At 43.8% G+C, this 55310-nt stretch overlaps 1 protein-coding gene across 1 annotated transcript; it reads left to right on the top strand.

Moving 5' to 3' along the window:
* The first annotated feature begins 16811 nt into the window (after positions 1-16811).
* On the top strand, positions 16812-53188 carry TTL (tubulin tyrosine ligase). Its single transcript, XM_044428871.1, has 7 exons — positions 16812-17585; positions 33469-33547; positions 36880-37112; positions 40623-40758; positions 40907-41176; positions 42973-43116; positions 45139-53188. The coding sequence occupies exons 1-7, from the start codon at positions 17429-17431 to the stop codon at positions 45251-45253; spliced, it is 1134 nt and encodes a 377-aa protein (XP_044284806.1). The 5' UTR covers positions 16812-17428; the 3' UTR covers positions 45254-53188.
* The last annotated feature ends 2122 nt before the right edge of the window (positions 53189-55310 follow it).

The following is a 55310-nucleotide window of genomic DNA, read 5'->3' as shown; positions in this document are numbered from 1 at the left end:
ATTAGAGGTACCCAATGCAAAGCAGGACGAGTAACAAAGACAATCATCATTTGGCTCTGCATTTTTGTTAGAGGGCTTATGTTGGCTTCTTTCTAGCCTGCCGTTTTTGCTTTCAAGGAACTTGAAGGACCCTACATAATTCTCCTTCCTGTTCTCAGTCTTATCCCCACAACAACAACCCTGAGAGGCTGAGACTGGCCCAGAGTTATCCAGATGGCTCCATGGCTGAGCAGGGACTAGAACCCAGGCTGCCTGAGTCCCAGTCCTGTGCTCTTAATCACTGGATCTCTAGGTGTTCAGCTGGGGTGAGGAAGGGAAGGAGGGTGCAGAAGCATCAGGACAGCTTGCACTCAGCCTCTGCAGTCTCTTCTCCTCTCAGCAGAACACCCCTTTTTTCCCTTTCTCCAAGGTCAAGTTTGTGAATTTGGAAAGGCAGCCGTACAGTTCTTCCCATGCCTGTGGCAAGCAGCTGTGTGCACGCAAGTTTGTGTGAGTGTCAGAGCATGAATTTCCAGCTCCAAGGCTGGAGCTCTAATTCTGATCTCAGGTCTGGGAATTTGAGGAATCTTACTCACCACCGCCACCATCCCACAGCCCAATCACAATCTCATGGGGCCAGAGGACTGACCTCTTAGTTGATTCCCAGGCCAGTGAAAAGTTTGGATTTAGCAAGCCAATGACATTTGAAAAAAGACACATGTACTTAGTATGCATCATTTGTTCAAGGTTATTTTTCTCATTCGTGGCTTGGTTTCCTTTATTGATCCTGCAACTCAACAGAGGAAATTCCTCCCTAGTATGGGACAGATTTTTTTTCTAGTTAGGCATGTACCATTTAACTTGAGACCTGGGTGCTGGGAGGTGGCAGGGTGAGATATTATGTGAAAAGGAGAATCCAAAGAAAAGGAGGCTGAGAGGGGAGGGTCCAGCAAGGACAGCTGGCTGGCAGGGAGGAATTTGGGGTTGGACAGATGGGGCTGCCTCTCCCATGCCTGCAACATGCCCCGCATGCACCAGCTCCAGCAGCCTGGCCGGAGAGCAGCCAGAGACAGACAAATCTGTCAGTTTCCACTTTTTTCTCTTTATCATTTTCCCAGTCACGAATTCTGTTCATATTGTACTGTGAGGATTTATCCAGTCTTAAATTTAGCTCTTAACTTTCAAAATTTTGAAAGTTACATTTCAAAAAACTTAAAACTTAAAACTTACATTTTTAAGTTCATGTGAAAAATCATATTTAGGTGCACATTTCTCCTAGTACATGCATTTTTGTATGCATTTTGGCTAATTTTTTATTTATTTATTTATTTATAGCTTTTCTATCCCACCCTTCGCAATGACTCAGGGTAGTAATACAATCAAATAAATAAAACACAGTTTTCAGATAATAGTAGTTAAAATTCAATCTTAAAATGCTACTAACATTTAAAATAATGTGAAAATTAAAAGGTTTTGGCTTGGTGCTGAAATGAAAAAAGTGCCAGTGCCAGGCACACCTAATATACACATTTGTACAAAACAGTCCTACTATATTGTGTTTTGTTCAATATATACATTTGGTATGGATTTTTTAAAAAATTCCACTACTAAATTCAGAGGAGGGTGGATTTTGAAGGATAACTGACTTTTGGTGTGCATAATCATTTCAAATTAATTAATTTGAATTAAAAGTTATTAAAGATGCATCTGTGAACAATAAGTTCTCAAAATAATGGAGAACTTTCATTTGAGATTGGAGGGAAAGAGCAAATGGCATCTGCTGGGGACAGCGCACTAGCATGCACGATCCTATTTCCTTGCTACCTATGGAAGGCTAACACGGAAGTGCTTTTCCAACTCCGCATTACACAAGCAAAACATTTGGAACAGTGACCTGGTTAGCCCACATCTCATGTCCTTCCCCAGTTGGATACCATCTAGATGGTTTGGACTTCTGCTTCCCTCAACCCCAGCCAGCATGGCCGACAGTTAGGAATGCTGGGAGCTGTAGTCTAAACCATCTTGAATATAGCAGGTTTGGGAAGGCTGCATTCATGGAATGGCAATATCCTGGCACCAGAAAAAAAGGATGCTAAGTATACAATGCAAGGTATTTCACTACATAGTGCATAGACCATCCTTTTAAAGAGCCAGTCACCTGGAAAGGATGCTTAGTTGGCAGCTAATTGTCTTTGTTTGCTCCATGGTGTACAGCAGCTCAGATGCACATCTTCCATCCAGACAGTTCTTTGCAATGATGCCAGCAAACTTTATCAGCGCATGTCCTCCAGAAATTATCTCCATGGCGCAGGCAATCAGTTGCTCTTTGGTCTAAAGCAAAAACAAGTCCCCCAAAAACAAACAGTAAATCCTACACTGGAATCAATTCTATTGCCCACAGATACTTTTCTACTTATTGTTTGTCCAAAGAACTTGGTGCAGTGTTTCAGAGCCAATTTCTATAATCCGGGCTCTCGAGAGGCCTTGTGTGTGCTGCACCACTTTGTGCTGCAGAGGTACCAGAATGTCACCTGCCTCTAGAAGAGCAGTGCAAGAGAGCAGGCCTGAAGACTGAATCCAACCCTCCAGCATTTCCCAGAGAAGCACCTGCCCTTCCCCTAGACACCCCCCCCCACCCAAACTTGCCTGGCTTTTCTGGGAAGTTAGGAAAGTTCCAAATGAACACTAGGAAGTGGGCACAGCCCTCCGGGAACTCGGAGAGCAGGATGCAGCCCATGAACTTGAGGTTTAGAAGAGCATAAGCACCACCATATTGGATCAGAGCAATGGTCCACCTAGCCCAGCCAGCAATCCACAGCAAACCTGCACGCAAGACATGAGTGCAACAGCACCCTCCTACCCATGTTCCCCGGCAACATGGCATACTGCCTCTGATACTAGAGGCAGCATAAAGCCATCAGAACTAGCATCCTTTGGTAGCTTTATTGCCATACTTCTGTCTAGTTCTCTTTTAAAGTCATCCAATTTGGTGGCCATTGCATCTCATGGAAGCAAATACCACAGTCCAGGTATGGCTGTGTGAAGGCTCAGCACCTCTGCTCTGAATGACCAAATAATGCACACATTGTGTGTGCCCTTCCGAGCCTTTGCCCTGAAACAGAAATCGTTTCCCCCTCCCTTCCTTCCTCTCCCTGTTTCCAGAGAAAACATTGCACAGAAAATACCGTGACCGGCCCCTTCCTTTTGAGAAACTGAGCCATGTGTGACATCTGAGTTGTCATGTGTTGGGTGACTTGCACCACGGGGCAGCCCTCGTGCCACCACTTCTCGGAGCCTCCTGGTGCGGAAGTTGCACTGGCCCTCAAGCTGCAAGCAGAGTGACTGGGCTGCAGTCCACCTTGGCGATCTCCCCAGTGCTGCAGAGACAACGACAGACATCACCCTCTTCTTGGCGCCCATGACATGCTTGTGCTTCTGGACGAGCATCCCGGGGGGGGGGGGAGCATTCCAGGTGGGCAGAGCCAAGGCAACAGGGCCCAGGCCTAAAACGCTGGCATTTTAGAACCAAAAGCTCCTTCTGTCAGGAGCTGAGCCTTACCAGAAGCTCCTCAGCCCTCCAGAATGGAGAAAACCACATGAAATCCAGGACAGATGGAGGAGAAAAGATGGGGTTTGGGGAAAGGGCACGGCTGGTGACTCCCGCAGAGGGGAAGTCAGGTGGCTTGGATCACTTGGTCCCTCATCATGAGGTTCCACACCCCTGTGCTATAAGCAGCAGCACTCAAACCCTTCTTAACTTACTTTATGTTATACCAACCAAGCTGTCAGCCTGTCTTGTCCACTATTCTCAGGAATGCTTGGCTTACCACATCATGCAAACTGAAAGCATCACCTCTGGCATCAGCTCGCACCTACCCTGCATGATCCTGTGTGGAATGCATCTTACTCTTTTCAACAGGTGCCCTTGCCAGAGAATCACAATGACGATACTGGTTGTATTTTGAGAGCGGGAGGGTCAAGAGCATCAAGCCGAGAACGGGCATGGAACAGGGGCCAGGAAAGGGAGATTCTGCTTCAAAGGTAGACTGGACTGGCCAGGTCTTCAAGGCAGCATGTGGGAATGGTATTGCCTTTAAACAGAAGCACCCAAGTGCTGCAGAAGGCACCATCCCGGTACAGACATAAAAAGCCCCAGTGAACGTGAGGCTTGCTCTCAGGAAACTGCGCACACAAGCATAGCCTCAAAGTGGAATCTGCTACCAGCAGTTTTTATCAGTACTTCCACTAGACACAATTAACAGTTTGAGATGCCTTGCCTGACTAATGGGAGAGGAAGGGTTTGTTTAGTTCACTAATCAACCACATGATTGATTTAAAGGGTGTAGCTCCAATGTTTACCTTAGCTCAACAGTCATGACATTCACTGGGTGAATGGGCCAGTCACTGGCTCTCAGCCTAATCTACCTCACAGGGCTGCTGTGAAGATAAAATGGAAAAGAGGAGGACCCCGCAAGCTGCCTTGGATTCCTTTCAAAAGGAAAAAAGGTGGGCTATAAATGTAGTAGCAGCAGTAGTAATCGCTCATTTAAAGAATTAAAGTCACCTGCTTCAACTGATATACGGAGTAGAGCAAGATACAGGAAGCCCCCTTTCCCTTGAAAAACACTGCTCTTGGAACATGACAAGCAATTTACACATAACCATCAGTTCCTTTGCGTCAGCACCAGTCTGAGGCTTTGCCTCTCTCCTTTCCTGACTCATCTTCAGTGATTAAGCCTTTGGTAAACTGCCCACTGTTTAATCATCACTTCAAATAACATTAACATTCATTCTTTATCCCTAGATGAGGTTGCACAGTTAGTCTACATCCAAAGGCAACTTCTTTTAATAAGGAAATACGCATCACGGACTTATGGCTATCTGTTCTTTACACCCAGAAGGATGTAAACTCCCTTTTCTCCATAGAAGAACCATGCAACCTGGTGCCTTCCAGACATGTTGGACCACAACCTTCCCCAGACCCAGCCAGAATGGCCACTGGAGATGCTGGGAATTGAAGGGGGTTGGGAGTAACTGGAGGATGTAGGAGATTGTGAGAGGGGTCGACCAATATATTTAGAAGGCACCAAATTCAGGAAGGCTGCATTAAGCATTGCATCAGAGTGCAACATCCCAAACGGATGTTGCGGGAAAGTATCTCATATTGGGCAGGCTTCCTCCTCAGGGCACATCCCAGTATCACCCCTAAAAAGCTGTGAAATGCAACTGGGAATTGTTGCCCATTGTTGGCAAACTTAATCAACACCCCTGCTAAATAACTAGAAGAGACCAGTTTTACCACTTTATTTATGTCCCTGGCCAACAAAGCGGCTTGTTCAGTTTCGGTGGCCCTGTGCTTTGGAGTCACAATACTCTGGAGAGTTTTGCTCTCCCTTTCAATCTGCGGGGAAGGCTGTGTTTTACGGAGATGCTGACTGGAGCAATCGTGTCCTTCGTTGTTCTGCAGGCACCTCCTAATGCACTCCAGGGTGGTTTTGCTGACGCCTTCGGTGGCCTGGAGCTGCCTCACCAGGTAACCGGCCTTAGCAGACCACTCATACAGAATACTGTCTCCCAAGAGCTGCTCTTTGGCTAGTTCGCTTTGGAGCCTCCCACTCCTTCCCACCACTTCATCAGTGAGAAGCAGAAGGTGGTCTGCAGTGGAGAGCAGCCTCTCCCTCAGCTCCAAGAAAGAAGGGCTCTCCAGAGTATCCCTGATGGTCTCCTTGACTATTTGGATATTAGCCACGAGCTGCCTTGCATTTTTTTCAAAGGCACCCTTGGTCCCTGTGTCACCATCACATGGCATCAGCTGGGCAGCTCCAACAACACTTTGGATGCTGCTCAAGTATTCCCCATTCACTGCATTCAGTTGGAGCAGGATGACTTTGACTGTCATGGCAAGTTCCCTTTGGAGAAGCTCAAAATGAATGGACAAATTTGGGGCAGGCCGGGTAGGGGCAGAGAGAACTTCTGCAACCCGCAGCAAAGATTCTGTCAGGATTTTCATCTTTTCCTGTAGAGCTACAATCTCCTCCATCCCACCATGTCCAGTGCATGACAGAAATGACAACCGTGTGGCTTCCTGTATTCTCAGAGAACTTTCTGATACTGCTGCCAGGGTGCTCTGCAAGCAAAGCTGGCATTTCATCTCAGCTTGTAGCACTCTTAAGAACGATACATCTCTTCCTGTAAATTGATCCACGGAGTTTAGGAATGTTTGGATAGTGACAGACCACAGAATGCAGTTTGCATCAAAGCTCTCCAGCTTAGCTCTGTTGGAGTGGGACCTACTAACAGCCAATGCTTTTTCAAGTAAGTGTGTTGTCCTGGCTTGCACACGAGCAAATTTAACTTTCATTTGCAGAAAGGCTTCATGATGAATGGGAAACCCAAGGAATTCCTTATTGCAAACAGTTTGGACAGCTTTGCTGGCCAGCTGAGTAACAGTCCTTAAAACCTCCATAATCTCATCTAACATATGAGCATTGTCCACAAAATCAGATGGAGATGCAATGCAAAATAACTGCTTAATCAGGCTGTACCAAGAACTTGCAGCCACAAGCAGACATTGCTTAGCTTCATCAATCCTTTCTGAGAGCAAAATTGCTGTTTGTAGAAGTCTTGCTTCACTGGGAACAGAGTTTAGGCCTACCTCCCTGGCTAAGCTTATAAGACAAGGGGTTAATGCCACTATTTCTCTGTAGCATAACAGTTTTTCTGACACTGGTGACTCGGCAACTCCTAGTGCCTCCTTAGCTGCATCAACACAACAGTTGGAAAGCGCCAATAAATCCGAACAAGCATAATTTAGCTGCCTGGTGTTGTGTGTCTTTGTTGCTGTTATCAGCTCTCTGATCACAGGGTGCAAATCAGCTTTTCCAGGTGCACCTTCAGGTACCAAAGCTCTGCTTCGAGAATTTTTTTGGGAAGAATGGTAGACTGGAAGAGATGTGCCTGAGAACTCGTCTGATAATTCTGAATGGTTGGAACTGCTGTGCTTTATGGTGCCTTGTGCATCCATTTCTATTGGAACCTGGGGAGTGAAGTAACTTGAAAAGTCTTTGGAAAGGTGGTTATTCCGAACTCCCTCCCGAAGAGGGCTAAGAATATCTGGCTGATTACATGCATCTAGCCCCATTCGAACACTGCGAGTGGACTCAATCAATCCTTTTGCCCTCTTTGAATACTCCTCTTTGGCTTGCGGACTAGCAGTGTTTCCCATATATGCATTCATGGCAGCATTTGCCTGCACTATGGCATTTTCCAATTGATTTGTTAAAACCAGCAGTCCATTCCGGAAAATGGGATCTATGGCTCTACCCACGTGTCTACTAATAAAATCAACCACTTGTGCAGCTTGCTTGAAAAGACTGGACGCATGCCAAGAAAATTGTTTCAAATCACAATTATCTAATGCTTTTTCACTTCCCTCGCTGTGCCCTGTCATCTCCTGAATAGCTAAATCAAGGAATTTGGGTAGGTCAATTACTTTGTCCAAACATATCAGCAAGCTTTCCGTTGTGCTCGACCATATTTGACACAAAAAGCACAATTTTTCGGATATGTCATTATCACCAGGATAGAGGCTCATTTTGCTAAGGAGTGCAGGCACTGCGGCAAGCAGCCGACTCAAATGGTCTATGCACTCTTCAATGCCTTGGATGGTTTCCCTTTCGGTGCACATGACAAGAACAAAATGGGCTGCTTTGAGCATCTGACTGGAATGGCTGAAGAACACAGTGATAAGAGGCCTTAGTTTCCTTAGAAACTCTCCCTTCTCAGCAGGAGAACATGGTTCCATGGCAGCGTCTACCAGCCTCTTTAGAGGCCCTTTAATTTCAGCAAAACTGTCTAGAATCTGATAGAGAATAGCCATATGAATGGCTTCATTAAGGTTTTCCAGTTCAGCTCTCATGGCAAAATATTTATCTTCCATCTTTTCCTTCAACCCATTTTCCATCACTGTGTTTACATCCCTGGCAATCACCTTTCTGAACTTCAGGAGATGATGACAGAGTTTGACCAGCTTCAGCTTTGGAGCTGTTCTGGATGAATCTGCTAACAGCAAGCCGTAGAACACTAAAGCTTCTATCAGAGGAGTTAATTTGTCCTTCTGTAGATCAATAGTCTGTGGACTGGTAAGGAGGCCCAAAAGTTTATGCAGATGTTGGGGAACAAGGCCAATTCGTTCATGTAGCTTTTTAGTTCCCACATTCTTCCTCAGCAGGGAGATCAATTCCTTTACGGTGCTTCTTGCTAAATCAAAAATATAGCTTTTTGAACATTTTATCGGTTGATCGTGAGGGTACTTTAGGTTATTGAGTTTTGCAGTGTGTAGCATAGGAATACAGTTTTTAAGAACCTGCAGGCTTTGAGCCAGGTGCTTCTGATGAGAAGATTCTTTGAGATCCCAAAGGAATCTTTCTGTCTGATTGGTCAGCAACAACAAAGCCTCTGAAAAACTGCGGAAAGCAATCAGCATTGCTGAGATGCCTTCCGCAGAGTCCAGCATGAGCACGCAGTCCAGGACCCGATGGGCAGCTTCAGTGATCCTCCTGACCACTGCGTCATCTTCCGTTTGAAGGACCTAGTCAATCAATTTAAACAAACAAGCAAAAACATGCAACAATATTAGCATTTCTCTAAGACCTCACGTCTCATTTTACAGAGGTCAATATAACTGCAATAAGCTACTTGGAAACTTTCAAAATGCTTTTATCCTAATACAGCAATAGTGTGGTTTAGTTCTAATGTAGAACATCTATCGGAGTGGAACATTCTGTGTCCTGCTTTTCAATTGGGCAACAAGGTTTCTCCTGACCATACTATGAGTGATGGCCTCACACAGCTGCCAGGTGCCAATTCGGTTTGGATACCTGGAAGTATTAGTCTTGTTGGACAGGAAGGCCTGCCCCCGACTCCCCACCAAGCAGAAGAAAGGCCTAGGGTGGGATATGAAATCACACAGAAGAAAAATCTTGGCTTGGAGTTGCATGAATTCTGAATGTCTGGATGCCAGTAAAGCTGTCCAGCTGTAAGGACACTGAGTGGGGTTGACAACTCTGTGGGGAAAGCCATATATGGCCACTTGGAAGATGACTGCCATAATACACTGGCCATTTTGTTGGTAATAGTTAATTGGGTTCTAGAAATGAGAATAGGTGCAAAGGTTTATTATTCATGGAATGGCATTTATTCATCAATGACTTGAAAATAAGTTTCTACAGAATGCACTAAAGAATGCAGGACAATATAATTCAATACTATATATGAATAATACATACAGAAGACAAGATTATCTTCCTGGAAATGCTGCTAGGAAAAGTATATTTTCAGGACGTGTCCAAAAAGCAGAAGGGTAGGTAGCTATTTTTTGTATAATGTAGTTGGGTTTGTCAGTTAATGGGAGGGCACTTGACAGGCAAAAAGACCCCTTCTGAATTGCCACTAGGAAATAATAATAATAATAATAATAATAATAATAATAATAATAGGAGGAGGAGGAGGAAGAGGAGGAGGAGGAGGAGGAGGAGTTATTATTAATCATTTAAATTTCTATACCACCAATAGCTGAAGCTCAGGAATTGTTCTGAGAATGTCCTGCCTGCCCACCCAATTGATTTCTTGTTCTGAGGACTCTTCCATAGTGAGAGGTTGTGGGGCTGTCTCTCAGGAGAGCTGTGCCAGCCAGGCAAAGTGGCCGAGTCAGTCCTCAAGACCACCCAGTCACCCACCCAGTCTCTCACGCTAGGAGAGTCCTCAGAAGAAGAGATTAGGCAGTAGAAAGCTGCCTAGGCCCAAATGCCACACTTTGAAGGGTCCTTCCTCAAAGAGAGATTTTGTGAGGCGGGCCCAGAAGAAACCCCAAGGGGTGGCATTTGGGCCCAGGAAGCTCCATGGGAAAGCCTCCCACCTGATCTCTTGTTCTGAGGAGCTCTGGGCCTGGGTGATGATAGTAATGGGAGAATTCCCCAGTGGGCCCAGCTGCCCGATCTCTTGCCCTGAGGATGCTCCCAGAGTGAGAGCTCAGCTGGTCAGCAATTCCCCCCTCCATCTCCCCATTAGGCAGAGTATTTGGGGTGAGAGATGCAGGGGAGCTCAGCCCTATCCCTGTTGGTCGCTCTCCCAGTATGACACAGTGGGCAAGCAGGATTTGCACTGCCGATGAGGCCCACTGCTGCCCTTCCAAGGCCCAGCCCTGATGGGATTATTATGCTTATAAAGCAGCCATTCCCAACCAGGTTCCTTCCAGATGTTTTAGGTCACAGCTCCCATCATCTATGGCCCCTGGACATGCAAATAGGGCTAGAAGTTCCTAACAGCTGGAGAGCACCAGGTTAGGGGAGGCTGCTTGAAAAGGCTAGATCACATACTGAAGCTAGACTAGATGAGCTGTTTGAGCAATGGAAAGGTACAGAACCCCCTTTCCATTTCTCAATGGTTCCACCACATGTGAAAGCTCTCCATCATGGACAAATGTGCACAGCAGTTCCAGGGACCTTACAGTATGACACACTGAACAATCACTTGGCATTGCTTCACATTCATACTGAATGCAAACATAAAACCATCTGTGCAAAAGTTTGCACCATCTCACCCCACCCTCTAGAAGAATGTGATGGGGTCTTCTAATACTAATGTGCAGGACCTCTTTCAGCTGGGGGGGGGGGGTGCATTCTGGGGTGGGTGGGGCCAGACACAGAACAGACAGAACAAAAACACCAGTACATTTTAGCTGAAAGCACTTGCTGCCCAATTCTAATTGATTAAACCTTTAAGTAAGGCTCTTTGCCATATTTATTTTCATTAGCAGCATGTATTGATGCATTACTGTTTTGTCTGTTTGAAAGCCAACTGCTAGTTTTCTTTGCATTCCTGCTTCTGTAAAGCTCGATACAAATATAGTTAAAAATACTTGACTGGCATTTGCCAATGGAGAGCTAGATATTTTTCTCATATACCCGTCCAAGGGAATAAGAAAGCCTCCAATTCCTGCTGCTACTTCCCAATTGCCAGCACAACTGACATCTCTTCAGCAAGGAACACCAATTCTACAGTACGGAATGCACATGATAAAAACATCATAACATTTCAGTACAAAAATTAAAGCACCAAATTTAATAAAACATCAATATGAGAGTTCAATACATCTAGGCCTCTTGAAAACAGTTGGCATAAACTGCCCACCCCTCAACATGCTATTTAGAGGTGGTTAAATGCTGCGGCAAAAAGGCCAGTCTAAAATTAGTGCAAAAGGGTTAGTAGAGTTACTGCCAGGCAGACCTCAATGGGGAACCTGTTCCATAATTGGGAGCCACTACTAAGAAATCTCCCTTCCCTGTTGCCACCAACCATGCCTCCACTGGGGAGATGGACACTGAGCCCTTTCTCCAGATGCTGTGCCCTTACGGACACTTTGCATCCATATCCGCCATTCCAAATTAACAGATCTGCACGGATGTGGCATGTCACATACCCAAACAGTTGCCATCTTCTCAGTGGGGCTCTGCAGTCCTGCATTTCTAACAGCAGACTTGATGTCCAACAATTAGTGGGTGAAGTTTTTCATTACATGGAGACATTTGCCATTTGCTGCTTACCTAGCATGGCTACAAGGGTTGGCTGAAGATTTACCCAATCCTACCCATATCTGAGTTTCTGCTGCAGGGCAGGAGATGGGTAGGATAGCTGGCCCTCAAGGCGCATCAAGTGAAAAGCAGAGCAGAAATCAATACTGTTTGGGCCCTTTTATCTTTCAAGAGTTGCACAAGGTACCAGATGGAAGACAAGGTCTGATTTTATCAAGAGGCTTTCTTAAATATCCATCTTCTCTTTGCCAGTGCCTAATTACACTACATGAACACTGGTAAAACATGGTTCAATTCTTTGGAAATGGAAAATGGAAAATATGTTTAGCATACCTTTAGGGTTTCCACAAGAATCCTTTTTGCGGAGTCAGAGAGTTCCTCCAGGCAGTTATCAGCATCAGGTTCAATAAGAAGTTTCTGAGCTACTAGAATGATGTGCTTTCCAGAGATCAAGAGAGATTCAGCTGCTGGTACCATTTCCCGCTTAAATTCTTGATCGTCAGATTCTGCAGCTAGCCTAGAATTAGACTAAAGCTGTTGTACTCAGCTCAGTGATGGATGCTGTTCAGTCAATAGAATGAATGAAACTTATCTTCGTGATCATGTGTGTCACATCGCATTGTTGCCCTGCTCGTTGATTCATGAGACACAATGCAAGATCCACCACTTACAGCCTCTACTGCAGGGGTGGCCAATTTCAGGGGGATTCAAGGGCTACTTTCTACCTGCCCACACAACTGGGTGACCTGCCGTCCTGCTGCAGCTCCACCTCTAAAATGTGGCAGTGGTGAAGAAACTGACCGTTGCCACTTAAGTTTTGCAGCACCAAATTTGGGAGAAATGACAGGGGCCATGTCAGAGGAAAGGGGCTGTTTTTTGTCCCCACTCCACCCCGCTCTATTGTTTGAAAGTTAATCCTTGACAGAGATCTGGGATATGTGGAACTCCTTTTTAAGCTGGAATCCAAGACGTACTGCAGCATAATCTGTAACATGGCCTCAAAAGTACAGGAATTCACTCACTCAAGAAGTGGACTTGGCAATCCCAGATTTTGCTTCAATGTATGGGAATCAGTCTGTTGGTTGACTGGTTGGTCTGAGCCCAAGTTTTAGAGGGAATTATTTTACATTTAAAATAAATGTTACCTCCTTGCAATGCAGGCGAGCTCATAAGTAGCTGTGGCTAATTCTTCTGCCGTCTTCTCTAAGCCAGTCAAAGCTTCATGGTTCACTTCTCCCCATTCTGCTGTTATAATTAAATGGTAAAGGTCGGCAACCATGGGCAAAATAATTCTCTCAGTTGATTTCATGTAAATGGTAGCACTGATGTCATACAGAGAGAAGGATTCCATTGCGCCTCCTGTGGGAACAGAAAAAACACAATTGCTGGAATAATTTCTACATGCAGCATTCCAGATATGGGTATTTGCAAAATTATTTCCTTTAAGTGAAAGAGCACTGGAGACTTATGGCATATTTGTAATAACAGTTTGTTTACAAATGTCATACCAACAGATCATAAAGGAAGCAAGCAGGCCACAGAACTCCTAAACTTGCAAGAGATCTGAAAGAACAACTGCACTCCAAGGATATCAGTTTTAGTCAGCCCCAGCTAAAAAATCCCTCCCAGCTTTCTGTATCTGATGCTAACTGCACTTCTGCCAAACACTGACAGGTGTGGCATTCCAAAGGCCAGAGAGAGATTTTCAAAAGGACCATTAAGCTCCTTGTGCCAGTTTATCCAAAATCACAATGAGCAACCTGTTCACAATATGTTGAGAACAACTGAGGTTGCACTCACACCACCACAGAAGACAGGATTTCAAGGTTGGTATCCAGCATAGGCATGGCTGGGCACGTGCCAAAGACCCACAGCCCAGCAGGGGATCATCGATCGTTTTGGACTTGCTCTTCTTCTCCACTGCAGCCTGCTTGTCCACCTGCCTCTCAGTCTATTGCAGACACTGTGATGCTAAGAAGAAAGAGCAGTAGGTGCCACTGCCTACATACCCACTGGCTCCTTCCTTTCCCCTGCCTGTCAAGCAAGCAAGAGCCAGTATAGCATAATGGTTAGAGTGCTGGGCTGGTACACAGACAATCGGGGTTCTAGTCCCCACTCAGCCATGAAGCTCACTAGGGCACTTGGGGCCAGTCATGGACTCTCAGCCTAACCTATTTCACAGGGTTCTTGTGAGGATAAAATGAAGAGGAGGAACAGCACACAAGCTACTTGTGTCGGTCATAAATATAATAATAATATGGGGGTGATGATGAGAATGAGGAGCCATAGTGCAAAGCAGAGTCGCCAGGGAAAGGAGCCCATGGGCCCACTGAGAGCATCTTGCTCAAGTGCCCCCTGAAACCCAGAGCCAGCTTGGCTCTATTTCACCCGCTGAGCTGATGTGGCCCTCATTGCGCTCTTTGGCTTTTCCCCTTGAAGGAGTCTGTGAGCTTCTGCAAGCCTCGAGGTACACCAAGACTGCTGATCAAGGTGCGTGCTGGTGTTTTGGCCATGGAAGCAACAGCACTGATGCCCAAACATCAGAAATAGAGGAAGCATGGCTATGCTATGCCTTAGTTCATCAAAGCTGTAGCAAAGACAGGAATGGCTTTGGGCAGTGACCTATCTGAAAAGGGGACCTCTTTGAGAGAGCATTCCCTGATGTGTGGGATGAAAAGAGTTATGATGCTTAAAATGTGGTGCACAATATCACTGATGTTTATCTCACTAACCCCCTGCCTCTAAAACATCAAAATATAAATACTGGAAAGTTCCCACAGCCTCATGAAAACAGGGCCTCATGGACACTACCAACATGAAGTTCCTTTTCAGACTGAACAGCAAAAACAGGAGGAGAGAATCTCTTGATTCTTGGAATCTCTTGTTTCCAAGAATCATACACACATCACCTCATGGGATATGCAAATCAGAGAAGAAATAAGAAGGGTCACTTACTTTGCTGCTGAGAGGGCTTTGGTGGGTTTCTGAACAGGCAGCTTTCATTCATGAGACAGAGATGGCATCGTCTATAAATCATTTATACCGGCTTGTTTACAAGTAACAGGAGCCCTCAGCTGATGTGATGTCTCTCATGGCAACAGGCCGGCAGCTGATCCAACTGGACATCAGCGGAAGCTGGCTAGCTAGGGCTGGTTCCAGGTGTTGAAGGCCCATCGGCAAGCAGTTCTTAGAAGGCCCTTTCCCTTGACCAGCCCACTTTCCCACCACCGTTGTCAGCTGCTCTTCCTTCCCCTCCCCTTTCTCCTCAATGCTAACACTTGTTCGAGAGGCAGAGAGCCAGTGAGGAAGAAGACCGTGAAAGGCAGTCCTTCTCACCACCCTGGCAAGTGGCAGCTGAGCAAGCAGGTTTCACTGGGGAAGGGGAGGCCCAGCTCCCATAGACCAGCCATGCCTGCTCTTAAAGTCAGCCCTGGTGCGAGCTGGCAAATGGTATCCGTACCATTAAAAACCCAAAGGGTGCAAACATCCCCTTGCTTCCAGAACTAAAGCTGAGCAAACCAGGAGTGCAGCAGGAATCTCGGTTTAGCTAGTGGTTCAGCTGGGCAGTTTTATTTAAGTCGCAAACATACACATGTTTAGACCAAAACAGCCCCAGCCTCACCGTTCCCTACTTTATAACTGTTTGTGCATTCCTGAGATGCTGGAACACAAAACTGCCAGATTATTATTATAATAATCTGTGCATGTGTGGCTTTGCATTTTAAACTCACATAATGCATGGCAGCATCACAACCATAGGAATGAAATGGCCTTTGTTTCTTCTGGCTTCACCTGTTGCTCTCTGAGTGGCCGGTTGGAACTGCCATGGGAAACCCGCAAAAAGAACAAAAGTGCAAGAGCACCTTTCTGCACATGGTCCCAGCAACTCATGTGCATAAGCATTGCCTCTGGTGCTGGAGGCAACATACAGCCTAGGACTAGTAGCCACAGAGAGCCTTTTCCTCCATGCATGTGTACAATCCCTATTTAAAGCTGTCCAAATTGGAGGCTCTCACTGCGTATTTCAGAAGTGAATTCCATAGTTCAGTTTTGCTCTGTGTGAAGAAGGGCTGCCTTTTGCATGGCTGGGAGTTCCCTCCAGCGAGAGCTGGTGTGGTGTGGTGTGGTGGCCAGGGTGCTGGGCTAGGGAGATCACGGCTCTACTCCCCACTTGGCCAAGAGACTCACAGGTCTCAGCCCAACCTACCTCACAGGGCTGGTGTTGTGAGGACAACATAGGGCTGGTAACCTGCCTTGGATTCCTTATATGAAGTTTTAATGATGTTTTGTGATGTTTTATGATGCATATTGTTTTATTATACTATTGTATTTGTAACCCACCCAGAGAGCCATTTTGGCCATGGAGCAAATAAAAATCTAATAAATAAGCAAAGGGGAAATGGTGGCATATAAATGCAATGTAATAATAATGCAGTTCCACATGATCTTGGCCTCTGGTATCATGAAAGAAATGTATGTGGACGAAAGAGGAGGGAGACTTCCACAACAGGTATAATTTTATATACCGCTGTCACGTGTCCACCCACCCACTCGACGTATTCCCTCCCCCAGCGCGCGCGCACATTAAACAAACCATGACAATCTTTAGCCAGCCATTGTTGGTATAAGGTGGCCCGCCGCTCTTTTCCACCTGGGTGTTCCACTGCAACGAAGCCAGGAGGAGCCCGTCTCCTTTTGTCTGACAATTTTGGATTGCTGATGTTCCTTCCTACTTATGCTTCTGCTCTCTGTTGAAATGTGGTTGGGCGCGGGGAGGACAAACAGCCCACCAAAGTTGCTGATCCTTGTTTTTCAATGCAAATAAGCTTGGTGTGGCTGTTTTGCTTTTTAAAGGTGTGATCCTATGCATTTAGAGGCAGGAAAAAGAGCCCTACATCCCCCAGCGTCTCCCAGCCTTGGGGAATGCTGGGAGTTGTAGGACTTTTTTCCTCCTTGTCTAAATATGCACAGGACTGCGCCCCGTGGGGCTTTGCAAAGCTTCTGGATGTCTTCGAAATAATGCAATCCAGACAGCTCCGTTTCGAGAGCACGCCAGACTTCGGATAAAGGGACTGTATTTGGCAGAATGCATCGCGTCACGGCGCTGCTGCCTACGCGGCGAAGCAAGTCGCCGGGGCCCGCCCCCGTCTTTGATCCGCCCCCTGACCCATGCGCTCAGCAACACCGGATCATGGTGGGGAAAGGAGGAGTCAGCCGGGAAGAAGCGACGCCTCTCCGTCTCCAGAAGGCTAGCGGGTGCCCTTCTCCCCCGGTGCTGCTGCGCGCAGGGCGCCTGCGGGGAGAGGCGGCGAAAGTTTGGGCTTGCGAGTACCACCCGCAGGTGCGGTGATGGCCGCGCTACGGGAGCAGCCGGAGAGATTCGGGAGCTGCTCCGCCGCCTGATCCACCGTGCCGCTCGCTGCCTTGCGTCTGCCGCCGCCTCCACCATCATCATGTAGGAAGCGTTGCAGCCTCCAGGAAGTGCTTCGGAGCCAGGAATGGATGGATGGTGACCAGGCTGGCTTCTAAGGACACGCACACGCCTCCCTAAATCGCCCTCCCTGCTCCGCGCGGCGGGGGCGCTCGGGGATCGGGCCGAGCGAGCACTGCATGTTTCCATGGAGGGAGGACGCCGGTTCTTCGCTTCCCCCCAAGCGGATTACAAGTGCTCTTGAGCCCGGAGGGGAAGGAGGTGTCTTGTTACACCGGCTCTGAAAAAAAAAAAAATCTTTGCAGCTTGCTCAGAGAAACCGGTGCACATTTTTCTGTAGCGGTTTCAAGCTCGATTTTTGATCCGGCTGGTGGTTTCCCCGCCCTGTCTCCTCCTCCTTTTAAAAATATTTCTTATACTTTTTAAAATGTACACGTTTGTCGTCCGAGATGAAAACAGCAGCGTCTATGCTGAAGTCTCCAAACTCCTCCTTTCCACTGGACAATGGAAGAGGCTGAAAAGAGACAACCCCAGATTTAACCTCATGTTGGGGGAGCGAAACAGACTGCCTTTTGGGAGGCTGGGTAAGCGAGCTGCGCCTCGCACACACGCGTGGCTGGCGGCGGCGGAACAGGCGGCGCGTGTTCGTGTGAATGGTGCGCGCGGCCTGAGTGGGTCTGTACGAATAAGCGCGACCGTGGAGTTTCTACTCCCTAAGAGCTGCTGGATGAACGCAGCTGCTTAAGTTTGGGTGCTGGGCGTGGACCGGGAGGGAGGGAGCGGGGAAGGACGTCAAAGTGAGGTCCGCCTGCCTCGTGCTGCGGATAACTAGATTTGGGTGTTGTCTGCTGCAACAAGGGAGTGACTTGGCTATTCCTAAATCAGCTGGAGGGTTTGTTGGTAGAGTACATATGGACGATAGAAAGGTAATAAATATTCTTGCAGGCGTGATCCGTTCAAACCGGCATCCCTATATTCTTAATGTTTCGGTTGTTTTCTTTTTATAACATTTTAAATCAGGAAAAGTGGATTTCTGCACTGCTGAAACTAACTCATTTTGAAAAGAAACATTTTCTTTTCATGTCTTCAGTGCTGCATTTTGAGCTTTTTTATTACAATTCCAAGGTAGTGCTGGTCCTTTAAAGCAGCCTTGCCCAACCTAGTGCCCTCCGGATATGTTGGATTACAGCATCCATCATCCCCAGCAGTGTCATTGACATGCTGGTTGGAGAGGATGGGAGACGTACTGCAACACGTCTGGAGGATTCCAGCTTGGAGAATCCTACCTTAGATGAATTCTCAGACATTTTTGGAAGGGATTGAAAGGAGAGTGGGAGGAAACACTGAAGAACAAAGAACTGAGCAAACTTATACGGAGGCTGGCCACTTACTTTCCATTTGCTCATTCCTTTGGGCTCTTCGTTTTGTTTTTGTTTGTTGGCTTCCTCAAATTAGAAGGTGATAAAAAGCAACCACATTATTTCCAGCAAGGTTCCCTATTGAAGATGGAAAATTCATTTTACTGAAACTCAGCCCCAAGGCACTCCAGTGTGGCTAAGCATTTGGCATTGATGATATCCAGTCTGTAGTCTCCAAATTAACTCCTCCTCTTGCTTTGCTTTGGGTGCAGATGCGCACTTAACGGTATATGGATTGAAGGCTTCCTATTCCTGAATGCTGATTGGATATACTTGCTCATATAATTTACTCTTAGTTAATATCTCACGTGGGCTCAAAAGTTTTACATTTCCACAATTTTTGCTAAGAAATAGAAAGATGCACCTAGTTGCAGTGGGTGCACATAAACACATAGGCTGCAAGGGGCTTAAGCATGCTTCATGATTCAAAGGTAAGCCCCACTGACCTAGGCTGGGCTTACATCCAGGTGGGCATAGGATTACAGCCTGCAGCCCTGTACTCATTTATCTGAGAGGAAATAAGGCCTTCATTGAATGGACATGCATAAGGATTGTGCTTTAAACCTCTGTTGGTAGCTGTGAATGTGTTAGATAGTTTTACAAAGCAGTGAAGTACTCTCTTATTAATATTAATTATATTTCTCTGATGCCCAATAGCTGAAGCTCTCTGGGCTGTTCACAACAACACTGTTGAAATGATGTGGGGAAAGCCTCTGAGACGGATAAGTGAATTGGAAAGTTTATCCAAAAATAGGAGGAATTCAAACAATTGTTTTATCTGTAATATTTAGTCATGGAGCATTATGTGAACCAACCTTCCCCATCCCAGTGTCAGCTTGCTGTGTTTAACCACAACCCCATTATCCCCAGCCAGATGACTGGGAATGATGGAAGCTTTGGTCACAGATATCTGGAAGGTGCTGGGTTGGGAAATGCTGGTGTCAATCTTTTCAGTAGAGTGATCTATACTTGACTTTTCACAGTTCACTTACTTTGCATTTCAATGAATAAAAAGGGGAAGACTCACACTGCAGAGAGAGGGTGTGTGTGTGTGTGTGTGTGTGGGCAATTCTTACTTTCTTCAAGAAGGCTATTTAACATGCTGTTCCTCAACATTTGAGTCAGCCTGCCAAAAGGAATGAAAGGGAATAGCTTTCTTCCAGAACAGGTGGTCTTGCATAGGGCTCGATTACCATGACTGTAGACAACACCAAGAGAATGTTGCAAAAATGGAAAACAATCCAGCCACAGAGAAGCACAGCAAACCTTATTGGCACTGGTGTGGGTGCTGTAGGCTGGAATGCTGTCACAGTGCCTTGGGAGTATGCCCTGTTGAACTAAGTGGTGCTTTCTTCTGGCTAGACGTAGAGAGGACATTATCTACCTGGCTGGATTGCAACTCCAGAATGTAGCCCAGTTAAAAGCTGAGTCATTTTACTGGGGGATTGTGGGAATTGACCCACAGAGATCTCATCTAGAATAGGAGATCAAACCCCATGAAGAAAAATGGAAGGAACTGGATTTGTCTACGTTGGAGAATAGACAATTAGGAAGTGATAGCATAACCATTTTATTTTTTCCTTTCAGAAGAAATCTTATTTTTAACACAACGATGACAATAAACAAGCAAAAAGCTAAAAAGGGGGAGGGAAAATATGCAAATCATGAAACGTATCAGTACATTTAAACATAACTTTTAATGCAAAAGAAAAAGCAAACAGAAGAGGGGAAGAAAAAGGATGAACTTTTCCATATCAAATGTGTATTTTAATGCAAACAGGCTATAAATCTAAATAGGCATCTGTGCAATTTTGACAGTTGTAGGAGGGTTGCTCAAATGTAGCAAGAGCAGCAAGATCTTCTGTCCATTGAATGAGAAACAGTGAGTGTTTTTTCTTCCAAGCTTGTAGTATAAGTTGCTTTGCAACTTTAAAGCCTGCCAAATAGACCCACTTTAAAATATTTGAACATGTGTCACATAGATGATGAAGCAAATTTATCTCCAGTTGCTGTAGTGGGGAGGACCAAAAGCAGGAGGTTCAAATTACAAGAAAAGAGATTTTGACTAAACATTTGGAAGAACTTATTATTTCACCAACAAACAACACAACATGAAAACGTAACTGACACCAAGCGTGAACCTTTCGACAAAGACCTGTGTATTGCAATACAGGTACATAAAACTGTATAAAGCTTGCAATACAGATAAAACTTCCCTTTGAGGATCTATTCTCTAGATTTTCTTAGGGAATATTAAGTCTTTGTAGATAGTTAGGGGTAATCATGGAGGTTTCAGATCTCCATCGTTCTGGTTGTATAAAAAAATTCAGGACTGCCAGCATTTTTTAAAGCCAGTTGCGTTATCACACAAGGCTATTAGCACTTTGGCCAATTTTTCTGGAAAGGCAATATCCCAAAGTTTCCTTTCCCAGCCTCTAGGTGATAGGACACCTCCTTGTATATTTCCAGACTGACACTTATTTCCATTTGGGCTAAAGTCCAGAGGAATGTGTGGTAGATGTGTGTTGACAGATGTGTGGTAGATGTGTGTTGACTCTCACAAAGAGGGGTGGTGGTCCTACATCTGCCACATCTGTTCTGATCTTTATCTTTTCTTGCCAAACAGAATACATTTATTTTTTTAATTGGGGTATTTTGAGGCCATCCAATCACACTGAGTCTCTGGATGGTTCATAGCAAAATTTTTATCCAGAATCTTTCTATGACTCTAAGCACAGCCTCTCAGCATTGGGGGACTGCTTCTCTTGAAAACGTAGCTGATTTTTACCGACATGAAATGTGCATACGCGCGCGCGCTCTTGCACGCGCTCACTCGCGCGCGCGCGCGCTCTCTCTCTCTCTCTCTCTCTCTCTCTCTATATATATATATATATATAAAGTTGAACTTTCCCTCAGCTGAGATTAAGCCAGTCCATATGGAGGTGGAGCCCACAGTTAATTCCACTGACAATCTCCAATGGTGATACTGTACTTCGATCTTTTCCCCATACTCATTTTACCCGTCAATATCTCCCACTGACATTTCTTTGAGTATTTTGCATATTTGTGAGATCAGACCTTTTGAGCTGGGATTTGTTTTTTTCTGTTTGGAGGTCATACCATCTGTGCCTTCACTGGAATCGAGGTCAAATAAGAGATTAGGAGGAACTTCTGATGGTGCTGTTTAACAGTAAAACAGTCTGCCGCAGAAAGGGATGGATTCTCTGTTGGATGTTTTAAGCAGAGGCCAAGACTTGCCTATTAGGGATGCTATAGCAGACCATTTTCTGCACTGACAGGGGTCTTTGAGGTGCTTTCCAGCTCTGTGGCTCTGAGATAAGCTTAGGAGGATGGAACAATGCTGAGATAAGAATCTGTCAAGTACTTTGTGCACTGCAAGTTTTGTGCAGATGTTGACTACAAGGAAAGCTAATTTTTCCAACTTCAGGGAGGAAAAGTAGGAATGAAGACCCTAAACCAGAGGTGAGGAACCTGTCTTTCTCCAGAGATGGACTCTAACATCAGCCCAAGCTGGCGTGATGGGGATTGTAGCCCAGAAAAGTCAGGAATAGAGATTCACCACACCTATCTTAGATACTTCCATCCTACCACCTAAAAATGAAAGTATGAAAATAGCCAGTTTGGGAGAAATTTATCACATACCAAGGCTTGTGTATTGTGGAAAATTGTAATAGTATACAAAATAATTAGTTTGACATCACTTTTCATATTCTAGTAACCAGAAAAGTGGCTCATAGTACAACCTTTTTCATGTCTCCTCAGAAATAAGTTCCACTTCGTTCAGTAGAGCTTATTTCCAGGCAAGTGAGTTAACGATTGTAGCATTAATTGTATAAGACAATTGGATTGTGATTAGGCTAACCAAACATATTTGCTTGTTCTGTCTGTTAACAGAACTAGCAGTGTCATGGAAACTGGCCTTAGGGAATTGTGACTCTGTCACCAGCTTCTGTGCCACTTGCCTCCCAGCTAGCAGAAGTCCTTTTCCCACAAGGTTATGAGTTTTGTGCTTTGCCGGGTCACCTCCTGTACTAACTCAGCCATCGTTTTAAATGAGGTAAGCAGTACATTAGCTCTCGTTTTGGGGGACTAGTCTGCAGTAGTCCTATATCTGTTGACTGTTGCTAGATGCCTTAATTTGGAGGACAGTGCCACATTGTACTGCAGGGCCGGGCCACTTGTGATCCTCCAGTTGTTTGGCCTACAGTTCCTAGCATCCCTCACCCTTGGCTATGCTCATTAGGGCTCATGGGAGTTGTAGGCTGAAACAGCTGGAGGATCACAAGTTGTCCAAGGTACATTAAAGATACGTGCCTTGTTTGACCCCGTGACATTCTTCCTTTCCTTGGACATCTCTCACTTGGACCTGCAGGCCCAGAATTATGAGGGATGCCAGCTAGACTGGGGTAAGCAGTCTTCTAAGATCTGCTTTGGGGATCCACCTTGAAATCCACCAATTGATGCCAAATCCAACATAGTGACTCAAGAAGGCAGATGCAGAACTCTGGGACAAAGTGCCTGTAAGCACTGGAATTTCTTTTTAGTAGCCTGGGAATTCATTTTTAGTGGCAGAACCAGAGCTTGTGAATTGATTCTCTGGCAAATGAACTTCCTGTTTTCACCCAAGCTTTTCTTGATCACAACAGCAAGGCTTGTAAGACAGTTGGGGCAGGATAACCAAAACACAAGTCATGCTTTCAAATGTGTGGTATTTGTAACTTCAAGGATAAGAATTGGTCTCCTCAGAACCACGTCCCAAATAATAGTGCTCCAGATTCTTTCCCATCCAAGGGTTTTTTTGGTGGATTCTTCAAGACCGTCGTCTGCTTTTGTAAATGTGATCTTCACTACTATGGCTAAGCATAGCAGGAGGCTTAAAGAGGATAACTTTAAAAAGTTATTTATGTAAGAAATGCATTCATCTGAAGTAGATAAAAGCACCTGATTGTAAAATAACTGCTCTTTTATTTCTAATGCTAGGAGTTCATACACACAATGAGGCTATCACTAGATCTTGCCCCTCCCTCTTGAAACACCACCTGCAGATGTCTGCATGGTATTGGAACACAACTCCCATCAGTCCTTGCCACCATTGCCAGTGCTGGGGGGAGTGGCAATCCGGAAATTTCACAATACTGCCAAATCAGGAAGGCATGCGATAGACCTGCCTCATGGACATTGCTGAAGTGGAAGATAGATTGCTGCTCTGTGAACTGCCTAGGCTTCATTTTTTCCTCCAGCTCTGCCTCTTCCTGTCTGCTTCCTTCCTCAAAACTTGACGATGTGGGCTCTGAACCACTCGTTAGGTGACCTTACTTCTGGCCCACCCTGAAACATCCTTTGATTTTGGAATCAGGTTGCTTCTTGCAGATTTGGGAGGGGAATATTTCATGGCTTCACAATCCTCATGAATGGCTAAAGGGAACACACTAGATAGAAAGCATCTTGATTTCACAATGATGGTTTTTATTATGTTGTATAATACAAGATGCTTTGTGGAGAAGTAGTAGCAAGGAAGCTGGTCCCCATCCCAAGGAGCAGACACCCTAAAATTCAGCAACAGAGGCAGGCCTGGCTTAACCGGTGTTGCATTAAGTAACACAAAATTATACTTAGATTCATTGGAACAGGGGTGTGAAGCTTGAGGCCAAGGGTTCTCCTGGATGCACCCCTTTCCCTGACTGCCAATAGCTTCCCAGCTTTTGTGCATTTCCCCTCCATTCTGAAAGACATCTCCCAAGGCTCAGCCACTGACTGAAAGAGTTGTAAGCTTAAACTGGCTGGTATTTGGGTCCCACCCAGAGCTGGAATGTAGCCCCCACCTCTCCCAAAGCTTCTCCAAAATGGAATTTGGCTCTCAGGTTGAAAGTGTTTCCACAGCCCTGGCTTAGGAAATGAGGAAGGTTGTGCCAAGGAGTTGGCAAAGGAGGTAAGCTTTGAGAAGGGATTTGAAAGAAGAGGGGCAAGGAGCTCTTGGAGGCAGTTTTGCCAAAATCCCATCTAAATTGCTCATAAACTATACAACAAAGCAATTAGTCCTCATCAGAAGGCTTTAACGGCTAGTGATGAGGGCTGCATATTACTGGCACAATCAGAGGCAGTACACTGGGAACATCCAGAGTTGGGTGCAGTTGCCCTCCTGACCTCTTTTGAGATCTGGTAGCTTGGGGATGTGAGGGCCTACCTGGGGGTGGGGGAGAGAAAAAGGAAGGGAAAACGTTCTTCTAGGCATTTTTTGAAATTTATGGAGGGAGAAGCCCTCCCCAATTTTTTCTCAATTCTTTCACTACCAGTTTCTTTCCAGCCTAGCTGGGTTGGTAAGATGATAGAATATGTAGTCTCATCTGAAGGGTTAAGGTTTGGGAAAGCGTCACTAAAGGAAAGAAATGTCTTTTATCCCCACTGCACTGAGAAATTACAAGCACTTCAGTGTGTCCAAATTCAGATGTAATCTTCATAAGCTGCAGGGGGAGCAGCAAAGAAATAAAATGAATTAAAATAAATAAAATGCAGAATCAGTGTAGCTGGCTAAGACACTAAGGCTGGTAAGAAGATTTAAATCCCAAGTGACTGGGACTGATGATAATGGAACATGAGTCAGCAACGAGGTGGAGTTGCATAAAAGGCTAATGTGTTGCATTAGCAGAAGCATTGGGTCTAAATTTCGGGAACTCGACTTGGCTCTGATCAGGTCTGTATGGTTCCGGGTGCCACCATTATAAATGGATAGATGATTATTATTGAAGCCTTGGGGCTTTTCCAGACAGCAAATGAAACCTTCCTTTCCCAGTCCCAGTCCAGCACCAGTAGTGGTATATCACATCCATATGTAACAGAAGCAAGGTGTGAAAGGGACTTAAAATAGTTAAGGCAGCCTTCCCCAACCTGGTGCTATCCAGATGTGTTGGGTGACTGGGGAATGCTCTGAGGACGCTAGGTTAGGACAGCTGAGGTTGGCTGTTTCTTAAAGAAAAGGACAAGCCGTGTGCCCTAACCATACGGAAGGGTAAGCTTAGGTTAAAACACCAGCCATGACCCAATGGGCAGAGATAGCCTGGTGAAGTTATCCATGCTTTGGTAACTCCTGCTGGATTGTAACCCATGAGAGTATCTGTGAAGATGCTTCAGAAACTTCACTTGGATCAAAACAATGCTGCTAGTCAGCTATGTGGGGCTAAAACCTACTTTTCTTTTCTCAGTATTTTAATTAAGTTGTTTTAATTGTTGAATGATTTTATTTTATTGTGGCACTGTGGATTGATTATTTAATTATTATATACTTATTATGGTTATTGGTTTCATATACTGTTCTTTACTGTTATTGGTTGTATACTTTGTTTTTATCAAACGTGATTTTGAAATTGGTTTTGGTTTTACCTTATTGTGACACTGGGTTTGTTATGTTTTAAATAAATAAACAAACTTTCCAAAGAGGTTCATCTGGCAGATACGTTGTTCTTTTTGGTGCCAAGCTCTTTCTTTTCTCCCAAAAGACCTGCTTCTACAATTCATGTGCTAGTTCTTGTTTTGCATTATAGTGTATTCTATTCTTTTTAATGTTTGTGTTGTAGTTTATATTTTGGTTATAAATCCTAAAACTGAATGTGTTTTAGTTTAGAAATGTGCAAAATAGATAATTAAAAATAAGGGGAGACATGGTCTTCATGGGTGTAAGACAAGAAGAATATAAATGAGCAGATGCCAAGTAGAACAACAGCCCTTTACTGCCAGGGTGAGCTGTAGGCTAATCTGAAAGTCCTGGTCTTTCTTTGTGTGGTGTGCAAATAAATCAGCAAATCCATCTGATTTTATCAGTGAGCAGTAGCCAGTGGCGAGTGTCTGCAAGTGAGCAGCCTTGCCAATTCTGTTCTGCAAGTAGGGTCAAAATTTCCACCCATTTTGAAACTTGCCCCCAAAGTGGTAAATACCCATTGTATGAGCAATGGGTCCTGCTTGTGCAATGGAAGTGGTTGGGTTGGGCACAGGTGGCTATGCAGGTGGCAGTGGACCCTGATGGTTGATTGTGACTGTTGGATAACACCCAAGGACAGGTCGAAATAGCACTCCCCATCCTCTAGTATGCTGAAGAAAGCCCAGGGTACCCAAGAGCAGAATTCTGTGTGGAAGCCCCGTGAGCTCTGCTCAGGTCACTACTCAAGACAAATTGCTAGGTCTGAATGCCTTAATTTTAAGTCACACAAAAGGCAAAGGGAACCTTGTCGGCTGTAAGAAGACATTTCAAAATCCGTATTAGTATAATAGTTTTATTAGGCCAACCACAATATCACCAAAAAACAAACAAAAATGAGCAAGTTTTCAAGCTTTCCAAATCTCCACATTAGGCAAATGTTGCAGAAGGCAGAGTTGCCTCAGGAGTGTGGGGTGAGAAGGTGGACTTGACGTTGAAGTCGGCATGATCGCAGTTTTAAAATGGAGTGTTGGATCTTTTGCAGCAGACTCCAGTTGGTGGAGCTTGTGTTCTAGTGGGAAACAGTGTGGATCCCTGAAGCCTGGCCCACCATGCTCTTGGGATTGTTGGTATAAACTGGTACTGTACACTGTGACAATTAATTTCATGTTCTGTTTTGTGGATCACTAGAGAGCTCCAGCTATTGGATGGTGCAGTAAGTACAGTGAGTGAAATTTCCCCTGCTGTGCTCTTTAAGAAAAGACAAAAATGTTTGGCACTATGTTAATGACTTGTGTATTTTAAAAGCCTGGGTTGGGATTCAGATGAGGGATTTATGAGAATTGTGTCCCCTTTTGCCAATTGTATGAATGTGCCTGATTTGCAAGTCCAAACGCAAACACAAGCTTGAACAGTTTTTCAGAAACTTTTGCATTTCTCTGAACTTGTATTAAAAATGTGCAGTTGCATAAATGTACATTTATCCCAAAATCTGCATTTTCAGATTTTAAGCCTGTAATGGGGAAGGGAGGAATATTATTCTATTAGGGGGAAAAATCACCTTTAAAAAAATTGCATATTTTTCTTTTCATTAAGAAAAACAAAGTGCTTTTGCTTGGGAATACAAACAAGGTGGACTCTGAGCTTTGAGAAGATCTTAGGAGAATCTCAGTGACCTTGAACATCACATGTTTGCTTATCCATAATTCAGACATAGGCAAACTTAAAGTAGACCCATTGAAATCAGTGGGAGAAGTCCCATTGCTGTCAGTGTGCTTCTAAACATAAATAAGTCTGGATCATCTCTGTTTAAAAATATTAAAAAGAATGATGTAAAATGTATAAGGAATACGAAATAAACTAGAAATCAAACTAGAGTTTTTGAACCAACTTGAATCATGATAATGCTTGCGAAATGAATAAAAAGGTCTTAAGTGTTCTGTTTTAGTGATCTTCTAAAGGTTTGATAGATTGTTGACTATTAGGGTTTTACATTCTATAATAATCCTATTGGTCAGTCTTAATGGAGTTTAAATTGTGTATTTTTAAAATTTCTAATTTTATATGAACCTTTATTTGTGAATGCTTACAAGTTAAAAAGAAATAAAGATCATAAATTATAGCCAGTATTTAATGGACTTGCAGATTTTGCAGGGAAAGCAATGCACCTGATTTCTGGATTGTGATTAATATGGGGATGCCCTTGAAAGCAGCCTGGAAACTTCAACTGATAAGAGAAGCAGTAGCACCAATATTTGGTCAACCCTTTTGATTGCAAATTCATTTCCAGGCCAGATTCAAGGTATCATTTTGCCTTTTTCAAAAAGCCTACATAGATTGGGTCCACAGTACTGTAGTCTGTCCCATTCCTCCATAAATTAATTATATATAGAAAGCCATTACATCAGTTGCAAGTTTGGACAGAAATTAGCCTTTCTGTTTCTGTGCCTTCTTCGAGCTCTCAGTAGCAGATTTATTTTTGTGAGTTGTAGGGTCTATTTTTGTGCTGCTGCTGTTTCAAAATTGTGGGGATGGTTTCCGTAATAAGAGTGTTTTGTGATTGACAGTTTCCTTGAGGACTGGAAGGCAGAAAGTACTCTACCTATAAACTGGACTTGGTTATGTTTAAATTGCAATTCTGAAATGCTATAAATATGAAAAAGTATCATTTCTGAACATAGCTTCTTTCCATTGCTGTGAATGGCAAGGGTATGTTAAGAAAAGTAGGCCTGTCTTTGAAGGCCTCTCAGTTGTTCGAGCTCTATAGGAGGACCATTTGCAGGCCTTTCTGCATCCTTCCAGAGGAGGGCAGCATAGTCAGATCTCCCTCTCTGAGGATGGTGCTCTCTCACTACCTTCAAAGAGAGAAATCAGCTTCCCTTGGATTGAAGGGACTATGGGATACTCTCTCAGGGACCAGGGGGCTGCAGCTCCCATTGCAAATACTTTGGACAACTCATGTGGTCTCTGATCAATGACCATGCTGACTGGGGCTTATGGTAATTGTAGTCCACAACATCCATAGGTTGAAATTTTTTTTATTTTTTTTTAGGTTGAAATTTTTTATTTAAATAAAAACATACTACAACATCCATAGGGCACTCGGAATTGTAGTCCGTAACATTCAGAGGGCACCCTGCTCTGTTGTTTTAATCAGTTTAATCTTCATCCTTACCTGAACTCCCTCCATTTTCTGGGACGTGTAGCAATGTAGTCTATCAGGTATCTCCAGCGATGGATAATTGATTTGTGTAATAACAAGTTTAATGGCTGTTTCTCCATGTATTTACCCTTTAACTGCAGTTGCATATTATAGAAAGATGTTTTGCTTAGTTTATTTTGTTTTGCTCAGTTTATTTTGTTATGCTTAGTTTTCTTTCTTAGCTGATACTGCTGAGGCTTATGCATGGAATCTGGTCTCGCAGATGAGTGATGAGTAGACTGGCCCACTTGTCTGCATGTGCCTAACAGGTGGTGGTGCTTCACAGTGGTGTGCAGAAAGCTCTTGCCAGGAAGGAAGGCTTAGCTGCCTCGATCGCATGGGAGAGTGAGTGGCTACATGCAGGACTAGCTCCACAGGCTGGTTGGTATTGGGCCTTCAAGGGTTGTAGATACAGATTCTGATTTAGAGCTGGAAGAGGTGCTAGAATCCACAGCTGGCATGCCAGTGCTCTAGCTAAGCCAGGCAATTCACTGAGAAGCAGATAGTTTCTGTTTCTGTGGGAAAGTCTAGTGAGCGTGCTAAACTAGGAGGGGACTGGACCCAACACCATTAGTCTGGAAATCCAGTGCAGGGCAGAAGTGTCAGATGCTCCCAGCAGCTGGCCCTTAATCAGCTGGATCCACCTTGATTGTGGAGCTGGCTCTTTTTGGTTAAGAGAGAGGGAAGGTATTCCGTTTGGGAACTCATCGTTAAGCCACATTTCTCCAATGGCCACTATTCTAAATTGCTTGTTTTTGCGATTGTATTCTGCCGCATTCTTCTTTTGTATTACATAACCTGCTCAGCTGGCCAGCTTCAACATAATAAAGCCTTTCAGTTAGAAGGCCTCTGTCCTAGTCTGGAAGGGGAAGGGAGGGGAAAAGACCAGCCATGGCAGAGGCCTCATAACTCACATGGACTAATTCAGAGGGAGAATGCCCTGTGCAGACTGAAAGAGCAAGGATCCCCCAGTGGCAGAGGCGCTGTGTCTACATATAGCAGGTACTGGTGCGCGCCACTGAGGGAGTGGCATTGTGCTCATCTCCTGTTTGAGGGCCGCTCACAGTCAGCGGATGGGCTGCTATGTGCACAGAAGAATGGTGAGTGCTATTGACCCCTAGTCTGAGCCAGCCATGCTTCCCTTATGTTCTCATAACATGGCCTGTGAGGTGAAATCCCATAGGCCACAGGGTTTCCCACAGTGACCAATCGGATACCTGGAAGTCTACAAGTGGTGCCCATCTCCTGGTATTCATCATTTATTCTAAGCCCTCCTGAGATGTTTGTAGTGGACGGATTAGAAAAGATTTAATAAATAAAAAATATTCCCAGGCGTACTGCCTCCAACACCATTGTAATGAGCCACCAGCCATGCCTTCTCCTCTATGAATTTATCTAATCTGCTTTTGAAGGTGGAGGGAAGGGTTTAGAGCATGGGTCCTCCAACTATGGCCCGTGGGGCAGATCCGGCCCACCGTGGCCATCCATCCGGCTCGCGCCACTGGCTGCACAGGCAGGGAGGTGGTGACTTGCTCGGAGACGGTTTTGGACTCACTGGGAGATCTCCAAGCGAGCGAGCCACTGCTGTGCATGCCCAATGCCGCCTCACACACACCCACTGCTGCCTCACACACACCCAGTGCCACCTCACACACACCCAATGCCGCCTCACACACCCAATGCCACCAAAAGTGGAGGATGTGAATGGAGGAGGAGGAGGAGAAATGGTGGTGCCGGAGGAGGAGACCACTTAGGTTACCACCCATTGCTCCTTATTTGGGCAGCAAATTACAAGCATGTGCAATGTAAATAAATGTGTCTGTCTGATTTGTGTGATTGGTATGGCCCCACAATTCATCTCCCGGCCAGCTGGTGCAGGGACATTGTGCTGCAGGGAGAGCAATGGAGGGTTCCGCGGTCCAAGAGCTGCACCCAGCAGAATCCCTTCCAGTGGGGCAGAAGATGCTGGGGTGCTCTTCTAAGGTCACATACTGCTTTCTTGGTCCTACAGTTTTTGCAGCCCCAAGAACCTAAGTGGATTACTTGTGCAGTCAGCCTTGTGCAACACCCTTGTAACACCCTTGTAGTGTAACAACATACATCAGGTGTGGGTTACTCCAGGTGCTTTGGCCTACAGCTCCATCAACTGTGGCCAGCAGAGCCGGTGGTGAGGAGTGGGCTTTATTGTTTCGTTTCATTTATATCCCACCTTTCTTCCTCTAGCAAGGGACCCAGGATGGCCTACAAGGTCTTCCTCCTCTCTGTGTTATCCTCAGGACAAGAAGCCTGAGAGGTGGGTTAGGCTGAGAGGAAGGCAACTGGCTCGAGGTCACCCAGTGAGCTTCATGGTCAAGTGGCAATTAGAACAGATTAGCATCCCGGTCCAGCACTCCAACCATTACACTTCGCTGGCTCTCAACAAACAGAGATTGTGTAGATGAATATCCCTTAATTATATTAATCGCCCTCTCTCTCGTTCATCCAAGTTGAACTTCATGTACCAGGGACATTCCCTTTCTGTGTAGTTTAAGAAGATTTCCCTGACATCCTGCTTCTGGTTTGATGCCTCTAAATTACTTGCTGTTTCATCTGCAGCTTTTTGCTCTTTCGGTCTTGTCTAAGTGTAGTCATTCTCAACAGTTTTAATAACCTGTTTTAATTTCTAGCCTAGCACAGATCTAAAGCCAAGGAGAGAACCCTGGAATCCCGTGTTCCTATCAGCCTCTCTTTGTGGTGATTAAAAACACTTGGATAAATACAGTCTGGGTTAGCTGGCATGCTTTTGTCCCTTGCTTAAGCACCAACTCTTCAGTTCCGTCAATGCTGCATTGTTGCCCTTGAGAAAAAGCCTTTTTGTTTGCTGTTGCTCCAGCATCTGTGATGAGGAAGTTGAGCCCTCCTTTGAATCCCCTTTGTACATGGCCTTAATACATTTTAAGTATTAAAAATGCTTTGGCTGTGGGGCAGTACGGAAATAAAAATAATAGCAGCAGCAATGCCTTGCCTTTATTTTTGATAATGGAACCTAGATGTTTGGAATATTTTATCTATAATTTTCAAGAATAAACTTCCCTAAAATGTATTCTGCTCAAGAACCTCACCACCAATGCCTTGTGAAACTGCTAGGTTGCACGTGGCATGCATTACACATGAGGAGTCCAGTCAACGATTGCCCGAGGTCAGCTGGGAGGCTGCTGCGTTCACGAATAATTTTCTGTTTGATGTTTCAGATGCATCACATAATTTTATGGATGTATTCTTTATTATGCTTCTGTACTGCCTCATAGCCAAAGTTCTTTGGGCAGTTCACAAAGGAAGGGGGTTGTTTATGCAGCGAAACTCTTAAAATGAAAATAATGTGCTATGCATTGCATCACAGCCCAGCCCTCGATCCTGCCTTATGCTACAGGGGGTGGGCAGACTTCAGGTAGATAGGAATTTAAGTACCAGAATCAAAAGGAATTCAGAGTGCTCTGACATAAACATTCATCATTGCTTACACTTGTCCTCTCTAATTTACCCTTCTTTATTTATTTAAAACATTCGTATGCCACCCAGTTGTGCTCACAGTCACATTTAAAAAGGCAATAAAAACCAATGACAACATATTAGAAATAGAATATCAATAAAATACAGGCAGAAATACAAAACAAAAAGTCAAATGGCAGTAATTTAAAAAAAAAATTAAGGAAGATCTTTGCCTGGCACTGAGAAGAATGTAAAGAAGGTACCAGGCCAATCTTGGGGAGAGCATTCCAGTTAGGGGATTCCATCATTCCAAATTCCATCAATGTAATTTGGGGAGAATCATTTTGATATTGTTGCTATTGTGAAACAATAACAATATTGAAGGACTTATTCAAGGATCTCTTTTACCCATATCAACCTGCCTATACCATATGATCAGCAAGAAAAGTGCTTCTCCTTTGCCCACCTGTGATAGTTATTAAAGCAGGTAACCAGACAAGATAGGGCCTTTTCTGCTGTGGCCCCACACCTCTGGAACAAGTTGCAATCAGGAGTCCATTAGGCCCCCTCCTTGCAGATCAGGGGCCTGGAAACATGCTATTTGACTTTGCTTGTTATGACCGTATCAGTTTTTACTAGGTGTTTTATTGTATGCCACCTTACGAAGGCTTCTGCCCTGAAAAGCAACCAAGAAATATTTTAATTAAAACAATATGGATTTGGAAGGCCTTGCCAATCTCCTGCAAAGCACTTAAAGACCTTCCAATCATGGCTGACTTACCAAGTGCCCACCCCTGTTTTGCTGTTAGGCCATCTATCCCAGAAATAGATGGATTGCTTTGATTGTTGGTGTAAATATTTTAAACATATTTTTCTCTTACACAGATATGCATATTCTTCTAAAATCTAAGGAGCCTGGACATAAAATCTCTTGTGTTTCCCTTTTGTAGGTCATGAACCTGGACTTGTACAACTGGTGAACTACTACAGAGGAGCCGATAAGCTTTGCCGCAAAGCTTCTTTAGTGAAGTAAGATGTGTGGGTAGGTGGGTGAGTGGGTGGGTGTGAGGGTATTATAAGCCATCAATGTTGACATACAGACCTCCTTTTGCCATTTGTCTGCATCATCTACATCCTTATCTTTTATTTTCTTACAATTCTTGGCCAGATTGCATTTACACCAAACTGCTGCAGGTTATTTAATTCTTGGAGCTTAGCAGTGTGTGCTGGGTGATTTTTGCAAATTCAAGCCTTGACCGTGGCTTCCTCTGGCCTCATTTGTTCCCCCACTTCCTTGTCCAGCAGGGCCACTGGACTGTGACTGGAAGTAAAATGTTGTGTGTGTGAGAGAGAGATTCACTAAAGTTCAGGATGTTGCCTGTATTCAAATTGTAGTTAACCTTAACTGTGGTTTATTTAAATCAAGCAAACTTCATAACCCATGATTTGAAGTTGGTTTGTTTCAAACAAACCATAGTTAAATTAATTGCAGTTTATTGGACTTGGATCACACTACCAGCCATGGTTAATTAAAGTTGGAAGAAAAGACGAAGAGGGGGAAGTGTATGACTTCAGGGGGAGGATGGGCTCATTCACATCACATTAATCCATGGTAGATCATGATAACCAATTAGGTATTTTAATATATTAACTTATATAAATGAATATTCAACAGTCGGGATGAGTGGCAGTATGAGAACATGTTACAGATGTCTAGTTATTTATTTTAAATACTGGAATGCATTGCAGCTAAAAACAGCCTTGCTAACATTTTAAGAATTGTGAAATGATGCATCAGCTCGATGGATGTTTGATGCTGGAGTGCTCAAAATAGGAATATGAATGTGGGAATCGACTCTACAGTGGATTGTCCAGTAGTCCCTTTTTCAGAGCTTGTCACCACTCCTGTCTTCCTTCTCAAAGCTGCTCCTGGGCCTTAGTATTAGGTATTTCAGATCCTTGTAGCTGCCTTCCTACTTAAAAGTGCATTGCCTTCATTGTTAGTAAAATCTGAACACTAGTTTCCAATCACAGCTCTCAGATGAGTGAAGTCCCTGTAATTTGCTGTTTCTACTCTATCCTTCCCTATAGTTGCAAAACAGATAATTTCCCTAGAGTGCAAGCTTCTTCTTTCAAGGATATGAAATAATGAGCACACTTTTTAACATAAATAAAATAATAATATGACTGGAGGCATTCCTTTCGAGATCTCCTTCCAGAACTTTGCTCTATTTCCATAAACCGTTTGACTCTTCTACTCTGAGAGGGAATGCTTCAGGGCTTGTTTTAATGGATAATATATAGCTGCATTATGTAAGCACTTGATACGGTATTTATTTTCATATAGAGAAAAGGCCTGAAGCTATGTGAGTCATTAATTCCAAGCTAGCATTTCTAAAATCCCTGACCTTTCCCTGTGAAGTCTAAAATAAATGCCTTGATGATTCTGACATAGTTGCACTGAAGTTCTCTTTGTGAACTTGGCAAAATTTGTATACAGTTTCCGATTAATGCTAGAAATCAAACTGAATAATGACAGAAATGAAAAGTATATTAAAACAATACTTGTTTCATCCTAGAACTATCAAAACATCTGGTGGGTTATAGTACTCCTTCACTTGGAGCAAAATCACCCCAATAAAATACTAAAAGATGAGCCTGTCATGGTTTGGAAGACCTACAGTGGTCTTTACAGAGAGGGTTTAAATTTTGGCAGCTCCTTCCTGGTACAGAGAAAGTTGACAGCAATATGTTTTTTGTCCTCTCATAATCCTAGAATCTGGAGTCATCCCATGAAACTGAATGGTGAGAGATTTGAGACAGATAAAAGGAATCGCCTCTTCTTAGAATGCCTGTGCATGAAATTCACAGATGTCATGATGACCAACTTGGAGGGATTTAAAGGGGCATCAGATCAAATTGTGGAGGGTAAAGCTGTTGATTATTTGTCACGAGGATGATCTGCTACCTCCAGGGTCAGAGACAGCATACTTTGGCCCTTGTGTCTTGCTCATGGGCTTCCTATAGGGATCTGGTTGGCCACTGGAAGGAAACAGGACATGTATTGGAGGATCCAGCAGGGCTTTGGCCTGATCCAGCAGGGCTTTCCTTGTGCTCTTAGGAAATGCAAAATAGCTTTTTAGAAGCATGCAAACAGCAATGTTGGGTTGCCATGCTTCCCCAAAGACCACAGCCAGGCTAAATTCTGTGCATATCAGCAGATGCAGTGAAGTATTTGAAAGGTGGCAAGGGCCATTTGTGATGGAGCACATGTTCCACATGCAGAGAGTCTCAGGTTCTTAGAAACTACTGATTTCTGTAGTAAAAGCATCCCGGATAGCAGGGCCAGGAAACTGAGCCCTAGGAGAGCTTCTGGCAGGTTAGGCAGACTAGAAAGACCAATGGGCCAACTTGCAATGAAGCTGCGTAATATGCCTGTGAGTGCCCCATTGTGCTTGGGTCAGGCTTAGCTCTGGGCCGACTATAGGACAAATCCGTCCAGCAAAGTCAGCAGATAGGCAAAGGGACAAAGCACTTTATCATTCCAGTAAATAGGCAGTGCAAAATTAGGCCTTACCGGGGTTCAGCAGAACACGCGATCGGACCAAGAAGCACCAATATTAGAGGTATCGGGAGCTGGAATACTGATGCTGAGACCCTCTGCACAGACAACAGTTGCTCTTTTAGTAAGTTACCATAAGGCCAAGATTTTTCAAGGGCCAAGGAGCATGTTGTTTTTGCTACAGGGATCGTGCCAAATGTTATGCATGTCTTCATTTATTGCATTTCTGTACTGCCCAGTAGTCCAGGCTCTCTGGCCAATTCACAAAGCAAAACTTAAAATCATTAAATGCAACAATATAGAAAACCCTTAAATTTAAAACTGAATCTAACCAAAGTAAATAAAAAGCCAACAAAGGTAAAGCCAGCAACAGTGCAAAGAACTAAAAACGTTTAAAAACCTGAAAGGTCTTTATCTGGTGCAAAAGAGCACAAAGTAGGTGCCAGGCAAGCCTCTTGGGAGTGTGCTACACAGGCAGGGGCTACTGTAGCAAAGGCCCTCTCCTTAGTTTCTGCCTGCCTCTCCTTTTCAGTGGGGGGCGCCCTCTGGCTGTAAAATCTGGAAGCACATTCAGTGTGATGCCCTGTTTTCACATGGCAACAGCCCTTGTCTCCCTGAGCTGATGCAGTGTGATAGTCCAGACTTGTGTGGCAAGAACCTGTAAATGTTCCAGTGGAAGAACATGATGGTGGCAATATTAATGTTTCTTAAATGCCGTGTACCTTGTAGAAACCCTGCAGCTTAGAGTTAACAAGAACAAGTGGAATTTCTCCTTACCTTGCCCCTCCTTTCTTTTTAGATTAATCAAGACGAGTCCTGAATTGGCAGAGTCCTGCACATGGTTCCCAGAATCATATGTGATTTACCCAACGAATTTGAAGACTCCAGTAGCTCCAGCACAAAATGGAATTCATCATCTGATAAACAACACAAGAACAGATGAAAGGGAGGTTTTCCTGGCATCTTACCAGAAGAGGAAAGAGAACAGAGAAGGGAATGTGTGGATAGCCAAATCTTCAGCAGGTGCCAAAGGTTAGCATCTGGCAAGGATTCTGAAATGGATTTGCTTTCATTTGTCCTATGGTTTAAGGATAGGCAACCTGGTGATCTCCAGATATTTGGACTACAGCCTCCATTGGGCCATGCTGGCTGGGGCTTTTGGGAGCTGTGGTCAAAAACGTTGGGAAGGCTCCAGAGCACCTGTCCCTGCTACAGATGCTAGGCTCTTGTGATGTCTGAAAGCCAGAGCTGTGACTCACAAGGTCCCCAATTTAAATTTCTTCTCTGCCACAGACTCAGTAGTTCGCCTTGGTCAAGGCACTGTCTCTCAGCCTCAGTTTTCAGCAGTGTGGGGATAATAGTGCTGAGCTGTCTTACAGGTTTGGTTTGCTGTAAGGATTTCTGGGATATTGTACGTGAAACACTTTGGATGCACAGCACAAGCTTTATAAATGCTGAGTCTAGTTACTTCTGAGAGTGAGGAAGACCATTTCAGCACAAAGGCCTGTTGCTAGACCTTGACGTGTGGAAGACTGTGCCTCTTGGGAACACAGAAAGCTGCCCTACACTGAGTCAGGCCACTGTGAGGAACATTTATCCCTGCATTATTGACAGTGGCCCACAGTGGTTCCAGGCAAGAGTTTCTCCAGCCATTACCTGGAGATCAAACCTTAGACCTTCTGGGTCAGAGGCAGGTCTTCCCAGCAACCCTCTTCCACCCTGACAGATCAGGGGAAAAGGCTTCTGACTGAGGTCTTTTTATGTTAAACTGGTCAACTGGGCTGACTTGTGATGCAAAAAAGAAGTATTGAACAAGTCATTAACAAGACACCAGCCAAGTTGGAATACCAGTTATTGGGAACATAATGACTTGATGCCAAGAAGTTGCTGCCAGGCTGAATCCTTCTCTTCCTTCCCAACCAACCAGAGTTAGCTCCACCCTCAGGGTGGTTCCTGCTGCATGTGGCCCAGATGATGGGAATGCCAGGCACTACTTAATCAGTCTGCCCTTTTGATCTGAGGCTGGATTATGGCATTGATCATATTTAACCTACTCCCATTTGTCTCCACCTGTTCAGTGGAGTTTCCCCCCAAACCAGATGTGGTCTGGTTCTCACTGGCCTCTTGGCTTATTGCTGGGTCAGCTGGCCTTGGCTTTTCAGTGAAGCATTCCAGCTCCACCTCTTCTTCCAAGGATTCACATTCTTACGTAATCATCTTGGAAAGTCATATTTTAGGAGAAGCAAATCTAGTCCCTACATCCTGCATGCAGAGTGGGTGTCCTGCCACTCAGTTAGAGGCCCTCCCCATTACAGCTCATTGTAAACTCGTAATCAGTAACTGCTGCACTTTGACTAGATATTGGTCCTGTTCTGGCATGCATCCAGTGTGTGGGAAGGAAGGAATGGGATTGCCCCTGCCCCCAATGTCACTTGCCCCACTGACCTTGTCTGTGGCTTTTGAAAGAGGAGACTGTGTGTGCACACTTGTTTGCATGTAGGCAGTCAAAACACACGTTACGTTGAATGTGCAGAGAGAGAGCAGCAGCCAGCAAGGTCTGGAATGCTGGGGCAGGGTTGGCAGGAGCGGTCCCACTTCCTTTAACGTTCACATGGAGTAAGTAACTTTAAATGACCTTGCTGGTCATTTAAAGCAGACAAGGAGGCCCTTCCATGAACCTATTATCTTCCCTTGTTCCACATGTAACTCTCCCCATTTCCTAATGCCATGTGGTCAGGGTGGCCAGTGAGAGGAGAGAGATGGCTAAGAAGGTACGTCCTTGCTCAGCCTCTCCTCTCATGCACTCGGTTCCTTCTGGAGAAGTTGCTTGCTCCCTGTATTGCTGGGGCTGATGGGTGGAGGAAAGAACTATGGGTCATTCCAGTTGGCTGTCTTGGCCCATGATCCTCTTATTCTGGGAAATTGAAGGATGCTGCAGCAGAAGCTGGATGTGTTGGGAGTGAGAAAGATGGCTGCTTTGGGAGCACATTCTCAAGGGCTGCTGGCTGGTCTTCAGAAGAATCAGGAGGAGCGGGGATCCTGGGAAAGTGGGCCACCTCGGACACTGAGATGGGAGAAGCAGAGATGCTCATCTCAAGGCCAGACTCCTCAGGAGGGCAAGCAGTCGCTGGGAGTAACCAAGAAGTACAGCTGGCGGGAGGGGACTTGGAGCATGGGAGTTTCTCAGAAATAGATGAGGTGGCCCCAGCTCTTGACCCCATGATGCATCAGCAGCAGAGGAGGGTGGCTCAGTTAGAGGACTGGCATGAGGAGAGGAGGTGTGCTCATTTTTAGAAGGCCCCTCCTAAAGGGATGGGGCCCAGGCATGTTCACAAGAAGAGTTCCCGGAGGTGAGTCGCCTGGGTTCAGCCAGCCATTCTCCCTGCTCAGAGATTCATTCTGAGTCTTTGTGCTTTTGGTCAATAAATAATGCTTTGCAAGGAAGAGGTTAGTGGCTTGAATGTGCAAAGGAGGAACTTCAGCTCTCAACAGGTTGCTACTGAGGGATTTATCTATCTACAACTTATTTTATCACTGCCTTTAAGAGTGGAACATTTGCAAGGTGGTATGCAAGATATAAACTAAACATGGTAGGTACAATTAAAAGATCCCTAAAAATATGTTTCAAAACCATACAAATGAATTGCCAATTAAAATCATTTAAAAATCTAAAAAATCCATAAGCATTCCAATAAAGACCAATGAACCAGGGAAAACGGGTTGGTCTTTAGAGCTTTCATGAAGACCAGGAAAGAAGCAGCTTGACAAATCCCAGATGGAATTTGATTCCAGGGTCTACTGCTGAGGAGGGATGTAAAAGTATCTAAAGGAATGCCTCTCCATGTATCAGCCTCCCCATCCCCTCAGTGAGGCATAGGCCTATCTTGCTGTCCCACCACTGCTGTTGTTATGTACCATCAAGTGGTCTTTGACCTGTGGTGACCATGGATGAAAGCCCTCCAAAATGGCCTGTCCATGACAGCTGCATTCTGCTCTTCCAAAGGCTATGGCTTCCTTTATGGAGTTAAACCATCTCATGGTTGATCTTCCCCCTTGTCTTGTCTTCAGATTTTCCTCACATGCTTGTCTTCTCCAGTGAGTCTTGCTTTCTTTTGATGAGTCTGAAGTATGACAGTCTCAGTTTAGCATCCACCATTGCAATGTATTTCAGGTTGTACCAAAAGGTAGGGCTTTTCTGTGGTGGTGTTCCAGTTCTGGAATGCTCCCCTGCCTAATGCCAGCTTTACTCACATTTTAGTACCAGGCTAAGGCCTGTCTTTCTAGGCGGGTCTTTATGAGTGGTCATATGGGAAAATGAATGGACCTTTGTTATGCATTTGTTCCTTTCTGCTGATTATTAGTAGTAGTACCAGAAGTGTAGTCCTTTATTGCTTTATTGTTGTCTTTACTTTCCCTGGGATTTTTATGATGGGCACAGTATAAATATAATTTAAAAAATACGTTTGTCTGTTATAGTTGTTTGGTGGCAGCAGTCTCCCTCTCCAGCATTTTGACTTTTCATCTTTTTGTTTTCCTGGTTAGGTGAAGGGATTCTTATTTCTTCAGAAGCTACTGAACTTCTGGACTTTATAGATAATCAAGGACAAGTGCATGTGATACAGAAATACCTTGAGAAGCCTATGCTCTTAGAACCAGGTCATCGCAAATTTGATATTAGGTAACCAAGGTTTTTTACATTGATTTTTAAAGCTTGCATCAAAGGTGAAAAAATAGTGATGAAATCTTATTCTTCTGAATTAAAATGTTGAGATACGGTTTTAAAAAACAACAACAGCCCACATTCTATATTTTCTTTTAACTTTTAGAAGCTGGGTATTAGTGGATCACCAGTATAATATCTACCTCTACAGAGAAGGCGTTCTACGGACCTCTTCAGAACCTTACAATAGCGCTAATTTTCTAGACAAAACCTGCCACTTGACCAATCACTGCATACAGAAGGAATATTCTAAAAACTATGGGAGATACGAAGAAGGGAACGAGATGTTTTTTGAGGAGTTTAATCAGTATCTGATGAGTGCTTTGAGCATTACTCTGGAAAATACAATCTTATTACAAGTCAAAAATATAATAAGGTAATGGGTTTTTATTTGTTGCAACAGTACCATGAAGATTCTGCTTATTTTGCTTTCTCTGCTTCTTCCAAAAAACTCAAGGCAGCTTCCATTGTATTCTGGTTGTACCAACCCTTTTAGGTAGCCTAGATGGAGAGAGAATGGATGCCAAAGGGTATCCATTGAGCTGTCATGGCAAAAAGAGGCTGAAACAGTTCCACCAGTTCCCCCTGGTTCTACTTGGAAGACTGTTACCATTACACCACAGTGGCCAAAGCCATTGCTGGAGCCATTGTATGTGCGCAGTCTGAGCCCAAGGTTGTAGGCATGTGGCCCTTGTTCTCCCTCTGACTTCTTTGGAGAGAGCACCTCTGGATGTGCATGGACAGAGAAGGCCCATCTGTTGGTGGGGAATCATTGTGGGCAGAAGAGTTTGGTGTTCTCCAGAAGCTCCTCCAGCTGAAGGTAGCACCGGATCACAGCACACTTTAGAGCCAAAATATTATCCTCGTCCGTTATCTTGAAAAAGAAAAGCTAAGGACCTGACTAACTATTCTATGCAAAACCATGTAACCAAACTGCAGCTGCCCTCCCCACCTCCCATTTTTTAATCCAAAGAGAAGACATGAAATGGAGAGGTGGCAGCTGGATTGAGGAGTAAGCATTCCTCTTTGTTCACCCTTTTGCACTTGCCCTCACTTGAAATGGCCCCTTCGCAAAATGGTCTTTCCTGGAAAAAACTGTCTGGCCACATTCAGTTAATGAGCACTTCTGTGTAATGTGTGGGTAAGATGCTAAAAATATCTCAGTAAATGCATGGTGGACTCACGACCTGGACCCCTGTCTGATGGGGTCCTGCTTACCATTCAGATCATTATTGCAAATGAGTAATGCACTCAGATCTCTGACTCAAACTCAAGGGCTCAAATTAGCTCTGAAATTAATAATAGCGCAGATGGATGCATTCTTCCACTCTAAAAATGGTCATACTTCCAACTCTTTCCATCAAGAGCCTGCAGTTCAGTGAGAGTCTGGTTCTGTTTATGAAGTTTGGGATTGGAATTTTATAAAGCAATGCACTAAGCACCATTTAGATCTAGTATCTTTGGGAGTAGACCCAGAGTGGTTAGACCATGGGGAAGAAAATATCCCCTCCCAAGGAAATTTTAATCAACCAAATTACCAATCAAACCTAACCCTACCAACAAAATTAGTGCAACAAATAATCTGTGTTAATACAAAACAGAACATAAACAGACAATACAAATAATGAAAAACCCAATTTTCATTCTGTATATCCTGCTTACTTTAATCACTTGGTTCTTCATTCTGGCCCTGGGAGAGAGCTCTCGATTCTCTTCCTCTTTACCCAAGAGATAACCAGTGTCCAAGATATCAGTCTTTTAGCCACCCCTGGTCCCTGAAGGAAGTCTGACTGTAGCTTTTATGAGGATTCCCTGAGAGGAGGTGGACAAGAGAATGACCAAAAAGTTCTCCAAGGGCTGCCATGAAAGGAAGGCTTGTGGTTACTTACAAAACTCAATTTCAGAGGTTGGAGGTTTTCAGGGAGCTTCGTCCCACAAGAACAGGCATGGGGAGAGAACCACATGCCACAGCTGCCTTCCCCAACCAGGTGTTTTCTAGATGTCTTGTAACATGGCTCCCACCAAGCCCAGCTAGAATGACTAATGGGAGGTATGGCGCCACACGTCTGGAAGGCACCGGGTCGAGAAGGCTGATGTAGATCTTTGAGAGGTCATTTGGAAAGCCAAAACAGTCCTGGTGGGTCATTTCGAAGTGTTTCCTCTTTTTCACAGAAGCTGCCTTATGTGTATAGAACCTGCTATCAGCACCAGACACCTTCATTACCAGAGCTTCCAGCTCTTTGGCTTTGATTTCATGGTGGATGAAGACTTGAAGGTCTGGCTAATTGAAGTCAACGGCGCCCCTGCATGTGCCCAGTAAGCATTCCTGGTCTTACTGCATGTTAATAAACTTTCCTGTGTGTATGTGGGTATGTCTCCTGCAGTTTTTGTCAGAAGTATTGAAATTGTCACCAAGAGGTGAGGTTTGGTTGGGAACAACAGGCAGCAATATTTTCCTCTTTCCCAGGGCCTTAGGTAGCTTCCAGGGGCTCACAGTTGCTGTTTGCTTGTGGCAGTTCCTCTTAACAGCTTTTTTTTCTGACCTGACTGTCCCTACCTGCTGCTTTAAGTTCTCACAATGTCCCAAAGCATCACTACAGCAGAGGTATTGCAAGAGACTAAAACTGAGGCTCATTGCAACGGTTGCTGCTTAGCTGCAAGTAAACATACCAGCAAAGTGGCTGGGATTGCCAGGTGGCACTTTGCCAAGAAGCCCTTGAAACTGCCTTCTGTTGCCTTCCAAGCAATTTGAAATCCTCCAAGATGGGGGGAAAGCAGCTCCACCACAACACAATGAGGTCGAATAGTGAACTTAAGTAAATGACTGGTGTTTGCCTTATGCCAGTGAGGATGAATCCTTGGCCAGAGTTAGTCCCGACTTTATATTTCTCTCCCTGCCTACTGCCTCCACAGAAAGGCTTATGAACCAGTGATAATGCTGGGACTGGGCCCACTTCTACTGTAATAGAGCCTTCAAAAGTTTTATAGGATTCTGAAGAGGAGGAAAGCCCAGAATCTGCAGCTGAATTGCCAAGACCAGATGCAGAGATAAGCCAGGCAGTCGCTGACAAAAAGAAAGATTCCAGTTCTGTGGGAAGGGCTTGTGAGCACACTGAAGTGGCAGGAGCAGACCCAGCCTCATTAGTTGGATCCTACAGTGTCAAGTTAAGAGGGTGGACCAATCGAAAAGCATCAGGTGCTCTAGGTGATGGGCCCTGGAACATCTTAAACAGCAGGGTCCACCTTGAAAGTGGAGTTGGCTCCTTTTTGTTTGGGAGGGAGGGGAGGTGTTCAGTTTGGAATATTATCAACATTCTTGTCATCCAGCTACATTTCCCTGAAGGCCGGTATTGTGATTTGACTTCTTTCTTTTGTTACTGACTTCTGCAATGCTCTTTTCTGTCACAAAGCCAGCCTCAACTGTAACTTAAGAAAGCTATAAACAGCTTCTGTCTTGGTCCTCTTGGAAGCAGGGGGAGAAGTACAGTCAGGCGGACAGCTTGTCCAGGTTGCCCCTTGGGCAGTTTGAAGGAACTGTCATTAGCTATCAGCTTGGAGATCCCTTTTCACAAACTCCAAAAAGGGAAAGAGGAGGAAAACATGGTGAGCACAAAAGGGATTACTGTCATGGCAGGAGAGGGGGGACAGCTTGGTCCTTCTGTGGCATCCCCTGGGATATCTGTAGGAGAACTGAGGGGTTGAACAACCCACAGTAAGCCTGTGGATTATTGCTATGGTGGGTTGTTGTAATGTGTGAATGGTTGCAGCAACAGACTATCACAGCTACCCTTTTGGAAATTGTCTTCCCTCAAGAACGCTCAGAGTCAGATCAGAGTTCGTCGACAAAGTGCCCTCCAAATTATCTGAAGTACAGCTTCTATCACCTCTCACTATTTGTCAGGGTGACAGTAGCTGATGGGAGTTCAAGACATATTCAGAATCTATGTGTGACTCAGGACTTGGCAGCTAATAACTGATAAATGATCAATCGCCATCAGCCCAAATAATGATAGTATGGCAACTTTCCCCCTGGTGTTTTTATAAAGTGGTATAATTTAGATTGTATTTTAATGGATTGTTGTAAGCCACCCAAAGAGCTTCAGCTATTGGGTGGTAAGGAAGTTAAATAATAACAGAATTTAAGTTAATAAATAATACAACTTGTGGTAATAAATTTCATTGTCAGAATTGGTAAGGTCGTGTCTCTTGTAAAATCCATTTGTTGATGGAGACCGGGGTGGTAATTACTCTGAATTGACATTCGATCAGTTTTCTTCACTTTGCTTTCAAAACTAAATTTATAATTTTCACTTCTCTCTTCCTGGTTTTGATTTTTAGGAAATTATATGCAGAGCTTTGCCAAGGCATAGTGGATGTAGCCATCTCTAGTGTCTTTCCCCTTAATGACACCATGCAAAAGCAGAGCCAGCAATCAATATTTATTAAGTTGTGATGATTAAAGAAGAGGGATGAAGCCTCCACACAGCACACATTGGAGAACTGTTGCCTGTTGGTTCTAGGGACAAAGAAGAACCTTGAGTCCATCACTTCCTCTGCTCGTCAGACCCAAACCAGGGATGAAGGTCTGGCATCCATCTGGGAATTCCCTAAGGAGAGTTAAGTTTCAAAGGAAAAGTCCAAGATGAACCAAAGCTGTCACATCAACTCCGTGTGTATTTTTTGGGGGGAGATGCTTTAGAAACTATTTCTGCAAATTCCTCTGGGACAGCAGTGCAACCATTTTTTAATTAATATAAGCAAAACCCAGGGTGTGACCCAGTTTTTCTTCCCTCTACCTTTCCCCACCTCCCTCTGACATAATAATTTATTTTAGCAGTTGGTAGTACCAGGACTCTTCCAAAGACTTCATAGCTTGGAGCAAGTTAACTTCTCAACTCAAGATATGTAAGGTTTGTTCATTATTTTTCTTCACCTGCTGCAGTTCTAGTGCCTTAGCTTTGTTCCCAATTATTAACTCGCTTTGTTTTCTGTAGAGGTTTGTAAAAAGCTGTCCTGTTGTGTGGGGTATAAACTGTTCCTTGAAAAATGCTGTTTATATGTGTATGTGTGTTTTGGAAGTCAGTATGTTCTTTGTTTTTCATTGAACATTACTTAGTGCAGAAGATCAGTCTGGGGATGAAAAATTTCCATCCCTCCTTTTTTCCTCTAGTACAAACTGGCACAACTTAAGTCCTTTCAAATGGAAACCTACCAGCTGGGCTGGTGGCTTGATAGATGTTTGATTATCCCCTTGTGTTTTCAGTCCCTGACAGCCAGTTTAACCCAGGCCATTTTATTGAGATCACAGTCTTATGTATACCTACCTGTGAGGTAAGGACCATTTAGTACAGTGGGACCGACTTCTGAGTAAACATGCACAGAACAGGACTGTATACTATACACAGTGAATCAGAAGTGTTCAGATTTGGTTTGCCACGAATGGTGCAGTCTGTCCCTTCTATGATTTCAGTCCAAGAGCAAAAAGGCAGTGAAGTGAAATTGTGTTTGCAGCAATGCAAAAATTTAAATTGGGCTTTTTGTTCAGAATGTTCACATCATTTGAACTCCAAAGCTTTATATGTTATGAGCTATAGATCTCCTTTCGTTGGTGGGAGGGGGGATGTTGAGTGTGTTTGTGTGAGAAAGAAGCAGGAGAGAGATAATCTTTTGAGCAGTGGTGCTTTTTCCATACTTCCCTTGGTTTTTTCACATCTTTTAAAAAAAGGTCACTGGAAAGGAACGTTGCCATCTTCCACTGTCACTTAAAAAAAGAGAGAAAATAATTTATCACATTTGTATGCCTTTTTACTATACAATCATGCCTCTGAACCCAGAAATAAAAGCTTCTAAAGGCCAGTAATCCCTTCTGTGTTGACAGATATTGTGGCCCAAATCAGATGGTGCGGCTAAACTGTTGTTTAGTCCTTGTCAATGGGTTTGGAGTTCAAGTTCCCCCCTCCTCCTTTCCTCCTTTTCTCATGCACCCTTATTTTCCTGCTTTGTGCAGTGACTACAGTTTGCCATAAAAGCTTTTAATTTATTTATTATTTTATTTATTTATTTGGGGCATTTCTATCCCGTCCTATGCAAAAGTCTCAGGATGGTGAAGCAATACAGTACAGTGGCAGCGCACAAAAACAGAATATAAATATCTAATAAAGCCTACAATAAAAACCACAATTAATCCTTAAAATGCAGGGAAAATAAAAAGGGTTTGGCCTGGTGCCAAAATGAATAACGCATCAGTGCCAGGCACACCTCTCTAGAGAGCAGTTTCCAGAGCCAGGGTTTTGATTACCAGAACCATAGTTTGATACCCACTCACAGTTGGAAACCTAATTCAGACCATGGTTTACAGACAAATTATGGCTTGTGGGAACCATACTTTGCCTAGTGTGTGCATTCAGGGTAAGCTGTGGTTACTCTGAATCAGGGAATGTGGAGTGAGGCATGCCCTTTTCTGCCAGCTATATAATGGAAAGACCATGATATCGGAGACGGGCCTGTGTTTCTTAGCCACTGTTAATTCATGCCAAGAGGGTGGACCAGTTTGCATGTAATGCTAAGACACCATAGGTTAATTAACCTGTGCGGCTTGACCGTTTGTGCTGGCCACTAGTTTGAATGTGCAAACGGTGGCCCATGCTCTTTGTGGCTTGTAATTTTGTGCAAATTCAGATGGCATAGGTCATGGGAGGGTTAAACAACCTACACACAACTATAGAACAATCCACATTGTTTAATCCTCACATAACCACACAACCTGTTTGCACAACATGGCAAGTCATTCAAGAGTGTCAGAATGCACCATGAAACTCACATCAGTTAATGAAGTCATGGCTTAGTGAATCAGGTCATTTGTTGGCAGTTAGCAATTAGCATGCCAGGCTCAAATCCATCATCCTGAGGAATAACAACTTCCAAGAAAGGTATGTAGAAGAAGCAGTGGCTATGTCAAAGAGAATTGCTGGGTGAATTGGGGCCTGCCTGATACCATCCATCCTTTTTTGAGAGAGATCTTCCTTTAAAACTAGGACTGACAATAGCTTCTATTCAATCTTAGTTCTACTTAGAATAGACTAATTAAAATGAATGGCATTTAAGAAACTAACAGTGAATGCAACCCAAGGAGATATCTGAGTTTATGGTCAGCCAAAATATGCCCAATCAAAACTGGTTTTAGTTCTTGGTTGATAAAAAATATTTGCAACTTTTCTTTCTATTGACATTAAACTGAGATTTTCCCAGGATGTATATGGACTGTATGCAATGGCAGTCCTACTTAGAGTAGACCCATTGACAGCAACTGAAGTTGTACTACCATGCAATACAACAGGACCCACAGAATATTTCCTATCAAATATGAATAATTATGATAAGTATTATTCATTAGCATTGTCCATCAAGGCAGTGAAAAGCAAGTTAAAACACTATCAGCTCAACACAGTCATAAGAACTCAAAGGATTACTGGCATCCTATGGAAGGAGTGCGGAGGTGAAGGCTAAGTGTGGTCCTTCAGATGGGGAGGGAAAGAGGCTGGGACACTACCAAAATATCTCATATTTTGGAGTGTCTGCCTTCTCCGCTCCTGAAACACCTCCCGATTCTTGCCTCAGAGATCTCTCTTGTAACTTGGGAGGTACAGCTGACAATTCTTTCTGTGCTTGGATGGTGGAGACTCCAAGCACAAAAACACTACAGTGTGATTTTCCAACCTTGTAGATAGCTCTCTGAAAAATCCTATGGCTGTCTAGATGCTCCCCAGCAGCCCCAGGATTGTCATGTATTTTACATTTAAAAGACATGTCTTCACACTTTTTCTAAAAACCAAGAAAGTGGTTCAATTAGGGTATGAAGAAGTTGGCAGTGCACCTTTTTCAAAGCTCTGAAGTCGATCATAAATCTATGTGTAAGTAAGTGAAAGCGGTAGCAGAAAAGAAAACATAGTAGAACTTGTTTAATACAGTGATTTTGGTCTCTAAGTAACCCAAGAGGTAGACTAATTTGGATCTCATAGGTGGTCTATGTCGCATTTGTGGTGTCTTCAGAAATTTTGGTAGGAGGAGAGATGCCGACTACAAACCTTTACCCTGATCCTTCATATATTTACTTAGAAATAAGTGCAGTTGATTTCAATAGAACTTACTTCATGTACACGTACTTAGGATCCCAGCCTTAGGTTTAATATTCAGGAAGTCACAACAGACTTTATAAATTATGCATTATGTAGACATTGTCATTTCAAACTATAATTGCATGTTGCATGCTAAACTAGATTATTTCAAAGGTGTTTGACTTTTTTTTAATGTGAAAAGTAAAATTAAACTGCTTGCAAGTGATGGAGCAGACAAACCCAGATGGTTTGGACCAGATGACCTTTCTATTAGGAGTGAATGACATAATCATGAGCCATAGCAAAGCCATCCAGTCAGAGTTGGGGTTGTGCCTGCTGTGGCTAGAAAGGGTGGTTTGGATGACAAATTCTCAGGGATATTAGGATGGCAATCCAAAGGACACTCTGCCCCCTGCCCTCATCTCAAGCCAGGGGCCAAATATCTCCTTCCAGGGTTCCCCAAAAGACTATGTCCCCTTCCTCTCTCCCAACCCCTTTTCTCCCAATTGCCAGTCATTTGGAGATTTCCTGTTTTTAAGGCAGCCTCTCCCCAATTCTAAAATGGTGAAATTCTTCCCTTTAAGGCCAAGTTACCAGCAGTAAGAGCATGAAACTTCAGTATGCTGGATTTTTTGGCCCCGACCCTTTGCACCGTCAGTTCTCCACCCCATTGGAGAGTGTTTGGCCCTCAGGTTGAGAGAGGTTCTGCACCACTACAGTAAGGCATAAATCCTGCTGGGCTCAGACTGACTTTTGAGTAAATAGGCTTCGGATCATGCTATAAGTCTGCAGTCTTATGTGTACTTACTTAGAAGGAATCCAGTAGGATTTATAACCAAATAAACATGCATAAGAGCAGGACAGCGGGTGTGATGCCCCATCACTGTTGTAAGGCCACGATTTGCATGTGGGTGAAATAAATATAGTTCCCTGCTATAGAAAATGTGCACATCACATATGAGGCTTCTGGCTGGCTAGCTTGGATGGGCAATGAACATGCTGATATAATTTTGGCCTGGTATGAAGTGCTTGCAGATGATGTCCGTCCAGGCATGGGATTGCTTGCCCTTTGGGTCTCGCCATAATAATGTAATTTAAGCAAAAATTAACTGATGCTTGTTTTGCCAGGCTGAGCAACCATTTACGGTCTCTTTACCTCTTGAGGGCCCTGGCAAACTTAGCTACAGAACCATATGCTATGAAACCTGCTAAGTTGCTCTAAGAGTTTCAGTAACGTCTTTGCATAATGCAGTTGCAAGTTCTTCAACAGCAAAAAAATGCTGCCAGGGAGATCAAATAAATGTCACAGGTCTGTTTGGACATAAATGCAAACACTTTGACTTAGCTAGGGTTAGGGATGCCAAATTTTATCTAAATCCTGTTCTTGGGCATTTAGCCATATGTGGAGGATACTTAGAAGTTTGTTGTAAAAAGTGTCACTTTCTGAAAAGTGACAGCATCCTTTGTTATCCTACTTGTTTGGCAATGTTCATGTGCATTTCTAGTGTTCACCTCCTGGGGGCAGCATGGTCTCCCCTTCAGTGGAAAATGCATATGTGACTGCTGAGATAAAATGGTGGAAACACTACCTTCTTCTGAAGCAATCTTAGGGCAGTGGTAGCTAAACTTTCCTACCTTTGGGAAATAATTTTCTCATTGACTCGCCTACTAAGAAACATAGAAAAATGCCATGTGCTGGATCTGGCTACTTGTCTGTCTCGATCAGAATTAGACTCAGGTTGGCCCTGGCTTTCCAAGGCCACATAAAACTTGAGAAGACTGGTGGGTTAGATCATGGGTCCATCTAGTCCAGCATTTTGTTCCCACAGTAGTCAGTCAGACGCTTGGGAGAAGTCCACAGGCAAGACACAGACAATAGAAGCCCCTTGTCAAGTTCTCCATCAGCTGCTACTGCTGCTGATCCCAGAAATTATATATAGCAAACTTGACCAGAATTCTATATTTTAATTATTAGGGTTTTTTAACCTAAATTTTATTATTTAAACTCCCATGAGAACTTTTTTTAAGCAGAAAGGTAGAATAAAATAGTAAGCCTCCTTTCATTTGTCTAATCCCCACTTACAGCCACCCAAGTTGGTGGCTATCACTATCTCTTCTGGTAGTGAATTCCAACATTTAACTTGGATATTCAGCTCTTGAATACCCAGTACTTGGGTTCATCTGTTTTTTCATCCAACATTTCCAATGCAGTGTCTTCTATGCAACTCACTGTGCACAATCCGTAGATCGAGATCAGGCAGAAGGTAGACCTCCTGCAGTTTTGGACCTTGCTCTTAGAAGCTCTTGCCAGCAGAGCCAATGCTCAAGAACTCTGGGAATTGAAGTCCACAATATCTGGAGATCTATTTTCTGCCCACCAGCTAGGGAGGTTGTGCTAGGTACAAGGCACTTGTTTACCTGTTTGGCCTTTTGGTCAGTCTGCCTGAACTGAAGACATACTTAAGTACTTGTCCAATGCAGGGTAGCAGAAAACAAGCAGAACGTCAGAGAAGCTCATCACCATTCTTGGTTTCCTGATGAAATATGCCCTAATAAGCTTTTGACAAACCCAGGATTGCTCACAATAGTGTTTGAAAACCATTGCCTTGAGCAATGCAATTTCCTTTGAAAAGTGTTGTCCATACAGGGATTTTTCAGGTCTTAAGGGAACCATTCTGCTGCTCTTGTTCCGAATTAATGTGGCTTTTTGACCCTTTTGGTGTTCTGTGGCTGTTTCAAATGTCATTTTTAGCACTTGCAAAGACATGCAGTCAATACACTAGCCCAGGTGGCAAAACTGGCACCGGGACCTCCTGCAGTTAACCATCCCTGCTTTAGGGTCATGTCTTTTTTTTCTGACAGTGGATGCTGTATTGTTGGCATCTTCATTTAAACATTTTAGAATAGACTTTTTCATGCATTGACACTGACTGCTGCCAACCTATTGGTGACACCTATTGGTACATTCATTATCTGGATTTCTCTCCATGGCCATACTAAAATCCTCTATAAAGTATCATTGCAATAGTTCAGGAGGCAAGATGTGAACTGTTGATGAAACAGAACGTTGTTCAGGTTGAATCTTCCTTAAAGGCAAAAGAAATTACAATGCAACCTCATTTGTTCAAAATAATTTTTAAAAAATCCAATACGTCTACCACTGGAATGAGTTGGGGGTGGTGGCATGTATTTACATAATTGCATCGATGTGGTGAAGGAATACTGAGTTTTTTTCCAGGCACAATGTAGTGCAATTTTAGACTGGAAAAGGGCTTACAATCCCACCATGCCTCAGTCAGCTGTGCTAAACTAGCATAGAATTCCATTCTTAAGGTTGCAATCTTGTCCACCTTTACCTGGAAGTAAGTCCCATTGAACTCAATGGTTCTCATTTCTTAGTAGGCATGCATAGGATTGCACTGTTCATTGTTGCAAGTAAGAGGAGTGGATAATAGAAATTTGGATGATGGAAGTCTTACCAGCCTTTGAGTGGCTCCCTGAACCATACCGCATATGGAAAAGGGCAGCAAGCAAAGCATCGGGCATTGTCAAAGAGCTTTAAAATAACCAGTAGCAAGAAAGTATTTTAAAATGTTAACTTGCAGAATTGGAATGTCTATTCATTATCTATGAAGGATCTTTTTTCATTTTGTTTTTGTAATGAACTGTGGGAAAGCCTTGTTTAGGGACACTAATATAGCACATTTTTAAAATCTGTCTTAAAAGGGCTATATTTGACAATTTATGCATTTGAGCTCTTCTGCTATTTGGGTATGTATTTTCTACACCATTCCTGTTTTGTGTTCCCTTTAGTGTGGTGGAATCAAAAACACTTGAGTTTGTTATCTTGTCAAAATCCATTTATGAGCAGTTCCAACAATAGTCTGCTGAGCAAATCTTCACAGCAATAAATATATAATGAATTTAAATACCAGGGTGTAAATACCCATATTCTCCATAGAGATACCATGTACATTTGTTTCTTGTACATGTAGATGTTGATGAAGAATTAAATTTTAAATATAGAGCAAGTTTGTTATTGAGAGAGTGAGTGCATTTAAGACTTAAAGTGTCATTTTCTTCAAAAAAAGGAAAAACCTCTTTTGTTCTTGCCCATAGCTTGATGTAGAAACATGTTGCTCAATTTTTAAATTAAAAAGAAAGCCCAACTTTCATGAAGATGTCAATACTGATAACTTGCCACCTACACCTTTTGGAATTAGTAAATGTTAGTGTTTTCTGACTGATTAAATTTAATATTTAGTGCAATCTTAGTTGACGGGGATTTGCTTTTTGTAATTTTAGGTTGGTTGACTCAGCATTGCTTTAACTGGCTGAAGAGGCCTACTCTGAAAGGAGGCTGTAAAGGATTAACTCAGATGTGGTCTGAGCATTTCTTAGTGTTTGAGCCTCTAGGCCAGGGGTCGGCAACCTTTAACACTCAAAGAGCCATTTGGACCCGTTTCCCACACAAAAGAAAACACCAGGAGCCTCAAAACCCTTTTGACATCTAAAATGAAGATAACACTACATATATCATTTTTTACCTTAATGCTATGTATATCTTCATTATGATTTAGCTGCAGCTCTTGTTCAGTCACTAAAAACTGTTATTTTTAATCTTACATTATAAGCTAGTAGGACTCCTTTCATATATTGTGAATAGGAGAACAGCTTCCTGAAGAGACAAAGTCAGTGCTAAAGGGCTGTATGCATTAAACAGCAAGCCCCATAAGTTTGTCAGGAGTAAAAGCAAATGAATCTACTCACGTACCATTAAACGTTCGGTTTTCTTCAGAAACTTTTCTTCGATTTATCCATGGTTGGCCTACGGGAGAGAGGGGAGGGTGTTTAGTGACTGATTAGCAGATAAACAGTCAAGTGCTGTAAATTCTGGCAGGTCCCAAGCGCAGCTTTTAACATTCAGATGAAGGCGATTACATTGGGACAAAGAGAATCTTTTCAGCAGTTTCATGTAACATGAGAGCCTGCAGGAAGCTTGTTTAGCAGAGGAATGTAGCGATTTACTTTAGCAAGCCCTGCATTCCTGAGTGGAGCTTCCAGCAGATCAGCGGCTGTGCCGGCGAGTGAGGGAGCCGCAGCAGAGGGGTTCAAGAGCCACAGGTGGCTCCGGAGCCACGGGTTGCCAACCCCTGCTCTAGTCTAATATTTTGAGTTGTGGCCATAAGGAATTGCTACATAGCCATTTACACATGGCTCTGCTCTTTGAAGAATAACCCACATTAAATAGTCTGTCTTCAGGGAACTCTTTCCACACATCCCCTTATCTACCATGGAATTCTAGTTTGTTCCAGAGGATACTGGGATATGTTTTAGGGTGCACATTCACTTCATTCAGGGAATTGGCCAAGCTGATTGTTCTGTACAGTCAAAAAACTAAGGAAATGAAGTCACAGCAGTGCCTAATTATTCTGTGCCTTGCTTGACCAACATTTCAGAGAAAATTTTCCTCCTTTCTGTAATATCACACAAAATCTCGCTTGCATAAAAGGCATACAACATACAGCACAATGAAACCATGGACTGGATACAAGTATATTCACATCAACATATGCATTTAATGTGAGAACCAGCATAGAGGTTAGAATGGGGGTGTGGGAGATCCAGGTTCTGCTTCACACTGTCATGAAGCTCACTGGGTGACTTTGGGCATTCACAGACTCTCTACCCATCCTACATTGCAAGGTTGTCATGAGGATAAAATTGAGAGGAGGTGGACCATGTAAGCCACCTTGGGTTCTTTGTAGAAGGGAAAAAAGGTGGGATATACCTTCAGAACTAAATAATGTTAAGAAATGTTTTAATTAATTAATTAATTAATAAGTAAGACCTCCATTCTCTGACAAACAACATAAAATTACTATCCAAAGTTAAAAAGAACTCTGTGCGAAATAACAAATGCTTCTTACCTGCTTCACTTGATTCTGCTTAACATTTCATGGTTTTGTTGTGTTATATGCTGCATGATGTTTATGTAAGAATTTTAAACTTGTTTATTTTGAGAAATTGCAGGCAGAGTTGGAAGGAGGAGGCTTCTCTCTGAAACGTTGGGCATTCAAAGAACACAATAAATAGGCAGTATTGTGGCTTTGTCACTTCTTTTTTCTTTTTCAAGATTAGAGTTACACTTCATGTGAGCTGAGATTGTGCTGTAAAGCAGGGGTGGACAGAAGATAGATCTCCAGAAGGTTAGGACTTTGATTCCCAGAAGCCTTTGCCAGCATGGCCAACAGCCAGGAATGCTGGGAGCTAAGAGTCCAAAATATTTGAAATCTACTTGCTGTTCTCTCCTGCTGCTAAATAGACCCAGCATCCTCCTATAGGAATGCATTGCAGAAGAAGGTCAGTATTGGTGAGCAAGTTGTGTTTAAGAAA

Source organism: Varanus komodoensis, unplaced genomic scaffold, assembly GCF_004798865.1.
Source record: "Varanus komodoensis strain SLA01 unplaced genomic scaffold, ASM479886v1 scaffold2, whole genome shotgun sequence".
NCBI lineage: Eukaryota > Metazoa > Chordata > Lepidosauria > Squamata > Varanidae > Varanus > Varanus komodoensis.
Note: the sequence above shows the minus strand (reverse complement) of the source record. Positions and strands in the feature narration are given on the sequence as shown.

Coding starts and splice junctions, on each gene's coding strand:
- TTL (XM_044428871.1), top strand. CDS start 17,429: ATGTACACGTTTGTCGTCCGAGATGAAAACAGCAGCGTCTATGCTGAA. Junction 33,548..36,879: donor CGCAAAGCTTCTTTAGTGAA/GTAAGATGTGTG, acceptor CTTTCTTTTTAG/ATTAATCAAGACGAGTCCTG. Junction 40,759..40,906: donor CATCGCAAATTTGATATTAG/GTAACCAAGGTT, acceptor TTTAACTTTTAG/AAGCTGGGTATTAGTGGATC.